At 43.8% G+C, this 72,089-nt stretch overlaps 1 protein-coding gene across 3 annotated transcripts; it reads right to left on the reverse strand.

Annotated features, from left to right (window-relative positions):
• Positions 1-15,425: 15,425 nt before the first annotated feature.
• On the reverse strand, positions 15,426-47,682 carry sh3bgr (SH3 domain binding glutamate-rich protein). Of its 3 annotated transcripts, NM_203546.1 has the most exons (9): positions 47,465-47,579; positions 41,595-41,780; positions 35,522-35,602; positions 29,221-29,277; positions 26,510-26,566; positions 24,390-24,452; positions 20,970-21,026; positions 19,731-19,803; positions 15,443-15,675 (listed from the first exon to the last, which is right to left on the reverse strand). In NM_203546.1, the coding sequence occupies exons 1-8, from the start codon at positions 47,507-47,509 to the stop codon at positions 19,768-19,770; spliced, it is 582 nt and encodes a 193-aa protein (NP_988877.1). In that variant the 5' UTR covers positions 47,510-47,579; the 3' UTR covers positions 15,443-15,675; positions 19,731-19,767. The 3 variants fall into 3 exon arrangements, with proteins under 3 accessions (XP_031751655.1, XP_031751654.1, NP_988877.1); XM_031895795.1 differs by lacking the exon at positions 29,221-29,277 and having other exon boundaries at positions 15,426-15,675; positions 47,465-47,682; XM_031895794.1 differs by lacking the exon at positions 20,970-21,026 and having other exon boundaries at positions 15,426-15,675; positions 47,465-47,675.
• Between the last annotated feature and the right edge of the window lie 24,407 nt (positions 47,683-72,089).

The following is a 72,089-nucleotide window of genomic DNA, read 5'->3' on the forward strand; positions in this document are numbered from 1 at the left end:
TTATTTCATGGTTAAATGATTCCCTTTTCTCTGTAATAATAAAACAGTACCTGTACTTGATCCCAACTAAGATATAATTACCCCTTATTGGGGCAGAACAGCCCTATTGGGTTTATTTAATGGTTAAATGATTTCCTTTTCTCTGTAATAATAAAACAGTACCTGTACTTGATCCCAACTAAGATATAATTATCCCTTATTTAAGTTATGGAGATCCAAATTATGGAAAGATCCCTTATCCTGAAAACCCCAGGTCCCAAGCATTCTGGATAACAGGTCCCATACCTGTAATGTCTAAAAGCCTTGGAAAACTAAGGGAATCCAGTTTATTCACCCGGAGGCCACATTTTCCTACCGGTGAAGTTCCCAGGGTCGGCAGCTCACAGCAACACATAAAAATCATCTGCTAATATCATAGTTTTCAGATGTATTCTCAGAACTGTCTGGTAAGACACATCTTATCTCACATAAAGTAGAAACAGACGCAGGGCAGAAAAGTCATAGGGGGTCACTGAGGAGTCTATGGGTGAAGACACACAGAGCTACTAGTAGCAGCTACTTGTCACGACTACAAAAATAGACAATGCTGATCATTTACAGATAATTATTTTACATGTGTTTTAGCAGAGGCAATTCTCAGTATAGTCTATGGCAGGAGATTTTCTGGTGTTTAGTAGCCGTGACAAGTAGCTGCTACTACGTCTTCACCCTAATAGTGACTGGTGTAGCCCAGTAGCCCTGCTCCCTAAGCTAGATGGGCCAATACACCTGACAGTAAGCTTATGAATTTTCATTATATAATCAAAGTTAACATCATTTACTCTATATGTGCCTTTTGTTTGATCAAATTACCCTCTCACGCATTTTGTGCACATCTCTGACATTCCTTTCAATATAATTATATTTATAATATAGATTGTTATGTATAATATTATATATATATATATATATATTTTATATTGTGTTTAATAACACTTTTTATATTTTGTTAGCAACGCTACTTTCATATATTTCAGGGACTCGCAATGTATGTATGTATGTATGTCTTTATTTATAAAGTGCTACTTATGTACGCAGCGCTGTACAGTAGGATACATTAATACAAACAGGGGGTTATTAAGATAATAATAGATAAATACAAAGTATAACAATAAATACAGATAAATACAAGATACAGTTGCAATAAGTTAAGAGTCAAAGACACAAGAGGATGGAGGTCCCTGCCCCGTAGAGCTTACAATCTATATGGGAGGGGTAACTTACAGACACAAATAGGCAATAGCAAAACTGGCGTGTGAAATACAGCCGGTCACTAACTCTTGGGAAAGCCTAAAGGATTAAAATGAGCCCTGTAATTTTTTGTTGATTCATATCAATATGATCCGCCCTCCATTTTCCTGCTTATATGTAGCCGCAGGCTTGTCTGTCCCCAACCCCATTATAAAGTCCCAAATTAACTCTTCCCTGGCTTTTCTGACCTGCCAATGCCCAGGCAGTTTGCATTTAAACATAGTGTGAAATACATAGAGGTTATAGCATTCTCTTATAATGTTATACTTTTTCTTTTCAGTTATTAAAAAAAAACCAAAACAATAAATACCGCTGTGAATAAATGAAAACTCAACCGGGAACATAACATAAAAAGTTCTAAAGGGTTAATGCTCTGTGTAACCAGCCCGCGGAGGGGGGGGGGGCATAGGGTTGGACACACACAATTCGTTTAGGGAATAAGGCTCTTTATTTCACCGGGGAAGCTTCCACATACCCCCCAACTGTCCCGCTTTTCGCGGGACAGTCCCGCTTTTTATGGCGCGACCCGCTGTCCCGGATAGTTCCATGAATGTCCCGCATTGTGGGACATTCATGGAACTATCCGGGACAGCGGGATGCGCGTGCTGTGCCGGATGTTCACGCTTCGTCTGTGGCTTCGTTATGCCTCTCCTTGTGCAGCGCGACAGTCCCTTTTATAAGGTTGCGCCTGTGGGTGTGACGTCATTACGCACAGGCGCAACCTTATAAAAGGGCCTGTCGCGCTGCACAAGGAGAGGCATAACGAAGCCACAGAAGAAGGCGGAGCTCCTATGGGAGGTACTGTGATAGGGGGACACTGTGTATAGGGGGCTACTGTGATAGGGGGACACTGTGTATAGGGGGCTACTGTGATAGGGGGACACTGTGTATAGGGGGCTACTGTGATAGGGGGCTACTGTGATAGGGGGACACTGTGTATTGGGGGGCACTGTGTATTGGGGGCTACTGTGTATAGAGGCACTGTGTATGGGGGGCTGCTGTGTATGGGGCGGGCTGCTGTGTATGGGGCGGGCTACTGTGTATGGGGTGGGCTACTGTGTATGGGGGGCTACTGTGTATGGGGGTTACTGTGTATGGGGGGGCTACTGTGTATGGGCAGGCTACTGTGTATGGGGGGCTGCTGTGTATGGGGGGGCTGCTGTGTATGGGGGGGCTGCTGTGTATATGGGGCTACTGTGTATGGGGGTTACTGTGTATGGGGGGGCTACTGTGTATGGGCGGGCTACTGTGTATGGGGGGGCTGCTGTGTATGGGGGGGCTGCTGTGTATGGGGGGGCTGCTGTGTATGGGGGGGCTACTGTGTATGGGGGGGCTACTGTGTATGGGGCGGGCTACTGTGTATGGGGCGTGCTACTGTGTATGGGGGGGCTACTGTGTATGGGGCGGGCTACTGTGTATGGGGCGGGCTACTGTGTATGGGGGGCTACTGTGTATGGGGGGAAAAACTGGTACTTAGTTATAATTCACTTATAACTGACTGCCTTCTCTCTATATTTGTATTTTAATGTAGGAGTTGCTGTATTGTTTTCCTTAGGTCGTTCAGTATGAGGGTATAGCACATTTTCGTCTGCTCCCGCCATTTGATCTATATAAAAGGGGTATTTTTTTTAAAATGGGGTGTGGTAATTGGGGCGTGACCACAAAAGGGGGCGTTTTCATTTTTCAAATGTTGGGAGGTATGCTTCCATAGTAGCCAGTCTGCACTTAGCGGTTCTGTGGATGATACAGATGATACTGCTACTCCTGGTTAGTGTTACTACAGGGTTACTGCTACTGCTGGTTACTGCTGGTTAATGCTATTGCTTGTTGCTGCTACTACTGGTTACTGCTACTGCTGGTTGCTGCTACTACTGGTTACTGCTACTGCTGATTAGTGCTACTGCTGGTTGCTGCTACTACTGGTTACTGCTACTGCTGGTTGCTGCTACTGCTGGTTACTGCTACTGCTTGTTGCTGCTACTGCTGGTTACTGCTACTGCTTGTTTCTGCTACTACTGGTTACTGCTACTGCTGTTTACTGCTACTGCTGATTAGGGCTACTGCTGGTTGCTGCTACTGCTTGTTTCTGCTACTACTGGTTACTGCTACTGCTTGTTGCTGCTACTGCTGGTTGCTGCTACTGCTGGTTACTGCTACAGCTTGTTTCTGCTACTACTGGTTACTGCTACTGCTGTTTACTGCTACTGCTGATTAGTGCTACTGCTGTTTACTGCTACAGCTGTTTAGTGCTACTGCTGGTTACTGCTACTGCTGATTACTGCTACTGCTGGTTACTGCTACTGCTGGTTAGTGCTACTGCTGGTTGCTGCTACTACTGGTTACTGCTGGTTACTGCTACTACTGGTAACTGCTACTGCTGGTTGCTGCTACTACTGGTTACTGCTACTGCTGGTTACTGCTACTACTGGTAACTGCTACTGCTGGTTGCTGCTACTACTGGTAACTGCTACTGCTGGTTGCTGCTACTACTGGTTACTGCTACTGCAGTTTACTGCTACTGCTGATTAGTGCTACTGCTGGTTGCTGCTACTTCTGGTTACTGCTACTGCTGTTTACTGCTACTGCTGATTAGTGCTACTGCTGGTTACTGCTACTGCTGATTAGTGCTACTGCTGGTTACTGCTACTGCTGGTTACTGCTACTGCTGGTTAGTGCTACTGCTGGTTAGTGCTACTGCTGGTTGCTGCTACTACTGGTTGCTGCTACTACTGGTTACTGCTACTGCTGGTTACTGCTACTACTGGTAACTGCTACTGCTGGTTGCTGCTACTACTGGTTACTGCTACTGCTGGTTACTGCTACTGCTGGTTACTGCTACTACTGGTTGCTGCTACTGCTGGTTACTGCTACTGCTGGTTACTGCTACTACTGGTTACTGCTACTGCTGGTTCAGAATCTTGGCAGCCACCCCTGTAAGCTACAAAGGAAACAACTCCGGTCCTAAATGCAGAACAGAGTTTGATTTATTTATTTTTCTGCAAACGACAAAGGCAGCTTCAAGAAGGGGCCAATCACATGACATCCCAGGCCATTATAGGAACCAATCCAGGCCTGGATTTGCTGTGAAATTCCACATTTTGCCATTGGCAATTTTTTTTCCGTGAAACTGCCACCAAAAAAAAATTTTGGTGAGTGAGAAAAAAGTTGTGACAAAAAAGGTCACAGTCACAGCAAAAAAGTTGCGGTCATGGCAAAAAAAGTCACCATCACTTCAAAAAAAGTCATGTGCACCAAAAAAGCCGCATTTAGCAAATTTTTCACAATTGCGCAAATTTTTCAGCAGTTTTGCTAATTCTCCGGCAAAGCAAAATGCGACAGATTCACTTGTCACTATACACAGCTCATTGGGAATAATATGTGTATTGTATTACAGAGAGGTCAGGCTTTGCCCTCACATAGGGTCAATTACCTGGGGAGAAATGGGGAATGCACACTGGCTACAATGAACATTCCACACAGATAAACTAAGGCTTTCTCTGCCATATATCATATCTATACAGCTGAGTTGGGAAGGAATAGAGACCATATACAGTATTTCTTCAGAGTGAAAAGTTGTTTTATTATACTCTATGCATCAGAAACTGGTTAGTGCCAACCAGCATTTCTACTTATATCCCAGTAGGCCAGTCTGACCAGGCTCATAATCTATTAACTGTTTCATTTCCTCAATCAGACTATGAAAAATGTTTTTTTCTCCCAGGTAGTGATATACAGTATATAGTGATATAGAGTTTCCTTGAAAACACTTTACCTCTTGTCCAAGTGGCTTCTACAGTTCACTTTCCTCAATCACTGTTATTGCTTTACTGTCACTAATCATAAAGCGGTTGAAGTACAAACGGCACAAACACTTCTGCCGTCACAGCCTTACCCATTGAAGATAAATAATACCCATAGAGAATAAATAATACCCATAGAAGATAGATAATACCCATAGAGAATAAATAATACCCATAGAAGATAGATAATACCCATAGAAGGTAAATAATACCCATAGAAGATAGATAATACCCATAGAAGATAAATAATACCCATAGAGAATAAATAATACCCATAGAAGATAGATAATACCCATAGAAGATAAATAATACCCATAGAAGATAGATAATACCCATAGAAAATAAATAATACCCATAGAAGATAAATAATACCCATAGAAGATAGATAATACCCATAGAAGATAGATAATACCCATAGAAGATAAATAATACCCATAAAAGATAAATATTACCCATAGAAGATAGATAATACCCATAGAAGATAAATAATACCCAGAGAAGATAGATAATACCCATAGAAGATAAATAATACCCATAGAAGATAGATAATACCCATAGAAGATAGATAATACCCATAGAAGATAAATAATACCCATAGAAAGATAGATAATACCCATAGAAGATAGATAATACCCATAGAAGATAAATAATACCCATAGAAGATAGATAATACCCATAGAAGATAAATAATACCCATAGAAGATAAATAATACCCATAGAAAGATAGATAATACCCATAGAAGATAGATAATACCCATAGAAGATAAATAATACCCATAGAAGATAGATAATACCCATAGAAGATAAATAATACTCATAAAAGATAGATAATACCCAAAGAAGATAAATAATACTCATAAAAGATAGATAATACCCATAGAAGATACCCATAGAAGATAGATAATACCCATAGAAGATACCCATAGAAGATAGATAATACCCATAGAAGATAGATAATACCCCTAGAAGATAGAAAATACCCATAGAAGATAAATAATACCCATAGAAGATAGATAATACCCATAGAAGATAAATAATACCCATAGAACAGGGGTAGGGAACCTATGGCTCGGGAGCCAGATGTGGCTCTTTTGATGGCTGCATCTGGCTCGCTGCCAAAAAAATAACAGGGGGCGTGGCCTGCACTTGGAGGATAGATGACGTGTTCTATGCCTTAAAACACATCTTCTATCCGCTAAGCGCAGGCCACGCCCTTCTCCGCATCGCATCCGGCATCCTTGGCACCCACCCTACCTTGCCCCGCAGCCAAACATATTGTATGGCTCTCACGGAATTACATTTTAAAATAAGTGGTGTTTATGGCTCTCTCAGCCAAAAAGGTTCCCGACCCCTGCCATAGAAGATAAATAATACCCATAGAAGATTAATTAGCAAGTCCAGTTGCTTAAGATTTACTTATACAGGTATAGGACCCCTTATCCAGAATGATTGGGACCAAGGTTATTCCAGATAAGGGGTTTTTCTGTAATTTGGATCTCCATACATTAAGGGGCTGATTTACTTACCCACGAACGGGTCGAAATGAGTCCGATTGCGTTTTTTTCGTAATGATCGGTATTTTGCGATTTTTTCGTATGTTTTGCGATTTTTTCGTATGTTTTGCGATTTTTTCGTATGTTTTGCGATTTTTTCGGATTCTTTACGAATTTTTCGTTACCAATACGATTTTTTGCGTAAAAACGCGAGTTTTTCGTATCCATTACGAAAGTTGCGTAAAAAAGTTGCGCTTTTTTCGTAGCGTTAAAACTTACGCGAAAAGTTGCGCATTTTTCGTAGCGTTAAAACTTACGCGAAACTTTGCACCTTTTAAGTTTTAACGCTACGAAAAATGCGCAACTTTTCGCAAAATGTTCGTTTTCAAGTCGGAACTTTTCCAATTCGGGTCAGATTCGTGGGTTAGTAAATCAGCCCCTAAGTCTACTAAAAAATCAATAAACCAATAGGATTGTTTTGCACCCAATAAGGGGTAATTATATCTTAGTTGGGATCAAGTACAGGTACTGTTTTATTATTACAGAGAAAAGGGAATCATTTAACCATTAAATAAACCCAATAGGGCTGTTCTGCCCCCAATAAGGGGTAATTATATCTTAGTTGGGATCAAGTACAGGTACTGTTTTATTATTACAGAGAAAAGGGAATCATTTAACCATTAAATAAACCCAATAGGGCTGTTCTGCCCCCAATAAGGGGTAATTATATCTTAGTTGGGATCAAGTACAGGTACTGTTTTATTATTACAGAGAAAAGGGAATCATTTAACCATTAAATAAACCCAATAGGGCTGTTCTGCCCCCAATAAGGGGTAATTATATCTTAGTTGGGATCAAGTACAGGTACTGTTTTATTATTACAGAGAAAAGGGAATCATTTAACCATTAAATAAACCCAATAGGGCTGTTCTGCCCCCAATAAGGGGTAATTATATCTTAGTTGGGATGAAGTACAGGTACTGTTTTATTATTACAGAGAAAAGGGAATTTTTTAACCATTAAATAAACAGAATAGGGCTGTTCTGCCCCCAATAAGGGGTAATTATATCTTAGTTGGGATGAAGTACAGGTACTGTTTTATTATTACAGAGAAAAGGGAATCATTTAACCATTAAATAAACAGAATAGGGCTGTTCTGCCCCCCAATAAGGGGTAATTATTATTATCTTTTATTATGTTTTATTATTACAGAGAAAAAGGAAATCAGTTTTAAAATGGGAGACAGGCTTTCTGTAAATCCAAGCTTTCTGGATAACGGGTTTCCGAATAAGGGATCCCTGTACTAGATAAAAAAAATCTTTTCTTTCCTTGACTAATCTCACCTTCCCATCCTGAACTGGATGACCTGACAGTTTCCGGTATTGCTCTGGTTTTCTTTATTGTTAGCAAATTTCCTATAACTTTTTCTTTCTTACAAAACAACCACATTCCCGGCTGTGGTTTTATCTCTTCATGATTTTACAGTTCCACTAAGGCTCTCGTTCCAGTCAGATGCAATATTTACCTTCCCAATCTACATGTCACTCCTGCAGTTTAACTGCAGTTCTTTCTGAATTACGGCAGACAGGGGAGAGGAACATCTTATTGACTTTTTAGTCATTCTATATCTGTCATTTTGCTCCATACAGGTTTGGTCCAATCTACATTGGTTCTCAAGCAGTAAATCTTTAAAAATATCTTATATGTCTCCCTGATGTGATAAAGTTTTGTTTTACATGCAAATGTATTGCCCTTGTCAGTTGGGCAAAAGTTCAGCCCTTTACTAAAATAGAGATATAGCAGGTATGAAATATGATAAAGCTGTGATACTATTGGTTCTCTTCTCAAACATTTGCCAGACAGCTCCTATCAGAGGCGCAAGATTAAACCTACCGCTTATTTTGGGCAGCAGACGTATAGGAGGGTCTTAGTGCTACATAATCAGGTGTTGCAACAGCCAAGACATCAATTCAAAAAGGTAAAAAACAAACCATCTCTTCACTTTCCCAAGAAAGGAAAACTGAGAGACCAAACTGAATGTCAAGATAATGGCAGAAGCCTGAAGGTAGCTGTGAAATTGATAAAGGGGCTCATTTAGGTCCTCAAGTTCAATGAGAAAAGTGCCATTTTCAGCACAACCGTCATGTGTTTTTCCCAGATTTTTTTTCAGAATTCCAGCAAAATTGTGGACGAAAAGTGGCATTTCTCTTGACGCAATTGCGCCGTACCTACTGCAGTTTTCTAAAATGGATGCAACTGCATGTGTGCTTTGTTGCAAATCAGGTGCAATCATTCCAGAGTTTGCCTGGCATCATTTCCGGTGTTCAGTGGCTTCATTAATGGTGTTCTTTTGGCACAGCTGAACTGCAAACGATTGACGGAGGGCTCTGAGGGAACCCTGGCAGTAGCTCAAAGGTTCCACTGCGTCAATAGGCACAACAGTGCCCGATTCATAACCGAAGGCAGGTCGGAGCGCTGCCGAGCACAACTATTGGGAAGAGCAAGGAGTGCGTTTTGATGCAACTACAGGTATGGGACTTGATATCCAGAATGCTCAGTAAAAGGGGCCTTTCCATAATTCAGATCGCATACCTTAAATTTCCAAAAAAAAAAAAAAAATATTTGAACACAAATTTAACCCAATAGGATTGTTTTGGCTCCAATAAGGGGTAATTATATCTTAGTTGGGATCAAGTACAGGTACTGTTTTATTATTACAGAGAAAAGGGAATCATTTAACCATTAAATAAACCCAATAGGGCTGTTCTGCCCCAATAAGGGGTAATTATATCTTAGTTGGGATCAAGTACAGGTATTGTTTTATTATTACAGAGAAAAGGGAATCATTTAACCATTAAATAAACCCAATAGGGCTGTTCTGCCCCAATAAGGGGTAATTATATCTTAGTTGGGATCAAGTACAGGTACTGTTTTATTATTACAGAGAAAAGGGAATCATTTAACCATTAAATAAACCCAATAGGGCTGTTCTGCCCCAATAAGGGGTAATTATATCTTAGTTGGGATCAAGTACAGGTACTGTTTTATTATTACAGAGAAAAGGGAATCATTTAACCATTAAATAAACCCAATAGGGCTGTTCTGCCCCCAATAAGGGGTAATTATATCTTAGTTGGGATCAAGCACAGGTACTGTTTTATTATTACAGAGAAAAGGGAATCATTTAACCATTAAATAAACCCAATAGGGCTGTTCTGCCCCAATAAGGGGTAATTATATCTTAGTTGGGATCAAGTACAGGTACTGTTTTATTATTACAGAGAAAAGGGAATCATTTAACCATTAAATAAACCCAATAGGGCTGTTCTGCCCCAATAAGGGGTAATTATATCTTAGTTGGGATCAAGTACAGGTACTGTTTTATTATTACAGAGAAAAGGGAATCATTTAACCATGAAATAAACCCAATAGGGCTGTTCTGCCCCCAATAAGGGGTAATTATATCTTAGTTGGGATCAAGTACAGGTACTGTTTTATTATTACAGAGAAAAGGGAATCATTTAACCATTAAATAAACTCAATAGGGCTGTTTAATGGATAATGGATAATGGGTTTCTGGATAAGGGGTCCAATACCAGTAACTGGAATGAAATAAAAGTGTTTTAATGTGCAACTCAATGTGTGAAAAAGTGCAAACATAAAATCCAAATTAGAAGTTATTTGTATGGAACAAGAATTTCGGTAATTTAGTGATAGTGGAAATATAAAATAGACTGCTTGCACATCAATATCTTAGGGATCTGCAAATTATAAAGGACAATATACCATTGGTTATAGTGCCTGAGTTAAGGGGAAGGCAGGAGTGAAGCTCAAATATATCACCTTGAAAATCTGCATTATACAAAGAGAAACACAGGTGTTTTTTGTTGCAACTGTGCCAACTTTGACGTGACTGCAACTTTTTTTGATGCGCAACAAATTTTTCTGCTGCAAATTTTTGCAGAAGTTTCGTGAAACATAATACGGAAATTCACTGCGAATCCATGATTGGCGAAAACATTCGCTCATCACTATTTACCCACACTTACAGTGGGGTAAACCATTTTCCACCGACAGGTGCTCTTTGAATCTTCCAGTGTCCCTACTCCCATTTAGCAACATTTTTTATTTTTTATTGGGGGCCTCAAGTAATTATGGGTATATTTATTACACCTGCCTTGCCCACTTTCCAGTGCACAGCACTGCCACTTAGGCATGAACATAGCATTAAAGGGGTTGTAAACCCAACCATGACGCTGCCCCACTGCGCCCCCTAGTTTTGCTGTAGAAGTTGGTGAAAAACATAGTTATAGATGCAAGAAAATTCACCAATGAGAATTCTACTGACCAATAACCTTATTATAAATGCAAGAGAAGTGACCAATGAGAATGCTGATTCCCAGCACTGTCAGGCCCCTTGCTGGTACCTTACATATAGAGATAATTATGGCATTTTCCCGTCATTATATGGCACAGGAATCAGACATGGGGATAAAGGGACAGACTTGTTCAGTGCTGGGAAACTGTGCTTAATGCTCCCAACTCCAATTGCAGGAACAGAGAACAGGGAGCCGGATTTACACAGATCAGCTGGGATTCTCTTTGGGGGATTTTTTTGCATTGCAATGCAGCCGCTGGCCCTGGGGATTTGGGGGAAAGTTTTATTGTGCAATATTGCTTTAAGAATACAACTCTGATGTTGCTGGACTACAGCTCCCAGCATGCCTCACCCTTCATTATATGTTACATTATTCTGGGATTTGTAGTCCAGCAACAGCTGAGTAAAGTTTGGTTGAGCAGCGCAGCAGGGTTTACTGTTTCTTTCATCTCTCGGGGTTGGGGGGATTCACTGGCAGAGGCAACAATGCTTGTTGCCACCTTTCTTTGGGCCCAAATCAATTTAAAAAGAAACTCTTTTCACCTATTCAACTCCAATACAGACAGATGCAATTCAGTGAGAAAACCTTATTGTATTATTGTTTGCATGGGATAGCCTGGTGCTGCCCTCGTGTGTTAAAAAATATATGTTTCTACAGGGGAAAAAAATGGTCTACATACACCTAGGGGCCCATTTACTTACTCACGAACTGGCCGAATGCGTCCGATTGCGTTTTTTTCGTAATGATCGGTATTTGGCGATTTTTTCGGAAAATTATCGCGACTTTTTCGTTGCCATCCGAATGTTGCGTAAAATCTGGCTATTTTTTCGTAGCGTTAAAACTTGTGCGAAAAGTCGCGCCTTTTTCGTAGCCATTCCGAAAGTTGCGCAAAATGTTGCGATTTTTTCGTAGCGTTCGGATTCATTCAAGCTTCAGTATGGTGACTTTTCTTGGGCCAGGTTGGAGCTGCAGGGTGCCATTGAGTCCTATGGGAGACTTCCCTTGGGCCGGGTTGGAGCTGCAGAGTGCCATTGAGCCCTATGGGAGACTTTCCTTGGGCCGGGTTGGAGCTGCAGGGTGCCATTGAGTCCTATGGGAGACTTCCCTTGGGCCGGGTTGGAGCTGCAGAGTGCCATTGAGCCCTATGGGTGACTTTCCTTGGGCCGGGTTGGAGCTGCAGAGTGCCATTGAGCCCTATGGGAGACTTTCCTTGGGCCGGGTTGGAGCTGCAGAGTGCCATTGAGCCCTATGGGAGACTTTCCTTGGGCCGGGTTGGAGCTGCAGAGTGCCATTGAGCCCTATGGGAGGCTTTCCTTGGGCCGGGTTGGAGCTGCAGAGTGCCATTGAGCCCTATGGGAGACTTTTCTTGGGCCGGGTTGGAGCTGCAGAGTGCCATTGAGCCCTATGGGAGACTTTCCTTGGGCCGGGTTGGAGCTGCAGAGTGCCATTGAGCCCTATGGGAGGCTTTCCTTGGGCCGGGTTGGAGCTGCAGAGTGCCATTGAGCCCTATGGGAGGCTTTCCTTGGGCCGGGTTGGAGCTGCAGAGTGCCATTGAGCCCTATGGGAGGCTTTCCTTGGGCCGGGTTGGAGCTGCAGAGTGCCATTGAGCCCTATGGGAGACTTTCCTTGGGCCAGGTTGGAGCTGCAGAGTGCCATTGAGCCCTATGGGAGACTTTCCTTGGGTCAGGTTGGAGCTGCAGAGTGCCATTGAGCCCTATGGGAGACTTTCCTTGGGCCAGGTTGGAGCTGCAGAGTGCCATTGAGCCCTATGGGAGACTTTCCTTGGGCCAGGTTGGAGCTGCAGAGTGCCATTGAGCCCTATGGGAGACTTTCCTTGGGCCAGGTTGGAGCTGCAGAGTGCCATTGAGCCCTATGGGAGACTTTCCTTGGGCCGGGTTGGAGCTGCAGAGTGCCATTGAGCCCTATGGGAGACTTTCCTTGGGCCGGGTTGGAGCTGCAGAGTGCCATTGAGCCCTATGGGAGACTTTCCTTGGGCCGGGTTGGAGCTGCAGAGTGCCATTGAGCCCTATGGGAGGCTTTCCTTGGGCCGGGTTGGAGCTGCAGAGTGCCATTGAGCCCTATGGGAGACTTTCCTTGGGCCAGGTTGGAGCTGCAGAGTGCCATTGAGCCCTATGGGAGACTTTCCTTGGGCCGGGTTGGAGCTGCAGGGTGCCATTGAGCCCTATGGGAGACTTTCCTTGGGCCGGGTTGGAGCTGCAGAGTGCCATTGAGCCCTATGGGAGACTTTCCTTGGGCCGGGTTGGAGCTGCAGAGTGCCATTGAGCCCTATGGGAGACTTTCCTTGGGCCGGGTTGGAGCTGCAGAGTGCCATTGAGCCCTATGGGAGACTTTCCTTGGGCCGGGTTGGAGCTGCAGGGTGCCATTGAGTCCTATGGGAGGCTTCCAAAATCATGCTAAGTCTGAAAGTTTCACCCTCTGCTTACGAGCGCTCAATACGAAAAAGTCGCGACAAGATACGAGCGAATTGTAATGGCTACGAAAATCGTATTGGTAACAAAAAAGTCGCGTCAATTTCCGAAAAGTCATAAAGGCGCCGGAAAAATCGCAAAAAATACGAAAAAGACGCAAAATGTTCGTTTTCCAATCGGAATTTTTCCAATTCGGATTCGAATTCGTGTCTTAGTAAATCAGCCCCCTAATGTCAACCCCAAAAATACTTTTTTTACCTGATAAAAGAAAACATAATTCCAACAACTTTCCAATGAACTGAAAATTTGTAGCGCTTTAAAAGTTATTAGTAAATATAATTGCCATTGAAATCGGCATTTGCTGAACTCCTGGTTGTTACTTTTTAAACCATGTTGCAAAGGTCGGTCTCCCCCAGCGAGTCAGGTCTGTCAGGCTGCTGCCTTGTGTTACATTGTTCCGTATGCCTGAGCCCCCAGGGCAGGGAATAGAAAACAGACAAACACTACTTCTAATAACAATTATTTATACAAATAACTCAAAAAAACATTGCAAATTTGTAATGAATGTATAATGCAAAGTTGCTTAAAATGATGTTCTTTTATTAGGGAAAAAATATATTTAGGCCTGACTTGTCCTTTAAAATGGAAAGCATGAAGGCTCTTCTGTATGATCCCAACTGGAGAATTTAAAAAATTGCTAAAAGATGGATAGTTACATAGTTACATAGGGTTGAAAAAAGACCATAGTCCATTAAGTTCAACCCATCCAAGTAAACCCAGCACCCACACCCTATACTTACCTATCTATACACTCACATACATAAACTATATATACAACCACTAATACTAACTGTATGTATTAGTATCACAATAGCCTTGAATAGATGTGGAGACACAGTGGGCCTCATTCAGGCCTGGACTGGAATACAAAATAGGCCCTGGCATTTCAAGTACCCAGAGGCCCAAACAGCCCCCCCCCCAGCCCAATAAATAGTGACTGTCTATGGCACCTTACAGCAGCCCCTCTGGCCAGAACCCACATTCCGGGCCTGGACTCATTTATAGGGCATATGGGCAGCAGGTCTAAAGGTTGCAAAATCATGTTGCACCAAGCAAGTACTAATAGCAATGCACCCTGGCACCTTGTAACCCCCATTGCTCCACAGTCATGAATGGCACATAATCTAAGGGCATACTAGGGGTTGCCAATCTACTACTCAATCCCAGCCCCTCCTGTATGCAGCAATGTATGAAGAGAAAGAGTTGACAACAGTCCCCAATAGAAGCCTAACATAGCTTTCTTCTAAAGGGACTTTTATGTGTATTTCTATACAATGTATTAACCCTAAGTACTGACTTTTCCTCCAACGTAACTGGTAAAGTTTATGGAAATCAAATGTATGGTAATTGCAATACTATAGAGTTAATTACTTATGGGAATAAGGGGCGGGTGGTGACATCACAAGGGGCAGGGAGGGGTGGCCAGTGACATCATGGGGCAGGGCTAAGACAGCAAGTCCTGGACGGTTTTCCGAATTTGGAAAATCAGACAGACAGTTCTGACCCGGACAGCCGTTCTGAAAACCGGGCTGTCGGCATCAAAACCGGACTGGTGGAAACCCTAGTTGGGGCCAATGCCAAAAATATGACACTAGTGACCCAAAAACAGCACAATGAAAGGTTTCAAGAAAGAACTAGTAAGCTTAAACTAGCTTTTGTTTGTAACCCCCCATACAAACAAAACTACACATCATTGGAAGCTACTACATGTTGTGGGATGAATATGCCGATGGGCTCTGTTGTAAGATCAGGAAAACACCAACTCCACTCCAGCCTCCTATCCTGTTGTCTTTCTTTGGCCCATTGGCATTCATGTGCTCTTCTTACTGTGATAGGTGGCTGGTCAAGATGCTAGCCCCACAAACCCCCGATATCACCCCATGCCATCGTGCCACCAACAGCCCCTTGCTGAGCTGTGTAGCCCCCACTCCAGCCTTACATACATTAGTAATAAATATAAACTCTGAGCCCGCGTTAGAAATAATACAACGTTAAATTGTAACTTTATTACAAACTGCATACATAGCATCCTGTTTGTAATGGACCTTGGGGGAAATGACAGTGCAAAGAGATCCCATTGAATCCCATGTGGAAAAACCCTGCAGGAGCAGATAGTGGCATTGTGGGAAGGGTCTTCTTTATTCAATGCTGCAGCGTCCCGAGAATTGAGTGGAACCCTGTGTGTGTCAGATTCAGTTGTGTGGCACTGCCGTGCCTGGGCATCCTGCAAGGAAAGAGATATATTTCCTTATTAAGATAATATATAAGTACAACTCTAGCTGCTCTAGGTCTCTGCATCCTCATCTAAAAGGGTTCAGGGTAAAACAGTCTTAGCAATACAGGTATAGGACCCATTATCCAGAATGCTCGGGACCAAGGGTATTCCGGATAAGGGGTCTTTCCATAATTTGGATCTCCATACCTTAAGTCTACTAAAAAATTAATAAAACATTAATTAAACCCAATAGGATTGTTTTGCATCCAATAAGGATTATTTATATCTTCGTTGGGATCAATTACAAGGTTCTGTTTTATTTCTACATAAAAAAAGGAAATCAGTTTTAAAATTCTGAATTATTTGCTTATAATGGAGTCTATGGGAGACGAGCTTTCCGTAATTCGGAGCTTTCTGGATAACGGGTTTCCGGATAAGGGGTCCGATACCTGTATAACTAAAACTAAACTTTCTCAATACTCAGAGCTTATTTAACTACAATATGCAGCCCATTAAAAGTGTAACAGCCCCAGTCCCTTCCCAGAGGCTATTATCCCCCCACTGCTACTATAGGCACCATCTCTCCCTACTATACCTGCTATCCCACAGCCCCAGTCCCTTCCCAGAGGCTATTATCCCACTGCTACTATAGGCACCATCTCTCCCTACTATACCTGCTATCCCACAGCCCCAGTCCCTTCCCAGAGGCTATTATCCCCCCACTGCTACTATAGGCACCATCTCTCCCTACTATACCTGCTATCCCACAGCCCCAGTCCCTTCCCAGAGGCTATTATCCCCCCACTGCTACTATAGGCACCATATCTCCCTACTATACCTGCTATCCCACAGTCCCAGTCCCTTCCCAGAGGCTATTATCCCCCCACTGCTACTATAGGCACCATCTCTCCCTACTATACCTGCTATCCCACAGCCCCAGTCCCTTCCCAGAGGCTATTATCCCCCCACTGCTACTATAGGCACCATCTCTCCCTACTATACCTGCTATCCCACAGCCCCAGTCCCTTCCCAGAGGCTATTATCCCCCACTGCTACTATAGGCACCATCTCTCCCTACTATACCTGCTATCCCACAGCCCCAGTCCCTTCCCAGAGGCTATTATCCCCCCACTGCTACTATAGGCACCATCTCTCCCTACTATACCTGCTATCCCACAGCCCCAGTCCCTTCCCAGAGGCTATTATCCCACTGCTACTATAGGCACCATCTCTCCCTACTATACCTGCTATCCCACAGCCCCAGTCCCTTCCCAGAGGCTATTATCCCCCCACTGCTACTATAGGCACCATCTCTCCCTACTATACCTGCTATCCCACAGCCCCAGTCCCTTCCCAGAGGCTATTATCCCCCCACTGCTACTATAGGCACCATTTCCCCTACTATACCTGCTATCCCACAGCCCCAGTCCCTTTCCAGAGGCTATTATCCCCCACTGCTACTATAGGCACCATCTCTCCCTACTATACCTGCTATCCCACAGCCCCAGTCCCTTCCCAGAGGCTATTATCCCCCCACTGCTACTATAGGCACCATCTCTCCCTACTATACCTGCTATCCCACAGCCCCAGTCCCTTCCCAGAGGCTATTATCCCCCCCACTGCTACTATAGGCACCATCTCTCCCTACTACACCTGCTATCCCACAGCCTTAGTCCCTTCCCAGAGGCTATTATCCCCCCACTGCTACTATAGGCACCCTCTCTCCCTACTATACCTGCTATCCCACAGCCCCAGTCCCTTCCCAGAGGCTATTATCCCCCCACTGCTACTATAGGCACCATCTCTCTCTACTATACCTGCTATCCCACAGCCCCAGTCCCTTCCCAGAGGCTATTATCCCCCCACTGCTACTATAGGCACCATCTCTCCCTACTATACCTGCTATCCCCCAGCCCCAGTCCCTTCCCAGAGGCTATTATCCCCCCACTGCTACTATAGGCACCATCTCTCCCTACTATACCTGCTATCCCACAGCCCCAGTCCCTTCCCAGCGGCTATTATCCCCCCACTGCTACTATAGGCACCATCTCTCCCTACTATACCTGTTATCCCACAGTCCCAGTCCCTTCCCAGAGGCTATTATCCCCCCACTGCTACTATAGGCACCATCTCTCCCTACTATACCTGCTATCCCACAGCCCCAGTCCCTTCCAGAGGCTATTATCCCCCCACTGCTACTATAGGCACCATCTCTCCCTACTATACCTGCTATCCCACAGCCCCAGTCCCTTCCCAGAGGCTATTATCCCCCCACTGCTACTATAGGCACCATCTCTCCCTACTATACCTGCTATCCCACAGCCCCAGTCCCTTCCCAGAGGCTATTATCCCCCCACTGCTACTATAGGCACCATCTCTCCCTACTATACCTGCTATCCCACAGCCCCAGTCCCTTCCCAGAGGCTATTATCCCCCCACTGCTACTATAGGCACCATCTCTCCCTACTATACCTGCTATCCCACAGCCCCAGTCCCTTCCCAGAGGCTATTATCCCCCCACTGCTACTATAGGCACCATCTCTCCCTACTATACCTGCTATCCCACAGCCCCAGTCCCTTCCCAGAGGCTATTATCCCACTGCTACTATAGGCACCATCTCCCCTACTATACCTGCTATCCCACAGCCCCAGTCCCTTTCCAGAGGCTATTATCCCCCACTGCTACTATAGGCACCATCTCTCCCTACTATACCTGCTATCCCACAGCCCCAGTCCCTTCCCAGAGGCTATTATCCCCCCACTGCTACTATAGGCACCATCTCTCCCTACTATACCTGCTATCCCACAGCCCCAGTCCCTTCCCAGAGGCTATTATCCCCCCCACTGCTACTATAGGCACCATCTCTCCCTACTACACCTGCTATCCCACAGCCTTAGTCCCTCCCAGAGGCTATTATCCCCCCACTGCTACTATAGGCACCCTCTCTCCCTACTATACCTGCTATCCCACAGCCCCAGTCCCTTCCCAGAGGCTATTATCCCCCCAATGCTACTATAGGCACCATCTCTCCCTACTATACCTGCTATCCCACAGCCCCAGTCCCTTCCCAGAGGCTATTATCCCCCCACTGCTACTATAGGCACCATCTCTCCCTACTATACCTGCTATCCCACAGCCCCAGTCCCTTCCCAGAGGCTATTATCCCCCCACTGCTACTATAGGCACCATCTCTCCCTACTATACCTGCTATCCCACAGCCCCAGTCCCTTCCCAGAGGCTATTATCCCCCCACTGCTACTATAGGCACCATCTCTCCCTACTATACCTGCTATCCCACAGCCCCAGTCCCTTCCCAGAGGCTATTATCCCACTGCTACTATAGGCACCATCTCTCCCTACTATACCTGCTATCCCACAGCCCCAGTCCCTTCCCAGAGGCCTATTATCCCACTGCTACTATAGGCACCATCTCTCCCTACTATACCTGCTATCCCACAGCCCCAGTCCCTTCCCAGAGGCTATTATCCCCCCACTGCTACTATAGGCACCATCTCTCCCTACTATACCTGCTATCCCACAGCCCCAGTCCCTTCCCAGAGGCTATTATCCCCCCACTGCTACTATAGGCACCATCTCTCCCTACTATACCTGCTATCCCACAGCCCCAGTCCCTTTCCAGAGGCACCAGTTCATAGTATGAGAGGGAAACAAGCAGACTCATTTTCTTACAAGACGACATCCCTGTTTCACTGATGTATTGGCCAGTGAAGGATTGACACAAACACATCTATTAGTCAGAAAATGAGTTACTGACAAGTTCCGTGTCTCCAGTCCCTTCATTAGGCCACAAGAGGGCAGACTAACAATCACGGCTCAGAGACAGGAATTTTCAGAATGTTCATTTGTCACAAAATACAAATACAAAAACAGATGGCTCCAGTTGTATTTCTGTATATTTCTGACTGCATTTTTAAAACATTCTTATAGATATTAGTGCTGCTTCTAAATTTCAGTCTGGGTGGTTATATAATTAACTTTACCACTGTATCAGTTGCATATCCTTCGATTTGGTCATCACTCCCAAATCAATTAAACACAATACCTTGATATATCATGAAACAGAACTGATATCAAGTGATCTATTCTTGTTCTCCTTCCGCTTCTTCTTCTTCTACCTACAGAGTGAAACAGTGATATTAGTACTGGCCAGCAGAGTGCGGGGGGGGGGGGGGTTGGGGGATGAATTATGAGGGAACCAGAGGTGAGAGCAACCCTATAGTTTCTAGAGCAAATATTCTTCTTTTGACACAAACCGAGTTCTCAATGTCTCCTCCAAAGACACGGATACGTTTGCTCTAGAACGTCTGTATAGTTCTGTCATTTCTCAATACCAACTGATTTGTCAATAGAGCTGTTTCAGACATTTTTTATCAACAAATGATATTTTTCCTGTCATATGAAGAATATCAACAGAGTAAAGAATTAGAGACTTCTTGTTTTCCCTTTGACATCAAACATTTCACCCTCCCCCCTTCAATCAAAACAAGAGTAAATATACAAGAATGTTGTAGAAACACCTTGCTCTACATCAAACAGAGAGGCCATTAAGTGAGCAACATGATATGACCAGGATTATGTATGTTACTCCGGGTTACAGCCCGTCTCCACTTGTAATAAGTCCGTCTTTGCTATTGGTCACCCGTTGTCTGAACCTCTGACCATTAGTGTTGCAATGGTTCTTTGGGTCTGTGCAGGACCGGTAATACCAAAATGGCGAGGACTAGCAACTAAATAACTCACTCTTGGCTTGGTGAGACTTAGTGAGCCGCACAACACGCACAAAATACAAATGGCTGCCCATGAAAAGAATAATATATATAAATAATTGAGCACAATAGGGGTGCCCACAGTAGCAACTGCTGCAACTCGCTCCTGATGCACCAAGGATTGGGTAATCCTAAATAGAAAACTGCCATTTTAAGAATTAAGACAGCATCTGTCTCGTCTCAGCGTTCTGTTGTACTTCATCACTGGCAGCCATTACAATAGGCTACAAACAGCACTCGGGTCAGTATAAAGGGCCAGTATTGTTGGGCGAGATATCCATGGGGGAACCTGTGATTTCCAGTAGTGTTATTAAATGAATGACGGCGACAGGTACCAGGGAGGCCAGGGTATGTTTATATAGCGAGTTCTGCGAGGCATGTCCACAACATTTGTTGTTAGTCAGATGCAGAAAATGAAAGGCAATGAGGATCGACTAAAGACTCCGGAAAGCATTAAAGTGCTTCTCGTTATCATTCCCGAAATTATCCAAAAGATCAGTGGACTCCATGCTCACCTCCTCCTCTTCAGCTTCTTCCTCTTCCTCCTCCTCCTCAGGGGGACTTTCACTAATCTGAACGATGAAATCTCACATTAACACTACAAAATGACACACAAACTGTGCCCAATGCTCAGTGCAACTCTTGTTTATATTAAAAGGTTAGACTTGTTATCACCGTAGGGAATAATGTACCCCCCAATACAAACTTTCATTCACAAGGATCTTACATGTTTCTTAACAATGACTGAATGCAGGATGAGTTATAAAGAGCATGGAAATTTCTGTAACTTCTGATATCCTTTGTGATTACTGGCAGGGGGCACATTATCCCTTGAGGCTCGAATGCAAGGTTTAGGATCTATTTATTAAGGATAAATGTTTGGAGAGGGGTTAGTTGGAGGTACACAGTTGTTTATAGCACATGAGCAATGTTAGAGAAATACTTTTGTAGAATCACAAGTTTTTAGTTTTGATGTGAAATAATGAGATTATATATAATAAATAATGGATATTAGAAGTCACTAAGCCATTCTATGCCATTTTTATACAGGTTTTTAAACAACCTTGTATTTTGAAGTGTTTGTAGCTACATATTCTCCAACCAAATCTACAGAACTACATATTCTCTAACTTTGGTACGGTTTCCCTGGGATATAGTCTTGTGCCGTCTGTAATGTATGTGATAGTATAGATTGGTAAGTTTCGGTTGTGTGTGCTGGGTTTACTTGGAAGGGCTGAACTTGATGGTCTTTTTTCAACCGTATGTAACTATGTAACTATGTCTGCTTCGTCTCAAGTATATAACAGTTCTCTGTACGCAAGGTTGGACTGGGCCATTGCTCCCCCAGTTGCAGCAAAGTATAAGGCATGCACGGGGTGGGGGTGCTGGAAATGGGTGAGGGGGCGATTGGGGGACCCTGGGGGGGTGTGGGGGCTACTGGGGTAGCAGCCCCAGTGGGCCTTGGATACCCCAGTCTGAATCCGTCTGGACATAAATTGATGGGTGATGGCTGTTTATAGTCAGATTTATGTTTAGTGACTTCTCATAACTTGTTACATTGCAAGTTGTTATATGGTATCTGCCTTGCCTACAGGGTGCCATTTGGATTCAAGACGAGACGAGTGACGTTGTTATTAATGATGTGCGGGTTGAGAAACCACACCTAACCCTAACCAACCCGAACCCTATCCTCTATTTATAGACCCAAGCCCGACCCTCAATGATGTCACAAAAGGGGGCGGGGCGTGCCAGGTGTGTACCTATAAATTAGAGACGGGGAAGAGGAAGCTGGCAGTGTAAGGTTGTGGGCGGGGAGGGTGAGCGGAATCGCTCAACCTGAACCCGCCAAAAACCCGCAGTTGATGTGGCGAAGTTGGTCCAGACCCACCCGACCTGTGGGTTAACCCGAGGGTTTTGGGCCGGCCCACACATCACTAGTTGGTATGGTTGCCCTGAAAAATGGTCTTGTGCCCTTTACTTGGTCTGAACTATATGAAAGTGTAGGTGGCAGAGTAGCAGGGTGATGCCCATTTATAGTCAAATTGATTTTGGTTTAGTTGATTTGCAATTATGGTTCTCTAAACCCATCTGGCCATGTTTGCAGTATTTATCTGGCCTTCCTGCCCAAGAGCTCCTGTAATATAGTAATATGGCCATCATCTCCAGAACAGAGCAGTTTAATGTGCCCAATTTAGCTTGCCGCGTGTAGGGAAGAACTGGCCGCACGTGCAGAATGTAGATCTCATTGTGAATTCACTTCTTAAGTAATTGCAGTCTTAAGGGACATACAAGAACAGATTCCAACCCAGAGCAAACATTGGGTATGTATTTGCATCATGTCCTTGACTTTCTTTTATTTGCAAAGAGAAAAGTCTTGGCTTTAGTGGGACCTTCAATATCTGAGACAGCAATAAGGTTGCTTTGCAAGAAGATTAAGTCACAGGCTTGGAGGACAACGACAAACAAACAAATAAAAACATAAATATGGTTTTGGGAAAAGATTAAAGAAAAGAACCCAAAAAGGACCCACATTACTCCTATGTTGCCGTCAGTAGTTGGAACCCGAAGAGATAGCTCAGCTCGGCGCATCAGCAGACACGAATAGGATGGTTACTATCAGCCCGCGTAAGTAATTGTAAATAAATGCACAGAAGCCACAATGCATCTCGGCACAATGAGAGCCTTTGTTTTCCAGTGGTTTCACTACTTTAAAAAACACAACTGGCGCAGCTCAGAGAAACTGACGTATAGTATGTACCATGGGTTTTGATGCTTTTGGCCCATTCAAAATTTTCCAGTTCCGATTTATTTTAATATTTGGCCAGATCGTTCGCTGGATTAGGATTTGGTATAAAGACAAATTTCAAAACAGGGTTCGGTGCATTTTTGGTTATTTGTTTTGTTATAGAGTCCTGCTATAACTATGGGGCACATTTACTAATTACACGAATCCGAATCCCGAATGGGAAAAAATCAGATTGGAAACGGAAATTTTGCGACTTTTTCGTCGCCGTCGCGTTTTTTTTCGTATTTTGCACGATTTTTTTGTCGCCGTCATGACTTTATCGTATTTTGCTTGACTTTTTAGTTGGTGTCGCGATTTTTTCGTATTCAGCAATTGTAAACGGCGGAAAAAGCAATCCGATTTTTTCACGACGGCGACAAAAAAGTCGTGGAAAATATACAATAAAGTCGTAACGGCGACGGGAAAATTGCGGGACATACGAAAACGTCGACGAAAAAGTCGCAAAAATACCGATCATTACAAAAAAACACGTTTGGACGCTTTCGGTCCGTTCATGGAATAGTAAATGTGCCCCTTAATGTTATATACAAGTACGGGGGATCATTACGAAAAAAACGCGTTTGGACACTTTCGGTCTGTTCATGGAATAGTAAATGTGCCCCTTAATGTTATATACAAGCACAGGGGATCATTACGAAAAAACGCGTTCGGCGCTTTCGGTCCGTTCATGGATTAGTAAATGTGCCCCTTAATGTTATATACAAGCACAGGGGATCATTACGAAAAAACACGTTCGGCGCTTTTGGTCCGTTCATGGATTAGTAAATGTGCCCCTTAATGTTATATACAAGCACGGGGGATTAGATCTGAGCCACAACAGAGTAAACTTGCCGCCCAAACACCATACCTCCCAACATCCCAGACTTCAAAATTCAGACATATTAGCTACATCGCCAATCCACCAATGGCATCAATAACCAGCAGCACCCAAGATTCCCCTCAACTCCCCACCCGTCTTCCGACACCTTTTTGTCTCAAAATAAATAGGAGTTGGGAGGTATGCAACACCAACATTCTTTAAATTCACATTATTTTTCTCATTTGTCAGTTACAGTATAATCTTAAACATCAAGTTGTTAGTAAATACGCTGGTTAGGCATTCAACAAAGATTATACTCATTTCAATTACAGTGTTTTCTTCTGGCGGAACCTCCTCGTGTTGCACATCAGATGGTACTTCCGATTCCTGCGCCTAACAAAGCCAAGAGATTTTATAAACAGTTCGTAATGTAAATCTGTATGGTAACTTGGGCTAGAGTCGTTAAATAACGATTTTAAACCAAAAAATATTAGTGGAAAATGTATGATAAGTCCTTTGTAATCACTGTGCACCTTGATTATATATTTTCACCTCTACTTCTATGTCTTATTCACAGCACTTTGGATTTATTGATGATGTTCCAAGCAAAGCCATGTTATACTGTGTGTCTCTGCCCAAAGACATTTGATTCCAGAGATACTTTTGCCAGTAAAGGCATGCAATGATATTTTTGAATCAATATAATTTTCTTTAGTACAGGTATGGGACCCATTATCCAGAATCCTCAGGACCTGGGGTTTTCCGGATAAGGGGTCTTTCTGTAATTCAGATCTCCTACCTTAAGTCTACAAAAAAAATTATTGAAACCATAATTAAACCCAATAGGGCTGTTCTGCCTCCAATAAGGGGTAATTATATCTTAGTTGGGATCAAGTACAAGTACTGTTTTATTATTACAGAGAAAAGGGAATCATTTAACCATGAAATAAACCCAATAGGACTGTTCTGCCCCCAATAAGGGGTAATTATATCTTAGTTGGGATCAAGTACAGGTACTGTTTTATTATTACAGAGAAAAGGGAATCATTTAACCATGAAATAAACCCAATAGGGCTGTTCTGCCCCCAATAAGGGGTAATTATATCTTAGTTGGGATCAAGTACAAGTACTGTTTTATTATTACAGAGAAAAGGGAATCATTTAACCATTAAATAAACCCAATAGGGCTGTTCTGCCCCCAATAAGGGGTAATTATATCTTAGTTGGGATCAAGTACAGGTACTGTTTTATTATTACAGAGAAAAGGGAATCATTTAACCATTAAATAAACCCAATAGAGCTGTTCTGCCCCCAATAAGGGGTAATTATATCTTAGTTGGGATCAAGTACAGGTACTGTTTTATTATTACAGAGAAAAGGGAATCATTTAACCATTAAATAAACCCAATAGGGCTGTTCTGCCCCCAATAAGGGGTAATTATATCTTAGTTGGGATCAAGTACAGGTACTGTTTTATTATTACAGAGAAAAGGGAATCATTTAACCATTAAATAAACCCAATAGGGCTGTTCTGCCCCCAATAAGGGGTAATTATATCTTAGTTGGGATCAAGTACAGGTACTGTTTTATTATTACAGAGAAAAGGGAATCATTTAACCATTAAATAAACCCAATAGGACTGTTCTGCCCCAATAAGGGGTAATTATATCTTAGTTGGGATCAAGTAGAGGTACTGTTTTATTATTACAGAGATAAAGGAAACCATTTATAAAAATGAAAATTATTTGATTAAAATTGAGTCTATGGGAGATGGCCTTTCCGTAATTCGGAACTTTCTGGATAATGGGTTTCCAGATAAGGGGTCCGATACCTTTACCAAATCTAAAACCCTGGTCCCTAATTATTAGGAGATGAACCTATTGTAATCTCAAAGACCACGTATCACATCCAGTGCCATCAACAAGTCTATAATAGGACAGTACTTCCATAGACAGATGCTTATTCAGATCCAGCATAAATAATTGTTTATTACATATGGAGATGCACAAAATCCAAGATATGTATAAGGGTATTTTGGCAAAAAGATTACGATTGGGGGAATTTGTTTACAGTTTATTGATCACTGATTTTTCTGTGATGCCATAGCATGTATATATCGGACTATTTTTGGTGTTTTTGTAAGAAAATTGATCTCACCATTTTAAAATGATGGATTTGGTGCACCTTTCATTATATGTGTTACCACAAAGCACTGTTGTGTATATTGAATTAATATGATGTCGTACACACACACAATATAAGTTAAATTAGCAATTAAAAAGCATTTGCTTCTATATCAAAGTATATCAAGTAACTATATCAAGTATTTGTTTCTATATCAAAAAGTTGGCTGTATTTTCTTTCAAAATCATTTCATTGCGCCTATCCGATTGTTGGTTAATACAAGAAGCTGGTTAGACATTAAGCAAGATGGAATACTCATTTATTACAGTGCTGTTGTCTGCTGGGAGCTCCTCGTTTTGCGATACTGCCGGTTCCGTCACTTCCTGCACCAAACGAAGCCAAAACATTGGGTGAAAAAGGGCAAGGTTTCACATTTTTGTTCCAAATCATATTAGTTGTAAAATTGAAATTTGAAAAAAATACAAATTAGGGTTTAATCAAATCAAATGCAGCTTTTTGTTGGTACTGAGCCTTGGTGAGTATAAAGAGTCACAAACGTTAATGCCCCCTCATAGCAACGCATGTGGCAATTGCCCCACTTTATCCCCATCAGACCTTACATGGAAGTGGGCAAGAACCCTGAGCACTTGATCTAATATCATCTGCAGATTTCCCTCACGGATGTGTGCCCTTAGGGTTTATGCTACATGGAGAATCTCTGATAACTATGTTACTAAGTATACACCAAGGAATAGCATTGGTTGCTATGGATCAGTGCTCTAAGGGTTTTCATTGCTGCAAAAAAAAACAATGATTCACTGTTAAAGCATCTAAAGGACTTGAAATTTTTCCACTTTCTTCCATTGAACAGAAGAAAAAATTTGCCACAAAATACCCGTATTTTAATGAATTATTACCAACTAAATGCCGCCTATTTGTGTATGATGCCCAAACAAGAACCCTCATTGGGGCAGGGGCCGTAGAAATGTGCCTTATTGTGGAGCTCCTTATAGCAGCGACTGCTCCCCAGCTGGTTTTCTGTCCAGAAAGAGACTGGAAATTGGATAATATACCAATAAGGATAGGAAGTTAGTTTTATATTTAGTGCCAAACTTGGAGACTAAACACTGATACCCTGTTATTATTTGTTGATGTCCAGTTGACCAACCGATTATTATCTCAAACACAAAAGAAGGAAGATTACTCTTACAGTGCATCAATAATATCTATTAAATGTACAGAATCCAAAATATGGATCAGGGAGGTCGACCATCCCAGAAATTACGTTTGGACTTTGGTCACTGAATATGGACCCTGGTTGTCTACGTTTCACTGCACCCAACCCCAGGCTGACCGAGGCTTTGCCCATAAATGTTTCAGTATTATCATTCTGACCAATCATGCTCTTAGTTTCGGTTCTGCAAACTCAAATTCGTTACTTTTTTGTCTGAGTTTATCAAACATAATATCATGGATTCTGTACATCTTTGATCATTTACCATGATGCTCTGTTTCCAACACACACACAATTAGAGCCTAATACAGGTATGGAATCTGTTATCTGGAATCTGTTATCCCGAATGCTCAGAACCTCCATAGAATCCTATTGCCTATTCAAACAATTCTTAATTGCTTTATCTCATTAATAACAAAACAGTATTCTGTATGCAGTAATAGCTAAACTAGGTTCAATCCATGTTGATGGTAAAATTAGTTGAGTTAAGGGCAGTGGCACACAGGGAGATTAGTTGACCGTGGTAGTGATGAGTAAAGGTCCCCGTACACCTTCAGAGCGGATCTTCTCCCAATATCCCCCACCTACGGGTGGGCGATATCAGGAGAATCCAGGCTAATTCGATCGTTTGGTCCCCGATTAGATTTTTTAACCTGCCCGATCGATATCTGGCTGATTTCAGGCCAGATATCGGTTGGACAGGCCCATCGGTAGTGCCCATACACGGGCCGATTAGCTGCCGAATCAGTCTAAGGGACCGATATTGGCAGCTAGAATCAGCCCGTGTATGGGGACCTTAAATCTGTCCCGTTTTGCTTCGGCAAAAAATTCATGAAGCTACAGAAAAATTTGCGAAACAGCAAAAAATTTGCGAAAAAGCAAAAAATTTGCGAAATGCGTGTTACGCATGACTTTTTGGTTGCGTCTGCCCATTTTTACATGGCCATGCCTATTTTGCAGTGACTGCATCCATTTTGACGCAACTTTCTTTTGAGGTGCCAAATTTTTTGGCACTGCATTTTCGTGGACGATTCGTGAAACAATTCGCCAATGCCATAATGGGATAATTCACTTCGAATCCATGCCTGGTGAGAGAATTCGCTCATCACTAGTCCTCGGTAAAATCTCAGCTACCACAGGCGACTAATCTTTCTGAAATGTCTTCCCACTGAAAATAAAGTGAATTGCCGGCGGGAAGGCATACTCCAAAGTCGCCCGAAGATTCCAGCACAGATAACGAAGCACTGCTTGCAGTGTCGGACTGGGGTGCCAAGGGTCCACCAGAAAACCCTTAGACCTTAGGCCCACTCTCCCCTTCTCTGGTCACTCACTTTCTTTAATCTCTTAATTACTTCTTTTTACATCTATCCTTTCCTCCATTTCTTCAGTTTCTTTTCATATAGGATTGAGTAATGGCCATGGTATAGGCATACAAAGCAAATGGTTGGGTGAGCAGGAGGGCCCACTGACACCTGGGCCCACCGGGAGTTTTCCTGGTATCCTGTTGGGCCAGTCCGACACTGACTGCTTGTGCTTTCCAACCGGTGATTTTCTTTATTGCCAATGGGAAAGAATGTCAGGGGGATTTGTTGTCGGCGGTTGACAAGATTTAACCGTAGGCTACATTTCCCTGTGTGCCACTACCCTTCACATTAGACTTCGTGAATTCCAAACTATGAAGTAAAATCTCTAGGTCCTAAGCATTTCAGATAAGAGATCCCATACCTGTCATAAAGATGAGAGAGAAAAGAAAAGTTGAAAAAAAAAGAGGGTTAGAAACTAAACAAGGAAAATACTGATTACAGTGTTGTCTTCTGCTGGAACCTCCCCATTTTGCAGGCCAGATGGTACCTCCAGTTCCTACACCAAACAAAAGCAAACGTAATTAAGAGGAACAGGAGAAGAGCAAGAGGAGAACCTGCAAATAAATACACCTTCCGATTATTTATATTATATACAGTACAGTGTAAAATACACGCACCAAGGGCATTAGAAGAATGCCGTTGGTTTATATCAAGGACCAGATTATGTGGCCACCGAGCGAGAGCATGTGGATCATTTAACATCTGAATGTGAAACTACATAGAGCATCTTTCTTTTGAATTAGTTTCATGTAAATGTTCTAGATGTAGCTGATATGTGTAACTGATAAACTTGTGATCATTACAATGCAAATAAACATTTGGAGGTCCATTTATCAGCATCAGGGGCGGGCCAAGCCAACCGGGCGCCCTAGGCAACCCGGTCGGCCACCTCGCCCCTGCACCTTCCTCATTCGCCCCCCCCTTTGGCACGCATGCGCAGTTGAACGCGGGGGGCGGGGTTCGCGTTGCGATTCATTATTGCCCCCACCGCGTAAGGACAAGCGGCGGGGGCAATGACTAAAGAGCGCGGACTAGGGGCCCTGATCAGCATTCTCATTTTCCTGCTTTTAGAACTTTCTGAAGCCACCACTAACCTCATTTCCTCTAAAACTACAAATGGCAAGTGATATATTACAACAGCCTTTTAAATAAAGATGCAGGAAAAACGCACATATTTCATATTGTCGCACATGAAAAGTGTAAGAAAAAAACCTCTAAAACCACAAAGCAAAGAAAGATCTTCCAGTTGTAAAGAGGACACCTAATATTGACCTCAACAGCTTTTAGATGATATATTTTTATTTTCGGATTTGTTGCTGTTTTGTTTAGGGATGCACCAAACCCACTTTTTTTGGTTCGGCCAAACCTCCGAACCCACCCAGCAGGATTCGGCGAATCCCGAACAGAATCCGTTCGGGATTAGAAGGGGTTAAAAAAAATTTCACTGCCGATTTAACCCTTTTGGAATTCTAATTAGCATATGCTATTTCGGATTCAGTTTGCCAGGACCGCAGATCCGGCCGAAACCAAATCCTTAAAAAAAACGCTGGGATTCGGCCAAATCCGGGATTCCGTGCATCCCTAGTTTTTTTGCATAATAAATGGTGGAAAATTTTCATTTTTTTTTCCACATGACAAGACTGTATCTTGGACCAAAAAAAGTACATTTAATTGTAAAATATTATGACCTTTAGTAAATGCCCCCCTTAAGGTCCCCATACACCTTAAGATCCGCTCGCTTGGCGATGGGTGGGCAATATCGGGAGAATCCAGGCTAATTCGATCGTTTGGCCCTGGGGCTAGGGGATCAAATTATAACGACGGGTATAGGAAAAGTCGGTCCAGGGGCCGCATCAACGAGCCGATGCAGTCCCCATTCCGACTAGATTTTTAAACCTGCCCGATCAAGATCTGCACGATTTCAGGCCAGATATCGGTCGGGCAGGCCCGTCGGTAGTCCCCATACACGGGCCAATTAGCTGCCGAATCAGTCTAAGGGACCCATATCGGCAGCTAGAATCGGCCCGTGTATGGGCACCTTTAGTGTTAGACATGGAATATACTGTAAACCCCCAGGGGGGGGATCATGGCGGGGTTCCCTTGGGGGGTGTGGGGCCCCTGTCTGACCCTGGCAACAGTAGAAATTCAGCTTGGATTAAACTATTTCTTTAACTGATTCCCCTGTACATTGTGCGTGTATGAGAGCCCATCTGGGCAGCCTTCCCTCCTACTATCCTACATTCCTTGTGGCAGAAGGAAAGGCTCTGGAACATGGCACTAGGAATAAGGACTGGCAGAATTTTGTTCAGCGAGATTTCTTGATACGCGGCCAACTGAGAAGCCGCAGCAAGCGAAGCTAATGATGGCCGACATCTGCTCTTCTCTTTGGTTTGCCCAGAGCTTTCCTGAGCGCTCGCTGAGATATGTTAATGTTGCCTTGTCTCTGTGTTGCATTTCATGGCATATGGAAGCCTGGATAATCCCCAGACTACTGTCTGCAGGGCTACACGCATTATGTTGTGCATGGAGAAATGCAAGGCAGCCGGCACGGAGTATTCTATTCTCAACCATCAGCAGGAGAATTATCCCCACTAGTACGGAATGGAAGAATCCCCTGCCTTCCCTATAACTAGGAACAGAACCTCGTACTGGGATTTGTCTCTTTTACTGTGGCTCTGGCATTATATGACATTAGCAGTATGTACAGTAATTGATATTAAATGCTCCTGTTAGCAGAAAACTGCCCCGGCCCGGGGTATATCCATGCTTCTTCCTTTGCAGTTCTTCACTGTGCTTACGTCGCCCCCTAATTTTAAGGATAGAAGAAAGGAAGACGAGGCAAATACCCCGGCCATGCAGTTCTCTGCTAACAGCAGCAATGGTATCAGGTAAGTGATTCCAATAACAGGGGGGTGCCTAACATTTGCCCCCCCCTCCAGTAATTGAACTGTTCTCTTTTAAATGAATCATCTGTCCCCTTTCATTTGAATTCTCTTTATTCCAATTAACATCTTTATTTCATTGGGTGTTAATGCTTTTAGATGTTCTAAGTTAATACATTTAATCATATGATTTTAACCGACAACCTTTTCTGTTCTTTGTTTTTAGATGAAACCTGGAGTCCTATATACTCACTAAAGCAATGCATTTAGGGTGCTGACGTTTGCTTTCCTGAAATGTAGCATCTTTGCTGACCCAGCGTAAGTTTCTGTTTTACGAAAAACATTAAATGAGATGATGACGCAGTGACCATTACCCAAGCTACAGGTATAGTAACTGTACCTTTATAATTCATGTTGTTAGGGATCAATAGATCCAGTGGCGTAACTACTCTGCTCCAGGCCCCTCCCAAAAATCTTCAAAGGGGTCCGGCACAGACTAGCAATCTTGGCAGGCCCTCTGCTCTGACGTGTCCTCCTTCTGCTCTGACATGTCCCCCCCAAATCCTCGTGTATAAATCCCTGCTCCCCGCCTACTTTACTACCTCGGAGCCAGAGTGGAGGAAGCCCCAAGCCCCTCCGCAAAGGGGTCCGCTCCCTCTATTGTTATACCACTGATTAGATCCAATAAAGCATTTTCTCTGAATCAGTCCCCAGCAACCTGTGACATGAAATTGCCAGTATTCTTTCTCCAATCCATATCCGGGCAATTAAAATCCCTCATTATTAAGACTTGCCCCCAAACTAGCAGCCTTTTCTATTTGCAACAGAAGCTGAGTCTCTCCCCTTACATTAGGGCAGGGATCCCCAACCTTTTATACCCCTGAGCCACATTTAAATGGAAAAAGTGTTGGGGAGCAACACAAGCATGAAAATGCTTCCTGGGGGTAACAGAGCTATAATTGGCCCCTATGTGGACTGGCAGCCTATAGAAGGCTCTGCTTGGCATTATACTGGGTTTTATGCAACCAAAGCTTGCCTCCTTACCAGAAATTCAAAAATAAGCCCCTGCTTTGAGGCCACTGGGAGCAACATCCAAGGGGTTGGTGAGCAACATGCTGAGCCACTGGTTGGGGGTCACTGCGTTAGGGGGTCTGTACATTCTAATACATTAATTAACCACCTATGAGCCTTCATACCTCTTATTCTCCTCCACAGCTTCTTCCTTTAGTTTAAAAACCCTACATTCTTCTATCCATCCTCTCCCACAAAGCAGCTGCACCATGAGTGGGATTGAGACTCAGGCTTCCCTAGCAAAGAGCCTGTAGCTTACTAGAACCCCAAAGAACACCATACACAAATGAACACCAACAACTAGTGTACACAATTGGAAACAGGAGGAGGGTGCTATCTCTATAGCATATCGGGGAGAGAAAAATAGAATTAACCAGGGAAATAGGGATTAAGAGAGTCGGAGACACCCACAGGATTGACTTTGAACCATGGGGCCCATATTTTTTCAAATTTGGCAGGACCCACGTGCCTTATAAGTAATAAGTTAACCCATTGTCTGATTGTAGGGGAATAATTTCCCAGCCAATCCATTACCTCCAGTTTCTTCTTTCTAATCACATTAACGTGAAGACACAGGAGCTACTAGTAGCAGCTACTTGTCGTGGCTACAAAAGCAGACAATGCTGATCCTTTACTGATAATTGTCTGTGTGTTTTAACAGATGCAATTCTCAGTATTGTCTATGGCAGGGGATTTTCAGTAGCAGTGACATGTAGCTGCTACTAGTAGCTCTGTGTGTCTTCACCCTTAGTGAGGCAGAATTTCTGAGGGGTGTTGATCACTAAAAGAAACAAATATCTTCTTAACACACAAATACCAGGAACCAAAACCCCAGGCCAATCAGTCAGATGATGGAAATACAGCCATATCATGTTCCAAGATTCTAAACCCAGTTACAGATCTGAAGACATTTTTATCCATAGATAAATGCACCTAATTCTATTATCTACACTTGTTGCCCATTTGAACAGATAATTGCATAATCTGAGATAAACCACTGTGACAAATGGGCAGATAAATTCCTTTCTCGCTGCCCTTGGACAAGTTGGAATGTCTACTCTGAAATGTACGGTGACTTCTGAATCATTGATTTCATGCTACCAACACAGTACTTACATCTTAAGGGTGAAGACACACGGAGCTACTTAGTAGCAGCTACTTTTTCACGGCTACTAAACACCGGAAAATCCCCTGCCATAGACAATGGTGAGAATTGCCTCTGCTAAAACACATGTAGAGACAATTATCAGTAAATGATCAGAATTTTCTATTTTAGTAGCCGTGACAAGTAGCTGCTACTAGTAGCTCTGTGTGTCTTCACCCTTACACCCTAGTCCTCCATAAGGAAAAGCCCCATGTTCTATGTACTTCAGCCTTGTTGCCAGCGATGGTGGAGGACATTCCGGTCTGTTTAAGATAAACTCTTTCCCAGAGCTGCGCATAATGAAATCTGTTTCTGGAATGAATTGTAACTTGTTTTTTGAGAACTGGAAGGAACAAATATTTGGTAATGATGTCCCATGTTACTTGTTAGGGGAGAAGGGGAGAAACTTGAAAGGGAGGCAGAATCCCAATCATGACGCCTTGGATAAAAATATCCTGCAAAGTGGATGAACTTCAGCAGCAAACACACATGGCGGCTGGCTTACACGGCCCTGGTCAGATTACTTCCAGGCTCGGGGCAGGGGCACACCTTCATTTCCCCAATAACCCCCCCAGGATAAGCTCCTAATCCATTATCTCTGGCATTGATCTACGACATCTGCCGGAATTCTTTTGTACAGAGGAAACATTGCTTTATGGGAAAAAAAAATCAATGGACAACATGCAATATCATATGATACTTGACTGCACAGTCGTTCTTAAAGGGGAACTCTACCCAAACACAATTTTAGCTTTTTGAAAAATAAACATAACTTCAAGCAACTGTGCAATATACATCAATTAAATAATATGCAGCCTTTTCATGATGTTTAATGTAATAATATGGTTTGGAACAGTTACCTAAGCCCTGCCCCCTGTTCCCTAAGCCCCGCCCCCTGTTCCCCAGCTGATCTGGCTGACTACTTTGTGACTCAAATATAATGTAACAGTAGTTGCCTGTCCTCAGCCTCCTCCCAATCCCACAATTCCCTGCTGCACACGTGATGTCAATAAGGAAAAGAACATCCCAGTGCAATGCATTGTGGGTTATGTAGTTCCTGCATGCTGTCTGTAAGCTGTGGGGAAGTTGTTACAATTTATAACATCAGTGTTTTAGTCCCTCCTCCCCTGCCAGGATTTCAAATGATGCAGAAAGAGTAGAACTGTTTTGCAGCTGGATTTCAGCATATAAAAATTATATTTATTCCTACTTTCTGAAGGAACAGATTACAGGGATAGGGATATTAGGGGTTTCTGTGCTGTGTGGGGCTCTTTAACACATATTGGTTCGGAAGCCGGAGTTCCCCTTTAACGTCTTAAACATTTTACACACACACACATAATGGACTAGGTATCTGTTAATTGAAGTAAGCAATAAACATCAGTTCTTGTGGAACATGAGAAATTCAGAGCAGTGTTATTATTGTGATCATTGAAATATTCCCCTTTATTATTTATGTAAAGAGTAAAAGTAAAGACATGATATGATTAAGGAGAGTATATATTTATATATATATATAGGTGAGGTATGTGGGCATTGCAATGAGAATATATTCATCTATATTTACCAAGCAGCCGGACAATAACCCCATAGACCAACCCCGAGCAGTGTTATTATTGTGTAGCGCAAACTCACAGCCTCACCTTCTTACTTGCAGGCGGAGTTAATCCCAGGAACACAAATATTTCATTTCCTTCTTTTGCATCAAAGAACGATTCAAAGTCCTAAATGGGGGGAGAAAATATTGTTTATTCCTTGATATTAGGTAAGTGTCTTTCATTCTTTGTGTGTCTGTATGGGGTCGGAAATAAACAAATAGTCCTTATTAATTTGCAGAACTATTTTGAGCCAACATCAATGTAATTCGGAAAACGTGACACCCTGTGAAGAGTTAAGAAATTAATTCTGCATCTTAAGCTGGTCATACACGGTAAGATCTGCTTGTTTGTTGAGGTGACCAAGCGAGCGGATCTTCTCCCAATATCCCCACCTACGGGTGGGTGGTATCAGGCTATTTGGTTCGTTTGGCCCTAGAGTTAAAGCAGCGGATATGGGCGCCCTTTGGTTTGGGGACCACATCAATGAGCCGATGTGGTTCGTGATCCGACAGAAAAATCAAACCTGCCCGAAGGAGATCTGCCCGATTTCATGCCAAATGTCGGTTGGGGAGGACCATCGTTTGTGCCCATACAGGGGCAGATAAGCTGCCGATATTGGATCAACATTGGCAGCTCGAATTGGCCTGTGTATGGCCAATGTAAGGGAAGGTGCAAAGTGCAAAGAAGGAGGCACATTGCACAATGAGGGGTATCTAGGGTTACCATGAAAAGCCGGACAAAAGGGGTGGTAAGATGACATTGTGGGGCTGGCTGGTCTGGACTGGGACTCAAAATAGGCCCTGGCATTTCAAGTACACAGAGGCCCAAACAGCCCCCCCAGCCCAATAAATAGTGAGTGTCTATGGCACCTTACAGCAGCCCCTCTGGCATTTGCCTGAACCCACAGATTGCCAGTCCGGGCCTGGGGGCTGGCCAGTGGGGTTCTGAGGTGAAATAGTGACAATGTGGTTGGCTATAATGTCACACTAGATAGGTGGATGGAATTATGCGGGCTCACTGAGGTACCACTTTGCACTACGTAGTGCTTTGCCTGTAGCCATAGTAAATGAGCCCACTAAGCTTACCATGATTTTGTCCGTATGATTCATAAAAGAAAGGGATTATTTTCTCAGGGGTATGTACAAGTTTGCTAACTGTTTGAATTTTGAGATACTGTACAAGATATTATATTCAGGTATGGGGCCTGTTAACCAGAATGCTCCGGACCTGGGCTTTTCTGCATAATGAATCTGTAATTTTCATCTCCATACCTTAAGTCTGCTAGAAAGTTATTTAAATATTAACTAAACCCAATAGGGCTGTTCTGCCCCCAATAAGGGGTAATTATATCTTAGTTGGGATCAAGTACAGGTACTGTTTTATTATTACAGAGAAAAGGGAATCATTTAACCATTAAATAAACCCAATAGGGCTGTTCTGCCCCAATAAGGGGTAATTATATCTTAGTTGGGATCAAGTACAGGTACTGTTTTATTATTACAGAGAAAAGGGAATCATTTAACCATTAAATAAACCCAATAGGGCTGTTCTGCCCCCAATAAGGGGTAATTATATCTTAGTTGGGATCAAGTACAGGTACTGTTTTATTATTACAGAGAAAAGGGAATCATTTAACCATAAAATAAACCCAATAGGGCTGTTCTGCCCCCAATAAGGGGTAATTATATCTTAGTTGGGATCAAGTACAGGTACTGTTTTATTATTACAGAGAAAAGGGAATCATTTAACCATTAAATAAACCCAATAGAGCTGTTCTGCCCCCAATCAGGGGTAATTATATCTTAGGTGGGATCAAGTACAGGTACTGTTTTATTATTACAGAGAAAAGGGAATCATTTAACCATTAAATAAACCCAGTAGGGCTGTTCTGCCCCCAATCAGGGGTAATTATATCTTAGTTGGGATCAAGTACAGGTACTGTTTTATTATTACAGAGAAAAGGGAATCATTTAACCATTAAATAAACCCAGTAGGGCTGTTCTGCCCCCAATCAGGGGTAATTATATCTTAGTTGGGATCAAGTACAGGTACTGTTTTATTATTACAGAGAAAAGGGAATCATTTAACCATTAAATAAACCCAATAGGACTGTTCTGCCCCCAATAAGGGGTAATTATATCTTAGTTGGGATCAAGTACAGGTACTGTTTTATTATTACAGAGAAAAGGGAATCGTTTAACCATTAAATAAACCCAATAGGGCTGTTCTGCCCCAATAAGGGGTAATTATATCTTAGTTGGGATCAAGTACAGGTACTGTTTTATTATTACAGAGAAAAGGGAATCATTTAACCATTAAATAAACCCAATAGGGCTGTTCTGCCCCAATAAGGGGTAATTATATCTTAGTTGGGATCAAGTACAGGTACTGTTTTATTATTACAGAGAAAAGGGAATCATTTAACCATTAAATAAACCCAATAGGGCTGTTCTGCCCCCAATAAGGGGTAATTATATCTTAGTTGGGATCAAGTACAGGTACTGTTTTATTATTACAGAGAAAAGGGAATCATTTAACCATTAAATAAACCCAATAGGGCTGTTCTGCCCCCAATAAGGGGTAATTATATCTTAGTTGGGATCAAGTACAGGTACTGTTTTATTATTACAGAGAAAAGGGAATCATTTAACCATTAAATAAACCCAATAGGGCTGTTCTGCCCCCAATAAGGGGTAATTATATCTTAGTTGGGATCAAGTACAGGTACTGTTTTATTATTACAGAGAAAAATTTGAATTATTGGCTTTAATGGAGTCTATAGGAGATGGTCATTCTGTAATTTGAAACTTTGTGGATAAAAGTTTTCTGAATAATGGATCCTATAGCAGCTACGGTGGGTTTGTGCATTGCGGAAAGAGCTGGAGAACTGGGTTTTACTGGCTAACTCTAACAATGATGGACTCTATATCTATAAATGTTATTTACTGTTTTTCATAAAAAGTCAAAACTACAAAATCACAGATGTTCAATAAAAGAGAAAAGAAAAGGGCAAACTGGACATATTGTACATCATTCTAACACAGCAGAAGTTAAGCCCAGATTATACCGTTCCGCTCAGTGTATTTATGGGCTTTTTAGTTTTGATTTTTTTTTTCTCCTGGCAAGAAGACAATGAAAATAAGAGTAAACCCAACGCCCCCCCCCCCCGCTGCTGCCCCCCCCCCTCCCCGCTGCTGCCCCCTGCCTCATTTAATTATACCAGACAAGTGCTTAAGCCCCGGTGCTTTTGGAAAAGCTGCCTAGAATTTTTGTAATTCCCTGAGGGCAAACCGTACAAGTGAGAGATGAGTTTTTACCCATATTTCTTCCCTTTCCGCTTCTAACCCAGGGAAATGCAGCATTGGCCCCTCCATCACGCTATAAAACTTCAGCTCAGAGAATCCCTAATAATGACCAACCCAGGATCTGCTCAGGGATCCTTTTAGCTGTTAGCAGAATTACTGTCTCTTATATCTCTATTTTGTAGTAATTATGGTACATTTAGAGGCCAATGTAAAAGTTTTTTCCAAAACCTGATCACAAAAAACACATTTACAAACACTTTTTTGTGATTATGGGTTTTTTCTCAACTGCGAGCGTATTTATTAAAATTCATGTCGGAAAAACGGCGTCACAGTAATTCACGATGTAAAGCTGGTTTTACATTAAATTAGCTTTAATGATGAAAATACAACTCCCTCTATAGACGTCGCAAGTGTGAAAAATATGGCAGTTTGCAACATACTTTAAGGGGAACTATCGCAAAAATGGAAATGTATTATTATACGCTTCATCACTGAATCATTCTAAATATAATCAAAATAAAAATTCTATACGGTTTCTGTAATTACCAGGGCTACTCTTGCCTCTCTCTCGCTGCCCCTCTCTCACTGCCTCTCTCTCTCTCGCTGCCCCTCTCTCTCTCACTGCCCCTCTCGCTGCCCCCTCTCACTGCCTCTCTCTCTCTCGCTGCCCCTCTCTCTCTCACTGCCCCTCTCGCTGCCCCTCTCTCACTGCCTCTCTCTCTCCCGCTGCCCCTCTCTCACTGCCCCTCTCGCTGCCCCCTCTCACTGCCCCTCTCTCACTGCCTCTCTCTCTCTCGCTGCCCCTCTCTCACTGCCCCTCTCGCTGCCCCCTCTCGGTGCCCCTCTCTCACTGCCTCTCTCGCTGCCCCTCTCTCGCTGCCCCTCTCTCACTGCCCCTCTCTCACTGCCTCTCTCTCTCGCTGCCCCTCTCTCGCTGCCCCTCTCTCACTGCCCCTCTCTCACTGCCTCTCTCTCTCGCTGCCCCTCTCTCACTGCCTCTCTCTCTCTCGCTGCCCCTCTCTCACTGCCCCTCTCTCACTGCCTCTCTCTCTCTCGCTGCCCCTCTCTCGCTGCCTCTCTCTCGCTGCCCCTCTCTCGCTGCCCCTCTCTCACTGCCTCTCTTTCTCGCTGCCCCTCTCTCGCTGCCCCTCTCTCACTGCCCCTCTCTCACTGCCTCTCTCTCTCTCGCTGCCCCTCTCTCGCTGCCCCTCTCTCGCTGCCCCTCTCTCACTGCCTCTCTCTCTCTCGCTGCCCCTCTCTCGCTGCCCCTCTCTCACTGCCTCTCTCTCTCGCTGCCCCTCTCTCGCTGCCCCTCTCTCGCTGCCCCTCTCTCACTGCCCCTCTCTCACTGCCTCTCTCTCTCTCGCTGCCCCTCTCTCGCTGCCTCTCTCTCGCTGCCCCTCTCTCGCTGCCCCTCTCTCACTGCCTCTCTCTCTCGCTGCCCCTCTCTCGCTGCCCCTCTCTCGCTGCCCCTCTCTCACTGCCTCTCTCTCTCTCGCTGCCCCTCTCTCGCTGCCCCTCTCTCGCTGCCCCTCTCTCACTGCCTCTCTCTCTCTCGCTGCCCCTCTCTCGCTGCCCCTCTCTCACTGCCCCTCTCTCACTGCCTCTCTCTCTCTCGCTGCCCCTCTCTCGCTGCCTCTCTCTCGCTGCCCCTCTCTCGCTGCCCCTCTCTCACTGCCTCTCTCTCTCCCACTGCCCCTCTCTCACTGCCTCTCTCTCTCTCGCTGCCCCTCTCTCACTGCCCCTCTCTCACTGCCTCTCTCTCTCTTGCTGCACCTCTCTCACTGCCTCTCTCTCGCTGCCTCTCTCTCTCTCGCTGCCCCTCTCTCACTGCCCCTCTCTCACTGCCTCTCTCTCTCTCGCTGCACCTCTCTCACTGCCTCTCTCTCGCTGCCCCTCTCTCACTGCCTCTCTCTCGCTGCCCCTCTCTCACTGCCCCTCTCTCGCTGCCCCTCTCTCGCTGCCCCTCTCTCACTGCCTCTCTCTCTCTCGCTGCCCCTCTCTCACTGCCCCTCTCTCACTGCCCCTCTCGCTGCCCCTCTCTCACTGCCCCTCTCTCTGCCCCTCTCGCTGCCCCTCTCTCACTGCCCCTCTCTCGCTGCCCCTCTCTCACTGCCCCTCTCGCTGCCCCTCTCTCACTGCCCCTCTCGCTGCGCCTCTCTCACTGCCCCTCTCTCGCTGCCCCTCTCTCACTGCCCCTCTCGCTGCCCCTCTCTCACTGCCCCTCTCTCACTGCCCCTCTCGCTGCCCCTCTCTCACTGCCCCTCTCGCTGCCCCTCTCTCACTGCCCCTCTCGCTGCCCCTCTCTCACTGCCCCTCTCGCTGCGCCTCTCTCACTGCCCCTCTCGCTGCCCCTCTCTCACTGCCCCTCTCGCTGCGCCTCTCTCACTGCCTGCCTGTCTAATTTTCGACAACCCCTCAGCTTCTCAACAGCATGTGCAGTGTCACTGACACTTCTAACAAAATCCATTACTGTTTTGGGGCTGTTAGGCTTTTAGCGTTGTGCATTAAGCTCAATATATAAAATACAGCATTTCTATTCATATTTTTTTTTAGGGTTTAGTCCTATTAGAAAATATATTTGAAAATGAACATGGATGAAGCAATAATCTGGCACTTTTGAGCATCTGGGGAACATGGCCTGCCTCTTTCTTTAACTAAAACAGACGTTGTTCCGTATGTTCCATATGTTCCATATGTACCATGTGCATCAGTGAGGTCTGTCCCTCCTATTGTATGTACCTTTAGACAAACCAAAGCCAGAGAAACATAACCATTGAGTTGAATGAAGCCCTGAGAGGGTCACTTCTTACCCCACAATACTGTTCATTGTTGAAAATCTGGGGAGGAAGGGGTATTCCATTCTCCGGTTTCTTCTCCCCGGGCACGTTATCCCTCATCCATTGCCGGTTGTCATCATTACATGCAATATCCTTTTCTTCAAAGTCGATGCGATTGGCCTCCAAAAACCCTACTACCTCTTGTTGTTTCTTTTTTATCTGTTCGTGGGAGAGAAGAACCAAGGGCTTTAGAATATTTATCTATTGAACTGTAATCTATGTATTCATAGCTGTGTCTGTAGCTACGTCTGCATTGGCCCACAACATTGTACCCCAATTCAACATTGTACCCCAATTTGTATTAACAAAAGCATGTCAACTCTGCCTCGGCCTCGGCTATTGGCTGCTGTTCCAGTGCATCAATATACATTTCAGATGTGAAATGGCACGGCCATATTTACTCTATAGGCACCAACAGGTCCGTGCCTTGGGCAGTAGCCTTGGTCTCTTGGGGTGGGGTCTCTTGGATTCCTATATGTAAAAACAATATTTCCCCCAAACCCCTACTAAATCATAAATATAACTGGGGCATTGGTTAACTTTTTGGTCTTTGGGGCGGAAATCAGACAAATACCCATTACTTTTGAGGAAGGGTCAAAGCCACCGGAAATGATACATTTTTACTGAGGAGATAACATTAGAGGGTATCAAAAGATGCCAAAAGACCCATAAAAAGTTCCTTCTGCCCCACCAGCTCTTGAAAGCAGAAGGCAAAAACTCAATTACACAAGGCGATTCACCAAACTTCCAGCTATATTGTTGTTACTGGGCAATATTGGCTTCCCCATACACCAGGGGAGAAATTATTCTGCATTATTAATTTTTAGCATGTTGCAGAATGGCAAATTCTAAGCAACTTTTCAGTTGGTCTTCATTATTTATTTGTTATAGTTTTTTAATTATTTCCCTTCTTCTTCTGTCTCTTTGCAGCTTTCAAATGGGGGTCACTGACCCCGGCAGCCAGAAAACTATTGCTCTGTGAGGCTCCAGTTTTATTGCTATTGTTACTTTTTATAACTTATTTTCCTATTCAGCCCCTCCCCTATTCATATACCAGCCTCTCATTCAAACCACTCCCTGATTGCTAAGGTAATTTGTACCCTAGCAACCAGAAAGCTGCTGAAAATGGAGAGCTGCTAAACAACAATTGAAATAATTAAAAAACTGCAAATAATGAAGACCAATTGCAAATTGTCTCAGAATATCACTCTCTACATCATACAAACTCAAAGGTGGACAACCCCTGTAAGGTATAAAGGGACGACACCTTACAAGCTGATATTTACCAAGTGGGGTTTACAGCCCAGCAAGGATAGGTGCCAATCGGATCCCGGCCCTTATTGGGGCTCATCAACTTAGCGCAATGCTGTGGTTTCACATCATAACAGGACATTTCTAATGTGCCGACCCTGCTTTACATTAATGAACCCAACAAGAGCAAAGCGCATTGCAGTTGGCCTCCAATCAGTACCTTCCCCTACTGCACACTCAGACTCAGTGTAACTGTAAGTCCCTGACTAGGCCCCACACCAATAACACTTGTGAGCCTATCTAATTTAGAACTAGTGATGAGCAAATCTGTCCCGTTTCGCTTCGCCATTTGCGAAACGGCAAGAAAATTCGCGAAACGGTGAAAAATCTGCAAAACACATTTGTCAGGCGTCTTTTTTGTCGCATGCGTCTTTTTTGATGCAGACACGCCCATTTTTGACGCGACTGCAACTTTTTTGATGCGCAATGAATTTTGCGAAACATTTCACCAATCGAGAAATGCGGAAATTCACTGCGAATCCATGCCTGGCGAAAAAATGTACTCATCAGTATTTAGAACGTAATTTCTGTCTGTCTGGGGGTGCAGGGCCCACTGGGGCTCCCACACCCCCCAAGGTACATGTCCCCTGCAGGGGCCCCCGCCCCGCACCCCCAACACCACCCCCCCCCCCCCCCACAGGGGCCCCCGCCCAACATCCTTTTCTAAATGCGCGTATGTGAACATATAAGGGAAGGACATTGACGGCCAAGGGAAGCACCAACAGGGTCAGGTCTGGGCCGCTGGGGCCCATAGGGTATTTTCCCGGTGCCCCGGCGGCCCAGTGCGACCCTGAACATCAAAACCAATTAGTTACAATTATAATACAATATCCCCGCACAGCTTTATGTAAGGTTTTGTGCTTCTGATTTCTTTCAGCATGAGTGAAATTTTCAAATATTTAGATGAAATTTTCAGTGGCTTTATTAATAAATTGCATTTTCTGTAGTTGTTCGGCCCCGCAGTAAAGCAAGTGAATGCAGGGTACATAGGGTACAATATTCCGCACCCCCCATAGGTGCCTGATTGCAGGCTGGGGCACCAATACAATCACTGGGCGCTTTATACCAGCAGATTCTGTGCCCCACTCTGTATCTCTGGGGAATGATCCCCCATGTGAAGAGGCAAGTTCTGGACACTCCATTCTTACCGCTCTGTATTTTGTCCCTTACAGAGACCTGTAACATTGGAGACAGAAGGATCAATAAATTCTCACTACGGCTGTTTTACACTGGATGGCAATGGCCCCATAGAGCTTATGAAGCGAACACACTTGGGGATCATTTACTAACGCTAGGCATAGCCCTTGGTCAGAGTCAGACTGGGGGGTGCAGGGCCCACCAGGGCACGGTCACGCCCCCCCCATGACCCTCCCCTGCAGGGGCCCCCACTGAGACTCCCTAACTAACCCCCCCCCCGCAGGGTCCCCCACCCGACATCCTCCCCTGAGCGTGCATAAGTTTAACGCATCAGGGGAGGAACGGTCGGCCGGGGGAGCGCCGGCAAGGGTCGGGTCTGGGTCGCTGGGGCCCACTAGGGCCAAGGCCCACCAACAGCCTGTCCCTAGAGATACAGGGCTCTCTTTGCAAGTTACACCCGAATGGGGTACCTGTTAAACCATATGCAACTAAGGGTGTGTAAATGCACAAACATGCCCAACTGGGGGCCACCCCTTTCTTTCCACGTACCATTTACTAACTTCTTTTTTTCACCTACAGGATACGGTGCAATAGAGGGGCCCAAATCTTTCTTCTGTGCCACAATGGAGCTTAGCTAGGGGCGTAGGCAACAAGTCGGGCACGCTCATGTACATTTGCCCCAAGGGTACGACATGAATAATGCAATAATTTCCCCTTCATCTTTGTTTATTTCCTTCTGATCTGACCTGGAGACAGGGGGGAACATTAAACTCTGCGGCTGTCGTTTCAGTGCAACTTACAGCATTGCAGCCGGCAGTCAGGGGGTATTCACTGCCCTGGGCATGGCACATTGGCACTTTTGAGCCTGTTCCATAGATTTCACAGTGAGTGCTTGCCTGATGTACGTGCATTGATAGTCAGCAGACCTCATTTAAGGTAAAGGGGCAAAGTGCAAAAACTGGCGCAAAATACACCCCCCCCCTGAATTCTAACATTATGGAACCCATAGAAAAATACAACCCTGCTCATAGGCGCAAACAATGCCCTCATATAATTTTAATAATTTCAATTGTCCAATTGCATGCAATCTAGTTGGTATGTGGGCAGAGAGCACCAAGGTACCGCAGAATTAATGCCTGGCCAATTGTAGGGATAGAGTTCATTTGTGCCGTGCAAGTCACAATTTATGAGCACAAAGGTAGAACGGAACCTTTGTGCCCATAGTACTGGTACCATGTCAGGGGGTTATGTAATAAAGGGCACTAAGTTTGCCCAGGAGCAGTATTCAACAGTAACCAATCAGCGAGTAGAATTTACAGGTCATCTGTTTCAAAGAAAATATTTTACTGGTTGCTATGGGTTACTGCTCCTGGGCAAACTTCATCCCTTTTATTACATACGGGGGTTACATAATTGTATATATAATTATATCTTAGTTGGGATCAAGTACAGGTACTGTTTTATTATTACAGAGAAAAGGGAATCATTTAACCATTAAATAAACCCAATAGGGCTGTTCTGCCCCAATAAGGGGTAATTATATCTTAGTTGGGATCAAGTACAGGTACTGTTTTATTATTACAGAGAAAAGGGAATCATTTAACCATTAAATAAACCCAATAGGGCTGTTCTGCCCCAATAAGGGGTAATTATATCTTAGTTGGGATCAAGTACAGGTACTGTTTTATTATTACAGAGAAAAGGGAATCATTTAACCATTAAATAAACCCAATAGGGCTGTTCTGCCCCAATAAGGGGTAATTATATCTTAGTTGGGATCAAGTACAGGTACTGTTTTATTATTACAGAGAAAAGGGAATCATTTAACCATGAAATAAACCCAATAGGGCTGTTCTGCCCCAATAAGGGGTAATTATATCTTAGTTGGGATCAAGTACAGGTACTGTTTTATTATTACAGAGAAAAGGGAATCATTTAACCATGAAATAAACCCAATAGGGCTGTTCTGCCCCAATAAGGGGTAATTATATCTTAGTTGGCATCAAGTACAGGTACTGTTTTATTATTACAGAGAGAAGGGAATCATTTAACCATTAAATAAACCCAATAGGGCTGTTCTGCCCCCAATAAGGGGTAATTATATCTTAGTTGGGGTCAAGGGATCCTATACCTGTACTGAATGTTACAATGAGGCCAAAATGATTGCCTTTGTGAGTCGCTTTTTCTATTGTGTAGTAACGGCGCGGGTGGTTTAAATACAGATTCCGGACCTGTTGCCATGCATCTGAGAGCCCAGCAATACTATTAGTGCCCGGGGCCCCGGCAATGCCAGGAAGCAGCACTCACAGTTACAGACATGAGGGCACACTGTCTCTTATCGCTCAGGAATGTGTCTCGGTGCCCCGTGCCGTATCTCTCAGAGCAAACCTGATAAAGCCGTCTCTGGAGTGGCTGCTAAATGCACCAAGTTATGTGGGATCAGTTGTCAGGCAAAGATATATACGGAAACAGCCGCCTCCCCTCCCCCTGCCTACTGTCCCTTCACCCATCTCAGCTGGTAACCCCCCCCGGCCTCCCAAATACTGCCTTCCCAGCCCTCACACTCAGTATTAAACATACATGTGCCTTTATTTTCTATTTATTCATCTTTTTGATCAAGCACATTCCCCAGCAACCTGGAGTTTGTAGGAAATGGCTTTGGAAATGCCAAGGGTGGCTAATAGCTTTATAGAGAGGGGGGGACCCCTGGAAACCAGGTAAAGGGGAATAGTCCATTTTGCCTCTTGGCTGAAATGCTGTAAGTTGCACTTTAACACAGCCGGAGCCCCACAGGGGACATTATTATATAGCAGATAAGGTTGAAAAAAGATCCATGTCTTTTGCCCAAGAAAATCCCACCTTGGAGGGCGGAAAGGCCTTCGGTCCAGTCACTTTATATCCACTTTATCGGTTGGACAGCACTGATGTATATACTGAAAGTGTATAATAATCGTTACAACTTTTATAGGTGTCTCCTCCTACATAGAAGTTGGGGGCCCAAAGAAAATCCCTTTGCAGCCTTCCCCTAACACGAAGCCCTGGAAAGTGCAAAATTACTAGTAAATGCTCTATATTTCCTTTTACAATTGGGACTTTTATTGGGCATTATTTCTCTCTATTATCCACAAATCGGATGCGCCACAGGTTGCCCTGCAGGGGTGGTTATCCGACCCGCACCCCCAAAAAAGTGCAGCATTTTGGGGGGAACGTCAATAATAAAATTTAAAAAACCATAGCCGAAGCCCTTACAAACCCATTTCTTTGGAAATATAAATTATATTTTTATAAGTTAATTCTATTTTTAATTAATTCTTCTTTGCAACCCGGATGCCTCTCTCTCCCACTGGACACATGCAACACACCAATGTAAAGGGGAAGCAAAACCTCCAACTCACCGCAGTGGATCCTGCCACGGTAGCCACAAAGACCTTAATAACCATTCTGGCTGAAGAGGAGGGGGAGAAGCCTTGGTGCGGGGCACGCAGATCCCGACAGACAGAGTCCCAGCACAGTGCCTGCCAGTCTAACCAGCTCTCTGAGCCATGAACATTGCAACTTGATCATTGGCTTGGGGATATTTTGGGAACGGGCAGCTGGCCCGGCGATAGGCTCAGAAAGACATCTGTTGTGACTGCTGCTCATCACTTTAGGTTGGACTGACGCAATCCCTAAAAGGAAAGGGAGAACAATAAACCAATCAGTGGATAGTTGATAGGAACTATTGATTTATGGCGCTAGGGAGTGTGGCCCCATTATTGTTAGGGAAACCGCTGGACAAATAGGAATATTCCGGCACTGATATGTAAAATAGAAAGATATATTTTTGTCAATATTTCAATGCATTTTCATTCTTCTACAGAATAAAATGATACAAAATGTGGGATGTAATAGAAGCTGCAGCGTTTGCACCAGATCTAGTAACCCCTAGCAACCAATTAGCATCCTCCAGTTTCAGAGCATGCCCTTCTGCCCCGTCCTGTGGAAGCAACGCTTATTAGATATAATTCTATACTGATGCTAAATACACTGTATATTGACTATAATGATTGTGTCCTTAAGCAAATGTAGGGCAGGGTATAAAGTGTAAAAAACATATACAAACTGCCATGATTTTTGGATACTTGCACCCTGCCCTGGGAACAGAGAGGTGGTGAACTGAATTCTCTTTCTTGGCTGCTGAATAGAAAGATGGGTGTATGAGGGATAGAGAGATGGTGAGCTGGTCTTTTTTGCTCAGAATAAGTTGGGTGCACTGGGGTCAAAAATGTGGTGAACTGTGGACTTTTAACATGGCTGCTGCACAGAAGAAAATAGGTGCACTTGGAACAGAGAGGTGAACTGGACTTTTTTTCCTGGTTGCTAAATAAGAAGATGGGTGCACTAAAAAGTGGTGAACGGAGCTCTTTATTTGTCTGCTGAATGGAAAAAGATGAGTTCAATGGGGACAGAGAGATGGTGAACTGAACTTTTTCCAGGCTGCCAAATAGAAGACGGGTGCGCTGGGAACAAAAAGGATGGTAAACTGTCCTTTTTTCTGGCCTCTTAGAAGAAAAGATGGGTGAACTGGGTACAGGAATGTGATAAACGGTGGTATTTTTCCTGACTGCTTAATGGAAAAAAATGGGTTCACTGGGGACAGAGAGGTTGCTGAATATAAAAACATGGGCGCACTGGCGACAGAGAGATGGTGAACTGCCCTTTTTCCTGACTGCTGAAAGTCAGCTACAGTCAGGTGATCCCAGTGGAGCCAATAAAAGGGCAGTCATTTTGGGGTTTTACCCTTGAAAGCAAGTAAGTTGCAGGTAAAACTCAGTCCCTGTATAAAATGTATAATGAAGCAGTGGAATTCTTTATGAATCAGATGAAAGTGAGTGTAGGACTGGCCAGACCGGGGGTGAGTGAGTGTAGGACAGGCCAGACCGGGGGTGAGTGAGTGTAGGACAGGCCAGACTGGGGGTGAGTGAGTGTAGGACAGGCCAGACCGGGGGTGAGTGAGTGTAGGACTGGCCAGACCGGAGGTGAGTGAGTGTAGGACAGGCCAGACCGGGGGTGAGTGAGTGTAGGACAGGCCAGACCGGGGGGGAGTGAGTGTAGGACTGGCCAGACCGGGGGTGAGTGAGTGTAGGACAGGCCAGACCGGGGGTGAGTGAGTGTAGGACTGGCCAGACCGGGGGTGAGTGAGTGTAGGACTGGCCAGACCGGGGGTGAGTGAGTGTAGGACAGGCCAGACCGGGGTGAGTGAGTGTAGGACAGGCCAGACTGGGGGTGAGTGTAGGACTGGCCAGACCGGGGGTGAGTGAGTGTAGGACAGGCTAGACTGGGGGTGAGTGTAGGACTGGCCAGACTGGGGGTGAGTGAGTGTAGGACAGGCCAGACTGGGGGTGAGTGTAGGACTGGCCAGACCGGGGGTGAGTGTAGGACAGGCCAGACCGGGGATGAGTGAGTGTAGGACTGGCCAGACCGGGAGTGAGTGAGTGTAGGACTGGCCAGACCGGGGGTGAGTGAGTGTAGGACTGGCCAGACCGGGGGTGAGTGAGTGTAGGACTGGCCAGACCGGGGTGAGTGTAGGACTGGCCAGACCGGGGGTGAGTGAGTGTAGGACTGGCCAGACCAGGGGTGTGTGAGTGTAGGACTGGCCAGACCGGGGGTGAGTGAGTGTAGGACAGGCCAGACCGGGGGTGAGTGAGTGTAGGACAGGCCAGACCGGGGGTGAGTGAGTGTAGGACTGGCCAGACCGGGGGTGAGTGAGTGTAGGACAGGCCAGACCGGGGGTGAGTGTAGGACAGGCCAGACCGGGGGTGAGTGAGTGTAGGACTGGCCAGACCGGGGGTGAGTGAGTGTAGGACTGGCCAGACCGGGGGTGAGTAAGTGTAGGACAGGCCAGACCGGGGGTGAGTGTAGGACAGGCCAGACCGGGGGTGAGTGAGTGTAGGACGGGCCAGACCAGGGGTGAGTGAGTGTAGGACAGGCCAGACCGGGGGTGAGTGTAGGACAGGCCAGACCGGGGGTGAGTGTAGGACAGGCCAGACCGGGGGGTGAGTGAGTGTAGGACAGGCCAGACCGGGGGTGTGTGAGTGTAGGACTGGCCAGACCGGGGGTGTGTGAGTGTAGGACTGGCCAGACCGGGGGTGAGTGAGTGTAGGACAGGCCAGACCGGGGGTGAGTAAGTGTAGGACAGGCCAGACCGGGGGTGAGTGAGTGTAGGACTGGTCAGACCGGGGGTGAGTGAGTGTAGGACAGGCCAGACTGGGGGTGAGTGAGTGTAGGACTGGCCAGACTGGGGGTGAGTGAGTGTAGGACTGGCCAGACCGGGGGTGAGTAAGTGTAGGACTGGCCAGACCGGGGGTGAGTGAGTGTAGGACTGGCCAGACCGGGGGTGAGTGAGTGTAGGACAGGCCAGACCGGGGGTGAGTGTAGGACAGGCCAGACCGGGGGTGAGTGAGTGTAGGACTGGCCAGACCGGGGGTGAGTGAGTGTAGGACAGGCCAGACCGGGGGTGAGTGAGTGTAGGACTGGCCAGACCGGTGGTGAGTGAGTGTAGGACAGGCCAGACCGGGGGTGAGTGAGTGTAGGACTGGCCAGACCGGGGGTGAGTCAGTGTAGGACAGGCCAGACCGGGGGTGAGTGAGTGTAGGACTGGCCAGACCGGGGGTGAGTGAGTGTAGAACAGGCCAGACCGGGGGTGAGTGAGTGTAGGACTGGCCAGACCGGGGGTGAGTGAGTGTAGGACAGGCCAGACCGGGGGTGAGTGTAGAACAGGCCAGACCGGGGGTGAGTGAGTGTAGGACTGGCCAGACCGGTGGTGAGTGAGTGTAGGACAGGCCAGACCGGGGGTGAGTGAGTGTAGGACTGGCCAGACCGGGGGTGAGTGAGTGTAGAACAGGCCAGACCGGGGGTGAGTGAGTGTAGGACTGGCCAGACCGGGGGTGAGTGAGTGTAGGACAGGCCAGACTGGGGGTGAGTGAGTGTAGGACAGGCCAGACCGGGGGTGAGTAAGTGTAGGACAGGCCAGACCGGGGGTGAGTGAGTGTAGGACAGGCCAGACCGGGGGGGAGTGAGTGTAGGACTGGCCAGACCGGGGGTGAGTGAGTGTAGGACAGGCCAGACCGGGGGTGAGTGAGTGTAGGACAGGCCAGACCGGGGGTGAGTGTAGGACAGGCCAGACCGGGGGTGAGTGAGTGTAGGACTGGCCAGACCGGGGGTGAGTGAGTGTAGGACAGGCCAGACCGGGGGTGAGTGAGTGTAGGACAGGCCAGACCGGGGGTGAGTGAGTGTAGGACAGGCCAGACCGGGGGTGAGTGAGTGTAGGACAGGCCAGACCGGGGGTGAGTGAGTGTAGGACAGGCCAGACTGGGGGTGAGTGAGTGTAGGACAGGCCAGACCGGGGGTGAGTGAGTGTAGGACTGGCCAGACCGGGGGTGAGTGAGTGTAGGACTGGCCAGACCGGGGGTGAGTGAGTGTAGGACAGGCCAGACCGGGGGTGAGTGAGTGTAGGACAGGCCAGACCGGGGGTGAGTGAGTGTAGGACAGGCCAGACTGGGGGTGAGTGAGTGTAGGACAGGCCAGACCGGGGGTGAGTGAGTGTAGGACTGGCCAGACCGGGGGTGAGTGAGTGTAGGACTGGCCAGACCGGGGGTGAGTGAGTGTAGGACAGGCCAGACCGGGGGTGAGTGAGTGTAGGACAGGCCAGACCGGGGGTGAGTGAGTGTAGGACAGGCCAGACTGGGGGTGAGTGAGTGTAGGACAGGCCAGACCGGGGGTGAGTGAGTGTAGGACTGGCCAGACCGGGGGTGAGTGAGTGTAGGACAGGCCAGACCGGGGGTGAGTGAGTGTAGGACAGGCCAGACTGGGGGTGAGTGAGTGTAGGACAGGCCAGACTGGGGGTGACTGGGATGCAGTTGGCCAGCTTGAATATATTGCAATCCCTGTTTTGCTTACAGGGGAGGGCTTTGCTTGGTAGCTTAATGCACAGAATGTCTTAATCTCATATATATTAATATTGAGTGAGTGCAAAGAACCTGTTGTCTCTGTTTATATGAATTTTGTGGTCACAGCCTCATTGCACCCTCTCCTGATGGTTTAAAATGTTGAGTTAAAATGGTACAACTCGCCATTAAGTACTGCTTAATTCAGTGGGGACAGAGAGGTGGTGAACTGAATGTTTTTCTGCTGAATGGAAGAAGAGAGGGAGTGAACTGTGTACTTTTTCTTGGCTCATGAATATAAAAACATGGGTGCACTAGGCACAGAGACAGGGTGAACTGCTTTTTTCCTGACTGCTAAATAGAAAAAGATGGGGGCACTGGGTACAGAAATGTGCTGAGCTGTGTTTTTTTCTGACTTGGTATTTGTTCTGCCCCCAATAAGGGGTAATTATATCTTAGTTGGGATCAAGTACAGGTACTGTTTTATTATTACAGAGAAAAGGGAATCATTTAACCATGAAATAAACCCAATAGGGCTGTTCTGCCCCAATAAGGGGTAATTATATCTTAGTTGGGATCAAGTACAGGTACTGTTTTATTATTACAGAGAAAAGGGAATCATTTAACCATGAAATAAACCCAATAGGGCTGTTCTGCCCCCAATAAGGGGTAATTATATCTTAGTTGGGATCAAGTACAGGTACTGTTTTATTATTACAGAGAAAAGGGAATCATTTAACCATGAAATAAACCCAATAGGGCTGTTCTGCCCCAATAAGGGGTAATTATATCTTAGTTGGGATCAAGTACAGGTACTGTTTTATTATTACAGAGAAAAGGGAATCATTTAACCATGAAATAAACCCAATAGGGCTGTTCTGCCCCCAATAAGGGGTAATTATATCTTAGTTGGGATCAAGTACAGGTACTGTTTTATTATTACAGAGAAAAGGGAATCATTTAACCATGAAATAAACCCAATAGGGCTGTTCTGCCCCAATAAGGGGTAATTATATCTTAGTTGGGATCAAGTACAGGTACTGTTTTATTATTACAGAGAAAAGGGAATCATTTAACCATTAAATAAACCCAATAGGGCTGTTCTGCCCCAATAAGGGGTAATTATATCTTAGTTGGGATCAAGTACAGGTACTGTTTTATTATTACAGAGAAAAAGGAAATACTGTATGTTTAAAGCGTTGAATTATTTGATTAAAATGGAGTCTATAGTCTATATGAACTGAACATTTTACTGGATGCTGAATAGAAGAAGATGGGGGCACTGGGGACAGAGGGGGTGACTGTATAATAGAGGAGATGGGATCAGTAGGGACAGAGAGGAGGAGAAGTGAACTTTTTCCTGGCTGCTTAATAGAAACATACGGGTTCACTGGGAACAGAGAGGCAGTGAAATTATTTTTTTTTTCTGTTCCAATTTTAGCCAATGCTTCACCATCCAGCCGGCCAGCCCAGTGCTGAGAGGATTATCAGGAATGTATAGTACTGTATAGTATTATAGTGTAGGGCAGGAAACATTTTACATTTATATGTTCTTATTCATGATAACAATATATTCTTATTTATAAGCCGGGGTTCAAATAAAACAAAAGGATTTAGAAATTCAGATAAAGAAAAGAGAATGAAAAAACTGAGAGGCGAATGCCCCGGCACCGCCACAAGATGGCATTGAAAGCAGTCATTGTGAATCTATGGGTCCCAACGTGCTCAACTGCCGCCTTTCCTCTGTTTCCATAGCAACAAGATAAACTTCTTGGGTTTTTTTCCCTCAAAGAAAGCATCTGTTGAAGATTATTGGCGGCGCAGGGATACTGGACCAATCACGGGGCGTGTAGATTATTTTGCACACAGACACAGACAGGGACAATGTAAATGGGACATACTGCGTTCATTAAAAATGAGATATTATTAGTAAACACACGAGGGACTGAGGGGAATATTCTTCTTGCTACATTCATTTTATATTGTATGAAAATGTAATTAAGCCATCTTGGAATTAGTGTATTTACAAGGATGCTTGTTGTGTCGCCGCTGCTCCTCCAGGGGGAGCTCTGGGCCTCGGAAAAAATGGCTCTGCTGGGAGGGAGACTGGAAGCGGAGAATTTCCAAAATGGCAATAATAAGATGCTGATTAGAGATTACGAGCTGCGGATCAGGGCTATAAGCTTGTACATTACAGGCTGCGGGTCTGAGTCCCCTTTATCATCATAAAGTCTTATTTACTCACATACATGCTGAATAACACCAAGTACAATGACATATAGGAACTGATTGACTAAGTAAAGCTAAAGCATGAAATGACAGCAATGCTAAATAATAATACACATGAGACACAATGGTGCTTCTATGGGGCCATCGATGGGGGTAAAACATCACCAGTAGTATCCCCTTGCATAAAATGTCATATATACAGGATACAGTATATATAAAGGCAGGTTTTCAAAGGAAAACAGTGCAGAACTGTGAAATGTATTGTATTCTTCAGGAGTCGTTTATATTTATACTCCCGGCAGGGGCGGAGCAAGGGGTGTGGTTGAGGTGTAACATAAAAGGAGGTACTGGCACCTCCTCAATGTTTATTCTGGTTCTGATATGTCTGATGACTGTGGCAGTCTCCGTATTCATCTGAACCCATTTCACTGTCGCCCAGAACCCTAGAATCCAATGGGACCCAGTGCTGGGGGAGAGGGCAGATTGGGGGGTGGGCAAGGGGGCAGACTATGGTCAGAGGAATGTAATTACCAAACTGGAACCCTTAGATATGAGTAGGGACCTACCTGCCTGCAGGAGCAATACTGTACATTGTTTCAAGGCAAAGCATTTATTTATATTGGTTATCAAATATCTTCAATGATCTTTAAAGGGGAACTACAGCTTCCAAACCAAAATGTGTTAAAGAGCCCCACACAACACAGAAACCCCTAATATCCCTATCACTGTAATCTGTTCCTTCAAAAAGTAGGAATAAATCCCATTTTATGTGCTGAAATCCAGCTGCAAAACAGTTCTACTCTTTCTTCATTTGAAATCCTGGCAGGGGAGGAGGGACTAAAACACTGATGTTACAAATTGTAACAACTTCCCCCAGCTTACAGACAGCCTGCAGGGACTACATAACCCACAATGCATTGCACTGGGATGTTCCTTTCCTTATTGGCATCACATGTGCAGCAGGGAATTGTGGGATTGGGAGGAGGCAGGCTGAGGACAGGCGACTACTGTTATATTTTATTTGAGTCACAAAGTAGTCAGCCCGATCAGCAGGGGAACAGGGGGTTGGGGCTTAGGGAACAGGGGGCGTGGCTTAGGGAACTGTTCCAAACCAGATTATTACATATATATATATTGCAAAGTTGCTTGTAATTATGTTTAATTTTCAAAAAGCATTGTGTTTGGGTGGAGTTGCCCTTTAATTTCATTCTGTTTATTATTTTGTAAACTGAGTTTGGGATATTCTACACATTTTTAATTGAGTCCAATATCCTTGATTTTTCCAAACCCCCATCCAGCACAGTAGTGTCAATATCATATTTTCCTGCCAACGTTACCTCTCCTGGCGCAGAATTTCATTCTTTTACTGTGACAAACGACTGCTGTGCCAATTCCACGAGTGCGAGGAGCGAGAGTGTCCCAATGAGACGTTCCAGTGACAGCGACGCTCCGGGGGTAGAATGTTCCATTAATCAGAAATCTCACTATTCAGCCAGTTCTCTATCCGAGTACAGGGAGTCCCAGAACCCTTACAGCCCTAATTACCTGTAATGGGAGGGTCCCCCAATCATGTGACATATAAGGCTTTCCCTTCAAATATCCATAGGGGGCAGCACTGATTGTATTTATAACTTCATTTGTAAAGATAACACTATGCCAGCAGGAGATTGTTTTGGAATTACTACTTTGAGACTCAAATAAAATGTAACAGTAGTCGCCTGTCCCTCAGCCTGCCTTCAGCCTGCCTCCTCCTAATCCCACAATTCCCTGCCCACGGGATGTCAATAAGGAAAGGAACATCCCAGTGCAATGCATTGTGGGTTATGTAGTTCCTGCATGCTGCCTGTAAGCTGTGGGGAAGTTGTTACAAATTGTAACATCAGTGTTTTAGTCCCTCCTCCCCTGCCAGGATTTCAAATGATGCAGAAAGAGAAGAACTGTTTTGCAGCTGGATTTCAGCATATAAAATGGTATTTATTTATACTTTTGGAAGGAACAGATTACAGTGATAGGGATATTAGGGGTTTCTGTGTTGTGTGGGGCTCTTTAACACATTTTGGTTCCAGGTGAATCAGTCTGGGGCAGGGGTGTTGTTGCTACAACAAGGAGAGATAATTGGGTTCAAGTGTTGTGGTTTGGGTTTGTTTTAACTCTTTCTGATACCAAATATTCTGGCTCCCCGAGCCGCCGGTCTCCCTTCCCCAAGGCGTTGAAGGTAAGTTTAAATTACTCGCCCTCGGGAGAGTGGGTCGGATGGGTCATGGGGGCCTCTGCGGGGGGTGTGAAGGGGTCCTTGGGGGGAGCAGTGGTCCCTGAGGCTGCACCCCCCAGTCTGACCCTGGGCATGACAACACTCCATTCCTACCAGTATTCCCAGCTGAGAATTCAGGAGGTTTGGGCCACACCAGCGTTCAACCCCACCAACCTCCTCTCTGGTAGGACAGACTCCTTTGTCAACAGATAAATCTGGGCTCTCCTCATTGGCTCGGGTCTGCAGAAACTCCTCCTACTGTGTTTATTGATGTCACTTATGTCCTTTCCCTGCTTTGTTCTTCATCTCTGTCCCTAGAGCTGCCCATACACGCACCAATAAAATGCTTTTCATCCGATTTTTCCTGTTTTGGCCTCCGAATCTCGATTATTTTCATACCATGGTGATCGGTTATTAAGTCGATGGGACAGGTTAGAAAATTTTGGTCGAAAAACGATAAAATCAGCGCATGTATCTGACGATATACTTGGGGGGCCTACAATGGGAGTCACTTTCGTAGGATTGGTGCCTGTAACTATTTCATGTTCAGAACCTCCTCCTATTTGTTAGAGCTGTGAGGTTGTGGGATTCCCTCCCTGAATTTGTGTGGCCGGCGATAGTCTCTGTCAGTCACAAAACAGCCCAATCCTTTCTCCCTTGCTGTCTCTCCTGTCTCTGATAAGACAAAGCGAGGGAATTGATAGGTTTGCCTGTTTCTGCCTTTTGGCCCCGGCATTATGATAACCTCTGCGCTCCAACACAATGTATATATGTCTGTATATGTTTATATAGCGCTGCGTATGAACAGAGCACTGCACCGAACAACAATAAATTAATAGAACAAATAGAGTCATTCCAATAATAAAGGCAATGTGCAACGCCAATACTATATATAGTTACATTTATGACTAAGAGCGAAGTGTTAGAGAGTCAAGAGGAAGGAAATCCCTGCCCTGTAACGATTACAGTCAAAGTGGCTTTATTTTCCAAAGATTTTCCGGGGGTCCAATACAATATATATAATATACATACCAGCCTGACACGAGATCCTTGACAGTAGTGAAGGCTTTAGAAGGGGTCAAAATCAATCTCTCAAATCAGTTCACAGTTCCTTTGCCTGTATAACTCAGCCTGCAGCCTTGTGCCTTTATATGGGCACAGAACCCCTCAGTGACTGCTAATATCCTTATCATTTACAGTAGGGGGTACATTATCCCTTATAATACATGAGTGATACTCAGAGTTCCCTGTATAACTCAGCCTGCAGCCTTGTGCCTTTATATGGGCACAGAACCCCTCAGTGACTGCTAATATCCTTATCATTTACAGTAGGGGGTACATTATCCCATATAATACATGAGTGATACTCAGAGTTCCCTGTATAACTCAGCCTGCAGCCTTGTGCCTTTATATGGGCACAGAACCCCTCAGTGACTGCTAATATCCTTATCATTTACAGTAGGGGGTACATTATCCCTTATAATACATGAGTGATACTCAGAGTTCCCTGTATAACTCAGCCTGCAGCCTTGTGCCTTTATATGGGCACAGAACCCCTCAGTGACTGCTAATATCCTTATCATTTACAGTAGGGGGTACATTATCCCTTATAATACATGAGTGATACTCAGAGTTCCCTGTATAACTCAGCCTGCAGCCTTGTGCCTTTATATGGGCACAGAACCCCTCAGTGACTGCTAATATCCTTATCATTTACAGTAGGGGGTACATTATCCCTTATAATACATGAGTGATACTCAGAGTTCCCTGTATAACTCAGCCTGCAGCCTTGTGCCTTTATATGGGCACAGAACCCCTCAGTGACTGCTAATATCCTTATCATTTACAGTAGGGGGTACATTATCCCTTATAATACATGAGTGATACTCATGTTCCCTGTAAAAAAAATAGAAGCAGAGGAGAAGAAGGAAAGAATATTGGAAAAAAAAAAGAAGAAAGGAAAAATGAAATTGTGAGATGAAATAGACAGGGACATGTACAGCAGAAACAGAGAGAGGGAAGTGGGAGGGTGAGGAAGAAAAAGAAAGAACTGGTGAAATAAGAAAAGGGCAGAAAAAGAGAAATACAACGTAACAATAAGGGAAGAGGGAAGCAGAAACCCCTAATATCCCTATCACTGTAATCGGTTCCTTCAAAAAGTAGGAATAAATACCATTTTTATATGCTGAAATCCAGCTGCAAAACAGTTCAAATCTTTCTCCACAATTTGAAATCCTGGCAGGGGAGGAGGGACTAAAACACTGATGTTACAAATTGCAACAACTTCTCCACAGCTTACAGACAGCATGCAGGAACTACATAACCCACAATGCATTGCACTGGGATGTTCCTTTCCTTATTGACATCACGTGTGCAGCAGGGAATTGTGGGATTGGGAGGAGGCAGGCTGAAGGCAGGCTGAGGGACAGGCGACTACTGTTGCATTTTATTTGAGTGACAAAGTAGTCAGCCAGATCAGCAGGGGAACAGGGGTGGGGCTTAGGGATCAGGGGGCGGGGCTTAGGGAACTGTTCCAAACCAGATTATTACATTAAACATCATGAAAAGACTGCATATTTATTAATTGATGTACAAGTATATTACAAAGTTGCTTGAAATTATGTTTACATTTCAAAAAGCTTAATTTGTGTTTGGGTGGAGTTCCCCTTTAATGAATTCACACAAATTTATACAGTTGTCCTGGGCCAGTAGGGAACAGTGGAAACTGCACAGCCAATTGCCCAAGGAGAACAGCAACGTGCATTGGCCACTTTGTACCATGTAGTTTACTGGGATACCAGAAAATGTCCCAGTGTGCCCTGCCGACTTGGGGGGGGGGGGGCTAAAGCTTCAGTTCCCCAGTGGGCCTAAATAACATTAATAACTCACTATCTTTAGGGGAGGTAAAACTATTTCATGGGTAATTAAATAGAAACTGTGCTGGGGCCGTGTATAAGGGCAGGATGAACACAGTGTGTGATGGGGGGGGGGCATTAACATTAGAGATTTTAGAGCCATTTCAGTCACCAGTGACCCCCCCAGGATACTCATTTGGAGCAGCCAGGAACTCCCCATAGTGAGATCTCTTTGGCCATCTGGCCATTCCACTTGCTGCATGTCTGGTTTAAGATGCATAGTAGTAACACAAAATAGAACTAAATAAGTCAAGGCAAGATTTGGAGCTATTAGGTGACTGATTGTGTAAAGTTCAAATATTCTATTAGTATTAAGCACAGTTCAAGAACAATATGGCCCTACCCCTTGGGTTGCGGAAGTGACATCACTTCCTCTATGCATGATGTCACTTCCCTCCTGCTCCCCCAGCTCTGCCTCCGGATTTCAATAGGTTTGATCTGGCGGCTGGGGAGGTTTTGTCATTTATTTTTCATTTTTTTTTTATTATATAGATACCTCAAAGCCACCCCCCCCCCCAAGCTGCTGCCCTAGGCACAGGCCCTCGGGTCCCTATATATAAATATGCCCCTGCTCCACCCTTGCCCTCGATATTAGGGCTCATTTATAAACTGCAAGCACAGTTGTAGCCCTGCCAATCTCCCCACAGTCAGTTGTCCGCCACTCACTCCTTCCTACACCTCCGGACAGGGCATTAGCTCCAGGGTTCCCCGAGCGGCCTGCATCAATGGGCACGGAGCACTGGCGCCTAAAGAATTGGGCACATACAGTACGTCACTCACACAGCAAACAACATCAATTACACCAACTGGACTCCGACGTGATTGTGTCCGATTTGCGGATCAATATGATTTATCTCTATAGATTAAATGGCTTCTTTTTATGAGATGGAGTTAAATGTGTGGTAGGATGTAAGGCTGATGACACACGTGGCGTTTTTACGCTGCGTATTTTCTAATTCTCTCAGCGGCTGAAAAACACCCGATATCATCATCCATAGAAATAGCTTGAAAAGACTCGAAGCAAACCACACAATGCGTAAATACGCTAGAAAACGCCTTAGCACGGATTTTTCAAGCGTTGGCCGAAATACACCAGTATTTGCACAGCAAGCTATTCCTATGTATACGCAAAGGCAGCTGCCAGACCTAGTGGAAATACGCTGCGTTTTTTACTATTTCGCACTATTACCACCATGGAAACGGGATTTGCTTACGTCACCAGTACTAGGCTGAAAAACGCCATAGTCAGGGGCTGTGTGGCTTGTGCGGCGTTTTGAGGCTGAGAAAATATGCAGCGTAAAAACGCCACGTGTGGCATCAGCCTAAAAGTAGGTTTAGGCTACTGAGCTCTGAAGATATCTGTAGTAATGAGGCAAATCAACTGGACCTGCTGTGTTTTTCTTAGACATTTTGCTAGTTATCCAACCGGCCTTCTCAAGAGTTGATTTGACTTATTACTACAGATATACCATGACCTGGATCAACGAGAACCTTCACAGAAGGGAGATGGACTTCCAATAATTTGGAGCTTTCGGAATAACGGGTTTCTGGGTAACCTGTACTATACACAGAGGTCCCACACCCACTCGGGCCGGGGAGACAATACAACATTCCTGTTCATGAGAAGTAATTCCAAGTGTTCTCCCTTTGCATTCCCCAGCCTGAGTAGCGCATCAGACACATTGCTCTTTATGGCTTCTCACTTACTCTGAATGGCTTGGAAACAGCGCTCTCAGGAGCTCATTCACTGAAGCCAAATGCAGCATCAATCCCTTGTACTTCGAGTCCGGCTCATAACAAAGAGAATTAAAGAGCTATTATTCTGTTGGTGACCTATTTCTCTCAACAACAAAATAGGCTACTTTAGGCGAACTAAAGAACATCCATAATGAAAGCAGATCCCATTTTTTGCACTTTGCACCCTACCCTCCTTAAAGGGACACTGTCATGATTTTTATGGGGTACTTTTTATTACTAAATGACACTGTTTACATAGCAAATAATTCACTCTGCCATTTAACATTTTATTCTTGATATAATATTCTTATTTGTAGCTGTAATATTGGTGTGTAGGCGCCATCTCAGTGCATTTTGAGTCTGAGCTTTCAGCCAGCACTACACATTAGAACTGCTTTCAGCTAACCTATTGTTTCTCCATGTAACTGGAGGAGTCCCAAGCCGGACTTGGATTTCTTACTGTTGAGTGCTATTCTGATACCTACTGGGAGCTGCTCTCTTGCTCCCTTCCCATTGTTCTGCTGATCGGCTGCTGGGGGTGAGGGGGGGGGGATATCACTCCAACTTGCAGCGCAGCAGTAAAGTGTGCCTGAGTCTGAGCTTTCAGCCAGCGCTACCCATTAGAACTGCTTTCAGCTAACCTATTGTTTCTCCTACTCCCATGTACCTGGAGGAGTCCCAAGCCGGACTTGGATTTCTTACTATTGAGTGCTATTCTGATACCTACTGGGAGCTGCTATCTTGCTCCCTTCCCATTGTTCTGCTGATCGGCTGCTGGGGGGGGGGATATCACTCCAACTTGCAGCGCAGCAGTAAAGTGTGCCTGAAGTTTATCAGAGCACAGGTCACAAGGCTGTGGCACCCTGGGAAATTAAGAATATGGCTAGGCTCATATGAAATGTCAAATTTATATTTTCTGATAAATAATATTCAGTTCTTTATCTGCCTTTAAACCAACAAACCCTTCTAAGTTCAGTAACCCTATAACAGGAATGATCAAAGCCTTGTTCACAGCAGCTCCCCAAGTTGGTTATTGTTAACCCATTTACAGAGTGTCAGTGGCACTGCACATACTCAGTATGCTCTGGGCTGCTGTAGGGAAGCTAAACTTAGGGGTCGTGGGAAATAATCAAGCAGAAAATTGCATATTGTTGGTGCCTAAGCAGAGAAGAAGATGGGGGGCTACTCGGCGCATCTTTGGGGTCACAGATCTTCCCTGCTAAAGGGCTGTGGGGGCCCAAAATGTATTGTGTAGCATTTATAGCCTAATTCTTTTTTAAACTGTCTTATTTCTTCTTTCAATTCCATTAGCTAATAGTACTTGTGGGACGTTCTAGAGAGAATAAGAATTTCTGGGGGATTCTCAAAGATTTAAAAGAAACATACTTCTCTAATATTATAGTACGGCTTAAGCTACTGGCATTTCAGAACAGTCCGATACCCATTAGCCAGAGGACAAGACAGGGACACGCATTTGAGCCCCTTTCCAGTTGCTAGTCACAATTATTCAGACATTACAAGGCTCTTAATAGGCAAGGAAGAACATAAAGTCTCATTATTTGTGCATGACCTGACCAGAAACCTGATACAGCCACTCCCTCCGCTTACAAATGTTGTTAATATGATTCAAAAATTTGCAAAATGAGGACAGAAGCTAAGTTATATTCTTCAACCTCTATAGCAATCGGACTTGTTAACAAAAATTCCTCTTTGTTTTTCACATAACACAGAATTATTTGCTCTACTACGGGATTCACCACTATTGATACACTATATAAATATGACAAAAAAAAACAGGGACAGATTTGAATCACTGTGCATAGAGAAGGATCTCCTGGAGAAGAAAAATACACAAAAATGGTTCTACTTCCTAGAACTTTACTAAAGCCATAAACCACTGGGATTGACTTCCATGACCTATGGGAATTCACAACAAACCCTTGTGAACAGAGTGGTTTTATAGAACTATGAGAGGCCTTAGGGTACCAATACTCATTCATTCCTTGGGGTCCAGGAGCATCCATATTTCTCAAATTCATTTAAGTGATATTTTTTTCAGCATAGAGAACACATTTTTTTTGTTGAAGGCCGACTGTGTGCTTCATTCACCCAGTGCAAACAGTGGTGCAATCAGTCTCTACTTCTATCAACTCAATGTCCGACCACCTAGCAAGAAGATCTGCTATGGTAAGGGCCTTCAGCTCTTCCTTCACCACAAAGAGTGCTGTTCTGTCCTCAACCCCCAGCCATAAGTGTAAAGGTTTTCAGGTAAAATATATGTGCATGCCGGGACTAGGTTCAAGGTAGAAGGAGCCAGATTGTCAGAGCTAACTCATAAGAAATGGTGGCACCCTGATCTGTGAAAAAGACAAAAATAAAAAGTACAGTTACAAAGCAAGAGAGGAAATGAATACATAGATAAAAACTACAAAAGAATGACCAGCAGGATAATGATTATTTCCTGCCTCAGACTAGGGTTTAGAAGCAAGTGCAGCAGTTGAAGTGCCAAGGGGTGAGTTCTGCCATCCAATCATAGTGTCAATGAGGAACCATCATGAATTCAGGCCCTTTAACCAGAGAATCAAATGCTTCTCAGCTCTACCAGAATAGTAATGTTCAACCCCAACTGATAACAGTTACTGCTCTTGATCTTAGCCAAAAAGACCAAAAGTGGTAGAGAACACACTAATGGATCACATTATACTTCAAAATCTTTACTAACATTGTGAAACCAACACCAGTCAATATCAAATCCCCATTAGCTTTCCTATCATTACAAATGCAGTTTAACTTTTAAACCCTGTTGAATAATCCCATGTGGGCAAATGAGGGAGCTCTCTTTACCTTTGTGTAAACAATCCAAACCCTAAACAGATGACTGTAAAGTATGCTATTCCTGAGTCTCAGTGCTACATTTATGAACATGCCCTAAATATGACCATACCTTTTCACCATTTCAAAACCAAATCTAGCATATGTAAACATCTTAGCCATTAAGTTCACCATATATTTGCAAGGCAAATGCAAAACCTTGGACAGTCAGATCTGGAAAAAAAGGACAAAAATATACTATGTCCAAATGAAAATCCATTAATTATACTTGAATTAATATCCCAAGTGCTTTAGGAACTGTGGAACAATGGGAGATGTGGCACATCTGCTGCCCACTGGCAGGGGACCTATGGATTACAGTAGCACAAAGAGCCTTAGCAATGGTACAAACTGATGTCCCTCCTGAACCCAAAGTTTTCCTACTAGTTTACATAGTTAATGAACTAAAAAACCCTAATCCATGACTGATACTGCACATATTTATGGTTACTAAGGTTCACATAGCCACCAGCTGGAGAAAAGCAATCCTTACTCAATCCTACTCAAACCATCCCTACCCAACTAAAGTGAATGAGATTCCTAACCAAACCATCCCTACCCAACTAAAGTGAATGACATCCCTACCAAAACCATCCCTACCCAACTAAAGTGAATGACATCACTACCCAAACCATCTCTACCCAACTAAAGTGAATGACATCACTACCCAAACCATCTCTACCCAACTAAAGTGAATGACATCCCTACCCAAACCATCCCTACCCAACTAAAGTGAATGACATCCCTACTCAAACCATCCCTACCCAACTAAAGTGAATGACATCCCTACCCAAACCATCCTTACCAAACTAAAGTGAATGACATCCCTACCCAAACCATCCCTACCCAACTAAAGTGAATGACATCCCTACCCAAACCATCCCTACCCAACTAAAGTGAATGACATCCCTACCCAAACCATCCCTACCCAACTAAAGTGAATGACATCCCTACCCAAACCATCCCTACCCAACTAAAGTCAATGACATCCCTACCCAAACCATCCCTACCCAACTAAAGTCAATGACATCACTACCCAAACCATCTCTACCCAACTAAAGTGAATGACATCCCTACCCAAACCATCCCTACCCAACTAAAGTCAATGACATCCCTACTCAAACCATCCCTACCCAACTAAAGTGAATGACATCCCTACCCAAACCATCCCTACCCAACTAAAGTGAATGACATCACTACCCAAACCATCTCTACCCAACTAAAGTGAATGACATCCCTACCCAAACCATCCCTACCCAACTAAAGTCAATGACATCCCTACTCAAACCATCCCTACCCAACTAAAGTGAATGACATCCCTACCCAAACCATCCCTACCCAACTAAAGTGAATGACATCCCTACCCAAACCATCCCTACCCAACTAAAGTGAATGACATCCCTACCCAAACCATCTCTACCCAACTAAAGTGAATGACATCCCTACCCAAACCATCCCTACCCAACTAAAGTGAATGACATCCCTACCCAAACCATCCCTACCCAACTAAAGTGAATGACATCCCTACTCAAACCATCCCTACCCAACTAAAGTGAATGACATCCCTACTCAAACCATCCCTACCCAACTAAAGTGAATGACACCTCTACTCAAACCATCCCTACCCAACTAAAGTGAATGACATCCCTACTCAAACCATCCCTACCCAACTAAAGTGAATGACACCCCTACTCAAACCATCCCTACCCAACTAAAGTGAATGACACCCCTACTCAAACCATCCCTACCCAACTAAAGTGAATGACAAGGTTGCACCTTAAGAACAACCTAGATGTCTTCAGTAAGACTGAGAACACCTGCATGGAGAAAACCATTCCTACCCAACCAAAGTCAATTACATCCCACCCCAAACAACGTGAATGACATCCCTACCCAAGCCATCTCTACCCAACCAAAGTCAATGACATCCTTACCCAAACCATCCCTATCCAAACAAAGTGAATGAAATCCCTGCCAAACAAAAGTCAATGACATCCTTACCCAAACCATCCCCATCCAATCAAAGTCAATGACATCCTTACCCAAACCATCCCTACCCAAACAAAGTGAATGACATCCCTACCCAACATAAGTCAATGACATCTTTATCCAAAGCATAAACAAGCACTTTATATGCCACCTGGAGAACAATCTAGATGCCTCCAATAAGACCGAGAACACCTGGATCCTATGTAAAGAATATCATTGATACAAAAAATAGACAACCCAAATTTCCCAGTGGGGGGGGGGGGGGTCAGGGCACTTCCTTTACCTCCCAGGAAAACTTACTCAAGCTCTTCTTTCACCCACTATTGAACTCAATTCTCGCGCACAGCTGCCTCTTTTTACTCACTTCGAAGCTGAGATTTATTAACATTAATACTGGATTCTCTATCCATTGACCCCATACCAAATATTTTGTGTTGGTTGTGAGTAAATATTTAATACATTATACATTAATGGCTTGATTTTGCCCCCTATACATGGAATCCTTATGGCGACAGCTGCAGTACATAGCAATGATAGCTGCTGTATAAACTACAGGTAACCATCATTCCGGGTGTGTATTTATCCATCATTAGCGTTTATAATGCACCCTTAGGTACCTGTAACCACATTCTAAATCAGTGCAGGGTTTGGGACTCCGGAGTGCACAACGTTTATTGTCCTCATTAGTATTTTTTTTTTTACTAGTCTAACAGATGTGAGTACCTTAATCCCGCGGCAGCCGCCATAACCCAGAGGATCAGGAACGATTTAACTCTTTAATAACCAGTAAGGATGGGGGTTTGCAATCCAACATGTTGGCACAATTACAAAAAAAAAAACTCAGGGCTGGTTTCTTGCATAAGAAATACAAACAGGCGTTGCCATGCTGCTGCAAAGATCTATTTATTAATTTACCGTTATGGGAAAGGCAGTATGTGCTGAGCAGCCATAATTAGGGGCAGGCAGCTGGTATTGTTAGAAACGGTTAATCGCCTCAGCTCTGGTTTTATTTGGGGGGTTTAATAAGGAGTGTGTCGGGGAGAAAATATAATGTGGTAAAGATGATTTCCACCCTGAGAGCAGGGCTGTAACGTTGCTCTGCCCGATGCGTTTGGCTGTGTCTAAGCAGATCCGAGTCGTCCACAAATGCAACCTCTGTTTGTTCTCCATCACTGCCTGATCCGCACATAACTCTGTAATGGCTTTCCCTTGCAAAAATGATACTACTGCATTGCAGGGCTGTTCCTCATCTGTTCATACGAGCCCTTGCCTGGCTCAGCCCAAAGCAGCCTATTATTATTATTATTATTATTATTATTATATCATATGATAAGCTCACATACCCAGCCACAGAGCAACGGGCAGGCTCTTATAGGCTGCTCACTGCTTTATAGGGATTTTGTTGGGCAGTAGTTTGATAAATACTTGATTGCACCTCTCTCGGCTTGAATTCATGTAACGGTTTATATTTAACAAGAAATTGATTAAATATTGTTACATTTTACATTATAGCTTTATGATATTATTGTGTATTTTGATATTTGCATTTATATTTTTTATTTATTTATGCTATTATTTATACTAATTTAGTATACATTTATTATATTATTATATAATTATGTATATGTATTTATTTTTTATTCATATTATATATATATATATATATATATATAATATGTATAATTTGATGCATGTATTTAATTATTTTCATGTATTTTATGTATATTTATTATATTATTTATAGGACAGGTATTGGACCCCTTATCCGGAAACCCATTATCCAGAAAATTCCAAATTTACGGAAAGGCCATCTCCAATAGACTCCATTTTAATTAAATAATTCACATTTCCCCTTATCTCTGTAATAATAAAACAGTGCCTGTTCTTGATACCAACTAAGATATAATTACCCCTTATTGGGGGCAGAACAGCCCTATTGGGTTTATTTAATGGTTAAATGATTCCCTTTTCTCTGTAATAATAAAACAGTACCTGTACTTGATCCCAACTAAGATATAATTACCCCTTATTGGGGGCAGAACAGCCCTATTGGGTTTATTTAATGGTTAAATGATTCCCTTTTCTCTGTAATAATAAAACAGTACCTGTACTTGATCCCAACTAAGATATAATTACCCCTTATTGGGGGCAGAACAGTCCGATTGGGTTTATTTAATGGTTAAATGATTCCCTTTTCTCTGTAATAATAAAACAGTACCTGTACTTGATACCAACTAAGATATAATTACCCCTTATTGGGGGCAGAACAGTCCTATTGGGTTTATTTCATGGTTAAATGATTCCCTTTTCTCTGTAATAATAAAACAGTACCTGTACTTGATCCCAACTAAGATATAATTACCCCTTATTGGGGCAGAACAGCCCTATTGGGTTTATTTAATGGTTAAATTATTCCCTTTTCTCTGTAATAATAAAACAGTACCTGTACTTGATCCCAACTAAGATATAATTACCCCTTATTGGGGCAGAACAGCCCTATTGGGTTTATTTAATGGTTAAATTATTCCCTTTTCTCTGTAATAATAAAACAGTACCTGTACTTGATCCCAACTAAGATATAATTACCCCTTATTGGGAGCAGAACAGTCCTATTGGGTTTATTTCATGGTTAAATGATTCCCTTTTCTCTGTAATAATAAAACAGTACCTGTACTTGATCCCAACTAAGATATAATTACCCCTTATTGGGGCAGAACAGCCCTATTGGGTTTATTTAATGGTTAAATGATTCCCTTTTCTCTGTAATAATAAAACAGTACCTGTACTTGATCCCAACTAAGATATAATTACCCCTTATTGAGGGCAGAACAGTCCTATTGGGTTTATTTAATGGTTAAATGATTCTATTTTCTCTGTAATAATAAAACAGTACCTGTACTTGATCCCAACTAAGATATAATTACCCCTTATTGGGGGCAGAACAGCCCTATTGGGTTTATTTAATGGTTAAATGATTCCCTTTTCTCTGTAATAATAAAACAGTACCTGTACTTGATCCCAACTAAGATATAATTACCCCTTATTGAGGGCAGAACAGTCCTATTGGGTTTATTTAATGGTTAAATGATTCCCTTTTCTCTGTAATAATAAAACAGTACCTGTACTAGATCCCAACTAAGATATAATTACCCCTTATTGGGGGCAGAATAGCCCTATTGGGTTTAATTACTGTTTAAATAATTTTTTTCACAGACTTAAGGTAGGAGATCTGAATTATGGAAAGACCCCTTATCCGGGAAACCCCAAGTCCCAAGCATTCTGAATACTGGGTCCCATACCTGTATAATGCATTTATTCTATGCCTTGAGTATATTATTTATTATTTAATAACTTACATGTATTTATTATTTAATTTACATTTGATATATATTTAATATATTATTTGTTATATAATTATTTACAAGTATTTATTTTGTGTTCATAATATTATTTATATAGATTTTGTATACATTTATTATATAACAATTCACATGTATTTATGTGTTATGAATATGTATTATAATTTGTTTAATGTTTTTCTACATTATATTATTTATCATTTCTTTACATGTTCATTTTTTAATTCATACGTCTTATATTATTGATATAGATTTTTTATACCTGTACATGTATTATATTATTTATGATATACTGTACATATAATCTACATGTATTTATTTTATCTATATATTTATATTTTAGAGTATTTATATATATTTTTTATATTATTTCTATATTTATATTATTTATATATACTGTATTTCTTCAAATGCCTTGTGCAGTTACTTTCCTGAGTAAATTGTTACTTTTTTGCGGGAACCTGGGCCATTTTTGCCATATATATATATATTTTTTTTTTATTATATTTCTTATTATAGTTTCATCATATACTATTTATTATATTTTAAATATTTTTGTATTTATATGATGATTTATTATTATATTACATTTACTACACATGAAACATTTCATAGGTATAGAAAATGGCAATACCCGGAGCTGAATGGCAGTTAGTGCTGTATACGTTGAGAGATATTTTCGGATATTGGATGCACTGGCAGCCAGAGATGCTCTGCAAATGGCAAAGGTATTGTTTGCTGTGACTGTTTAATAGGGAGAGTGCAAGCCCTTGGGGAATTTTCATTGTTCAGGGGAAGTGCAGAGGATTTTCACAGGGGATTCCACACTCTGCTTTTGTTCAGCTATTGTCACAAGGCACTCGCCATATAACTGATTTAGGTTTATCTATAGAACATGTTCACATGTACATACCCTACATATATACATCTATGAAGGAATTGTTTCCCCTCTGCGGCAAATTAGAGAGGCTTCAGATGGGGTTTTTGCCTTCCTCTGGATCAACTAGCAGTTAGGCAGGTTATATATAGGCATTATGGTTGAACGTGATGGACGTACGTCTTTTTTCAACCTAACTTACTATGTTACTATGTATGACGCAACTGTATAGCACAGGCAACAGATCACATATGCAATGTCTATGTATACCTATAACAGTCTATGGGGCACATTTACTAACCCACGAAGGGGCCGAATGCGTCCGATTGCGTTTTTTTCGTAATGATCGGTAATTTTGCGATTTTTTTCGGCGTCTTTACGATTTTTGCGTAAAAACGCGAGTTTTCCGGCGTCTTTACGATTTTTGCGTAAAAACGCGAGTTTTTCGTAGCCATTACGAAAGTTGCGCAAAGTCGCGATTTTTTCGTAGCGTTAACACTTGCGCGCAAAAGTCGCGCCTTTTTCGTAGCGTTAAAACTGAAAAGGCGCGACGTTTCGCGCAAGTTTTAACGCTACGAAAAAATCGCGACTTTGCGCAACTTTCGTAATGGCTACGAAAAACTCGCGTTTTTACGCAAAAATCGTAAAGACGCCGAAAAACTCGCGTTTTTACGCAAAAATCGTAAAGACGCCGAAAAAATCGCAAAAAATACGAAAAAGTCGCAAAATGTTCGTTTCCAATCGGAATTTTTCCAATTCGGATTCGAAATCGTGTCTTAGTAAATCAGCCCCTATGTATACAACAGCCCAGAAGGGGGGACATGAAAGTGACCTATTAAGTAAGTCAAATGAAGAACCACACAGGCATGGTGTGAAAAGATTTACAGTATCAGTTTAGATTGGGCCCACAATGAAGTCTGGGAGATTGATGAATAAAGGGCACTCTGTATTGTAGAACTTATAAACGCACTATTTTGGGATTCAGCTGAACCAAATCCTAATTTGCTTATGGAAACTAAGGCAAAGGAGGCCATCTTTATGTGGCGAAAAGTCACATGATTTTAAGGATTCAGATTTGGTTCGGTTAGGACCATGGATTCGGCCGAATCCAAATCCTGCTAAAAAAAGCTGAATCTTGGCCGAATTCCGAATCAAATCCTGGATCCCTAATTTATTGCATTTAAAAAAATAACCCAGTATGTTCTGACCTAAACAGGCTCTCCTATCCTATTTTCATAGTATGGTTGAAAAAAAGACACACGTCTCTCAAGCTGAACCTTTTATCTCTAACGGAACTGTCGGACCAGTCCCTGGATCAACTGGTACTAAGACCTATTTTCATTAACCCTGTATTCCCTCACTTGCTAAACAGCCTCCAGTCCCTTCTTGTACCTATATAATGTATCAGCCAGATACCAACCCTCCCTGAACCAGAACCAGGTTCAGCAAGGGAATTCCACAACGTCCCGGCTCTCACTGTAAAAAACCCGTTCTTGATATTAGGGCCAAACGATTGAATTAGCCTGATATCGGCCACCTTAGGTGGACATATTGGGAGAAAGACCCGCTCATTTGGCGACCTCACTAAACAAGTGTATCTTACAGTATATGGCCACTGTAACAGGCAGGATTCAGGAGAGGGAATTGGTATTGCATTGTGGGGTCTGGGCCAAGCAGTATAGACAGGGCGGCCAAGGACGTGTCAGGATCAGCGGGATTCGAACACCACTTGGGGTGTTACTGGCAGCATGCATTTGCCTCTGTAGCCACTGGAGGCATTTCGGTCTGTCTGTTTCTTCTCTTTTCTCCTACTTTCTGTCTGCTCTCTTTCCTCCACCCACCTCATTAACCTCATGTGTTTCCCATC

This window comes from Xenopus tropicalis, chromosome 2 (assembly GCF_000004195.4).
Source record: "Xenopus tropicalis strain Nigerian chromosome 2, UCB_Xtro_10.0, whole genome shotgun sequence".
Taxonomy (NCBI): domain Eukaryota; kingdom Metazoa; phylum Chordata; class Amphibia; order Anura; family Pipidae; genus Xenopus; species Xenopus tropicalis.

Coding starts and splice junctions, on each gene's coding strand:
- sh3bgr (NM_203546.1), bottom strand. CDS start 47,509: ATGGTTATTAAGGTCTTTGTGGCTACCGTGGCAGGATCCACTGCG. Junction 29,278..35,521: donor CTCCGCCTGCAAGTAAGAAG/GTGAGGCTGTGA, acceptor TGTTTGGTGTAG/GAACTGGAGGTACCATCTGG. Junction 24,453..26,509: donor TCCCAGCAGACAACAGCACT/GTAATAAATGAG, acceptor TGGCTTTGTTAG/GCGCAGGAATCGGAAGTACC.